This window comes from Mercenaria mercenaria, unplaced genomic scaffold (assembly GCF_021730395.1).
Source record: "Mercenaria mercenaria strain notata unplaced genomic scaffold, MADL_Memer_1 contig_2918, whole genome shotgun sequence".
Taxonomy (NCBI): Eukaryota; Metazoa; Mollusca; class Bivalvia; order Venerida; family Veneridae; genus Mercenaria; species Mercenaria mercenaria.
Window position 1 is genome coordinate 1 of NW_026461009.1, and position 70,447 is coordinate 70,447.

Genomic DNA, 70,447 nt, shown 5'->3' on the forward strand with positions numbered 1-70,447 from the left:
AAGCCAGCTACAAGATAGAAATAAATGGCACTATTTCAGTGAAGTTACATACATGTGCATATATATAACAAAACCCAAAGATCAATATAGAAATAAAATGAAATAAAAATTATGAATGATATACGTACCACTTTCCTTACAAGATCAATTTATGTTATCCCTGTAAACTCCAGTTTCAAAACTCTAACAGAGTTGGTACTACTGCGTCGTGTTTTATTTACATATTTTTTCGTAAATAAAGTGTTGCATGATAAAAGAAATTATTATAATCAGCGTAATGTAAATATCATACATTTAGGTGAGGACATTCCACGTGTAAAATCTAAGCCCACTTGAACAAGACTCAAGTTCTTTTCAAATGAATGAGTTTTACGGCAGAGCACGATTTTTTTCTATAAAAATGAATTCTCCAACCTAACAGATGCGTCGATATTTGCAATAATATGTTTCTAGCCCCGTGATTAAAACTAAATTTAGATAATAGAAATCCATGATGAAAATGTAATGTAAACAATAACTCAAGATTTGGAATTTATACGGCTGTCATGGAAAAAGGTAAACAGAATCATACATGCATGCATATAGCTACGCGAGTAAAATACAGCATCAAAGATCAAATACTGCCCCCTAATACCCTTATACTGTCAACTGTTTGGGATAGCAGATAATGTCTCACCTCATCTGAGCCTGTAACAGTTTCATCCGTTTGTCCCTCCGTATCTACCGTATTTGCCTGCTCTTGACAAAACAGATTTGTTTCCTCTATCCCTATTTCAATATCATCATCTGTTTCCTGATCAAAACACATAAAAACTGGTTGTATTTTAAAAGACGATTTTATATCGAGATTCCTCTTTTTCAGCCAAAACCTTAAAAAAAAGCGCGCTTTTTTCCAAATTCTGTTTGTCTTTCTTCGTAAATTTTTTAGCGAAGAAAAAATCAACACGCTTTTCTTCACACATTTAACCTCATCACCTAAAAATTTACGTGCTTTTTTCCCAATTTACAACATACTTTCTTCGTAAATTTTTCAACGGAAGTAAAAATCAACACATAAAATGACATGTCATGATACATTTATTTCATATATATATATAATACATATAATACATAATAAAAATGTTATTTGGAAATTTTCAAATATAATAAATTTCGTAAATTTACGAACAACCGTTTAATGGCATTTCATAAGAAACAAAAACAAACTTAAGTTTTAGCGCTAAGATATTATTAATTAAGACAAGTTCGTAAATTTACGAATGGAATAAGTCGTAAAAATTTCATAATACATAAATCGGATTTTAAAAGTCTTCAAAAGAAGTAGTTCGTAAATTTACGAAGTTTGCCAAAAGCGATGTTATTAGGAAATTTTCAAATATAATAAAGTTCGTAAATTTACAAACAACCGTTAAATGGCATTTCATAAGAAATAAAAACATACTTAAGTTTTAGCACTAAGATATTATTAATTAAGACATGTTCGTAAATTTACGAATGGAATAAGTCGTAAAAATTTCATATAAACTAATACATAAATTGGATTTTAAAAGTGTTCAAAAGAAGTAGTTCGTAAATTTACGAAGTTTGCCAAGGCTTGGCACGAAATAAGGTAACAAATAAAAATGGAACAATCAGCTTTGTATAAAAAAGAAATGTGCATTTGTCACTGTTCGTAAATTTACGAAGTAGCTTAAACTTAAACTGATTAAATTTCTCTTTTTTTTGCAAACATCTGAGAAAGTTAAGCAGCTGGACTTTGTAAATTTACAAACAAGCCAAAAAAGTGAAAGATATAAGGAATGTAAATTTTGAAAAAATCTGAAAAACTTCAAAAGTTCAACTTCGTAAATTTACGAACAAGATGAAAAAGTGTGAAAAACTTAAAAATGCAAAGAAATGTAAATTTACGCAGTAGCTTGAAGTGACTACAATTTCTATTTTGCAAATATATGAGAAACTTCAAAAGTTCCACTTCGTAAATTTACAAACAAGATGAAAATTGTGGAAAATTTACAAATGTGAAGAAATGTAAATCTGACATAATTTGTTAATTTATGTACAAATAACAGCTTCGTAAATTTACGAAGTAGCTTGAAGTGATTAAAAAAATTTTTTTTTTTTCAAAAACCCGAGAAACTTCAGAAGTTCCACTTCGTAAAATTACTAACTAGATGAAAAAAAACAAAACACAGTTTCTTAAATGGGAAACTTTTACAGTAAAAATGCAAAGTAGAGTTATGGGACCTTCACAGTGCATGTTAGAGCGTGTGTGAAGTGTGTGAAGTTTCAATCCATTCCATTAGTGGATACTGAGATTACATACAAAGATTTAACAAAAAACTGCTAAGTTGAAAAAGGGGCATAGTTTTGAAAAAAAAAAAGAGTAGAGTTATGGGACTTGCTTTGAGTGCATGTCAGATCATGACAGTGAACAAGTATGTGAAGTTTCAATCCATTCCCATTAGTAAGTACTGAGATAACAGCTTACAAACAAAACCTTAACCAAAAATTAAGTCGAAAAAGGGGCATAATTTTGTAAAAAAGCAAAATAGAGTTATGGAACCTGTGCAATGCAAGTCAGTTTATCACAGTGCATAAGTGTGTGAAGTTTCAATCCATTCCCACAAGCGGTTACTGAAATACCAGCTTACATACAAAACCTAAACCAAATCGGGACGCGGACACCATTGTGGACGCATGGGCGAGTCGACTATTCATAGAATAGTAGAGCTAAAAACACAGTGACTTGAATTGAAACAATGAAAAAACAGAAAATAAATCTACCAAAAAACCCGCAACCATCAGACATTTCAAGGCTTTGATTGAATAAAGTCAGGGGAGGTTACTTATATGAAATAAGAACATATACCTTTATGTCAGGAATTAAGTTTTAAAGCAATCACATTGGTAGACAAATAAAATCTGTTTATTACTTAAAATTATCAGCAACTGTCAGTTACACAATCTTGATGCGAAACGAAATATCAAGAATGTGATATGAAGTTATTCAGGTGCTGAATAGATTAATGATTTCAGATTTAAAAAAATATTTTTAATTTACAAATAAAATGAACTTCATACATTTACAAACAACACTTATTTTCTATTAATGTATAAAAAAAATAATAAAATAGTGATTTGTAAATATACAGGTACCATCCATGTTGTATCACAGAAAAGTGGTCTCAGTTTTTCCCTATGGCTAATAATATAAAAAGTTACTAAAAATAAGCTATTTATAGCAACGTAAGAGGGAAGTAATTAAAAAGAAAAGTATTGTAAGTGAACAAAAGAAGGATCTGCCAAATAAATCTGTTGACATAAATGAAATTTCAGATCAGTATCTTCATTAGTTATGGAGATATACCCATTTTAATTTGAAATAAAGGGAGGTAATTTGACATAAAATAAATCCATAGTTATCTACCCTAATTGGCTCAGTCCAACTAATGACAATAATGAAATTTCAAATAAGTCCTATAAGTACCTACTGATATAAATCCATTTTGATTACAATCAGGAGAGGTAATCAGATATAAAATAACTCTGAACCTACGCTTGGATCTGATTTGTCATGGAATCCAAGAATTTTTGTTGTTGTGAAGTTATTTTGCAAGTTTGTATCAAATAAAACCATAAATGAAGTCTCTACATGGCTGCAAAAGCCAAAATAGACAATTTTGGACCTTTAAGGGGCCATAACTCTGGAACCCATGATGAAATCTGGCCAGTTCAAGAAAGGAACCAAGATCTTGTGGTGATACAAGTTTTGTGCAAGTTTGATTAAATTCAAATCATAAATGAAGCTGCTATTGTGCAGACAAGGTCAAAATAGCTAATTTTGGCCCTTTTAGGGGTCATAACTCTGGAACCCATAACGGGATCTGGCCGGTTCAACTAAGGAATCAAGATCTTATGGTGACACAAGTTTTGTGCAAGTTTGATTAAATTCAAATCATAAATGAAGCTGCTATTGTGCAGACAAGGTCAAAATAGCTAATTCTGGCCCTTTCAGGGGCCATAACTCTGGAACCCATAATGGAATCTCGCCTGTTCAAGAAAGGAACCAAGATCCTATAGTGATACAAGTTGTGTGCAAGTTTGGTTAAAATCAAATCATAAATGAAGCTGCTACTGTGCAGACAAGGTCAAAATAGCTAATTCTGGTCCTTTCAGGGGCCATAACTCTGGAACCCATAAAGGAATCTGGCCAGTTCAAGAAAGGATCCAAGATCTTATGGTGATACAAGTTGTGTGCCAGTTTGGTTAAAATCAAATCATAAATAAAGCTGCTATTGTGCAGACAAGGTCAAAATAGCTAATATTGGCCCTTTCAGGGGCCATAGCTCTGGAACCCATAACGGGATCTGGCCAGTTCAAGAAAGGAACCGAGATCTTATGGTGATACAAGTTGTGTGCAAGTTTGGTTAAAATAAAATCATAAATGAAACCACTATCGTGCAGACAAGAAATTGTTGACGGACGCACACACGGACGGACGGTCCGAGACGGACGAAGGGTGATCACAAAAGTTTAAAAAAAGGGTGGGGGATGTTGATGCATTATCGGGGTGCTGGGCAAGACCAAGAGTGAGGTTGGCGAACAGTACAAATTTGCATGCTAATAAATATTCATGGAACGTTTGAAAATAAAATAATAAAAAAAAAATAATTTGAGGGTGGATGGGAGGGGCAGGGGGAGGGGATGTGATCAAGGTAAGGTGGTGGCCAGGTGTGGGTACAAAACTTCAGATGTTTATACTAAATGTTCATGGAAAAGAATGAAAGAAGTTTAATGAAATTCTACCAATGGGTTGGTTTGTTATGTACAAATCTGTAGATTTTTAAACATTCAATTAAAGGGCAATAACTCTATGGAAATTTGACCAATTGAAAAAAAAGACAGGCATCATCGAAGTATGTTTTATATTTATTTCTAGTTTTATGAAATTCTACCAGCTTGTTACTGAGAAATGGCTGCAGACGTGGATTTTTCATTAAATCAACGGCAAAAACTCTAAGGGAAATTGACCAATCCGATAAAAACCTTGATGGGCATCATCGTAGTATGTTGGTTCATGTTTAATTTAAGTTTCCTGAAATTCTACCTTCTAGTTTACTGAGAAATGGCTGCGGACGGACGGACCGACTGACTGACGGACAAACAATGCCATTTCAATACCCCTCTCCCAATTTCATCGGCGGGGATATTAAAACTTTCAGGGGCCACACGACTTAAACTGATCAGTTCAATAATTAAACCAAGAGCATGATACCAATTATATCATATTTTTAATAAAATGACAATACATGACAGGATAAATGCATACAATTTAAATCCTGTTCATCTTTATATTAAAAACCAAGTCAAATGGATGAATTTCATGAACTGGATAAAGTCATAAAATGGTATTACAAAGTAGTTATGAAGCTAGGTCAGTAAACAAGAGGGCCATGCAATATATGCAATATAAAAATAAAGGGAGGTAATTTGTCAACAGTTATCTTTCCTGATTGTCTGAGCCCATCTTTCATCATTAATGAATTTCCACATCAGTATCTTCATTAGCTACTGAGATATATCCATTTTAATTTGAAACAAAGGGAGGTAATCTGACAAAAATTAGTCCATAGTTATGTACCCTGATTGTCAGAGTCCATCCCAGGGTATAAATCAAATTTCAAAACATCTTTATTACTTACTGAAATAAACCTAGTATTTTAATTTGAAACAAAGGGAGGTAATTATGGACGCGACAGACTGCCCCCGTCAATCTACCCAAAGTCACAACCAGTTCAAAAATCAAATAAAACTATGCCTCACAAAACTGGATGAAATTACAAAATGGTATTACAAAGTATAAAAGATGCTAGCACAGAAAAACAAGATGGTCATGCATGCAATATATATAAAACATAAAAATAAAGTGAGGTTATTTGTAATAGTTAATTATTCTCCCCTGATAGTTTTCAAATCAGCATCTTCATTAGTTACTGGGACATACCTATTTTAATTTGAAACAGAGGGAGTTAATTTGACATAAAATCAGTTCATAGGATTTTGTAATATGGAATCTGACTGGTTCTCGTAAGGATTGATACAAGTGCAAGTTTGATAAAGATCTAACATCTCTATTGTGTTCATAAGATGAAAATTTCTGGTAATTCAGGTAATTCAACCATAAGTAACGAGTCCTTCACCATCCACATCATGGACCACTCCATCTTGAATATACTTCACTCTGTAGGCTGCAATGGAACATATTGAATAACTATTAATATACTGCAAACAATTACTGGCAAAAAGTAACTTTTTAATGCTACTGACATAATGATATAATGTTAATTGATTGTTGGTGAATGATAAAATTATGTCCTAAGTAACTGCATACTGGGAGGAATGTTTTAATTACTATTACCTTGCTTTTTATACTAAGTATCTTGAGCATAACTTCAGAAGTGTTAGTGGTATATGTTTGATACTTCACACAATGATAGCTGCAATTGCGAAGTAGGTCAGCCTATTACGTTTCTTTTTTAATTCTTACTTTTTTCGTATAAAACAATAAAATGCTTGTCCAGAGAATAACTTGAAAAGTATTCAAGACCTTTAATGATAGAAGGTGAAAGTGTTGGGAATCATGACTCAGTTGTATTGATTTCTTTCTAAAAAATTCTTCACTTTAGTAATTGCAAGGGAGTTAGTGAGATGTTATAGTAATTGTAAGTGTAGTCAACCCTTGATCACAGATTATACTCTCAGTTACTTATTAAGTCAGTGCCACTATAAATACATGTATAACTAAATATACTTACAATTTTTGTTAATCCTTATAATCCTGGCCTTGTAGGAATGTCCATCCTTATACAATGCCCAAACTTTTTCACCAACAGAGAACTGAAAAGACAAACAAATATTCTCATTTATATCTATAGGAACTTGCACAATGTCAAAAGGTAACAGAAAAAGAAAATTTTGATAAACATGAAAATATTTGTTGTTTTAGTAAAGAGGGCTTTGAAATTATTACTTGACACATTAAATGCATTAAGGTATTGGACCCCTAATAGTAATGTTTAAAAAATGGCATTTGCATGGTATATTCTTAAAGTTGACCATGTTTCACACTGTGTTGCAAATTTTAAAGAACTTTTACCATGCCGTTTTTTGTAAATTTTGTATAATTTATGGTATTTCCTCACGCTCAAGAAGAGACAAAATTCAATGTGATGGCCACTGTCTAAAACGTTTGCAGAGAATTCATTACAACATTAATTTTAATAAAAGAAACATCAAACTATTGTTAGACAATTATAAAACACAAAATAAAACTTTAAAAATCATTTTTGTCTAGGGTGCCTCAAGTAAACAGATTTAATGAGACAGAATTCTAACTCCAATGTTGAAAAATTAAGGTCGAATCCTGTGGGTCTGTTTTGAATTTTGCTCACTTCATTCAAAAATAACCTTGGGGCAATAGTAAAACCTACCTGCATTTCTTCCACAATATGTAATCTAAAGAATGAAGGCAAAATAGAGAACTTTTACCGCACGTAACTCAGTACTTTTTAAAAATGTCTAACTCTACCCCTCCTGATTCAGAGGTAAATTCACATTGAACAGCAAAAAATCGCTTATAAAATGAAAATTTTCCACTTTTGTACAATTCATCCATAATTAGTCTTGAAAGGAGTAAAAACTTACTAGAAAAAAAGGAAAACATGAAAAAAAAAATTGGTCCCAGTGGGGTTTGAACCTATGCCCCCCCCCCCCCCCCTGAAAATTGCAGTCAAAGTAGGTTTATGGTAGGAACTGAATACTCTTCAAAAAGGAGATACTCTATTACGGGTCCAATACCTTAAAACACTATTTTTTGTCTTTTCTCAATCAAATTTCTATTGTGTTTGTACTGGGACAGATATAACTAGAAGATGCTTTTGCAAAAAAGCGCATGTCTCCCCCCAATGCAAAGTGGTATAGGCAAGAAGTCAATAGGAGTCATGAGCGAAAGTCAAAGAGACACTGATGGTTGGCTGCAATAGGGATCATCTACTTGGCATGTCCATCATCCTGCTAAGTTTCAACACTCTTGGCCTAGTGGTTCTCAAGTCACTGTTCAGGCTCCTGTGACCTTGACCTTTGATCAAGTGACCCCAAAATAAATAGGGGTCATCTACTCTGCATGTCCAATCATCCTATTAAGTTTCAACATTCTAGGTCAAGTGGTTATCAAGTTATTTCTGGAAATGATTTCACATGACCAGGCCCCTGTGACCTTGACCTTTAATAGACTGACCCAAAAATCAATAGGGGTCATCTACTTTGCATGTTCAATTATCCTATGAAGTTTCAACATTCTGGGTCAAGAGGTTCTCAAGTTATTGATCAGAAATGGTTATCAATGTTCAGGCCCCTGTGACCTTGACCTTTAACGGAGTGACCCCAAAATCGATAGGGGCATCTACTCTGCATGAGCAATCATCCTATGAAGTTTCAACATTCTTGGTTCAGTGGTTCTCAAGTTACTGACCGGAAATTTGTTTTCCATGTTCAGGCCCTGTGACCTTGACCTTTAATAGAGTGACCCCAAAATTAATTGTGGTCTTTTACTCTGTATGTCCAATTATCCTATAAAGTTTTAACATTCTGGGTCAAGAGGTTCTCAAGTTATTGATCAGAAACGGTTTCCTTGTTCAGGCCCTGTGACCTTGACCTTTAACAGAGTGACCCCAAAAGCGATAGGGGTCATCTATCTGCATGACCAATCTTTCCTATTAAGTTTCAACATTCTGGGTCAAGTTGTTCTCAAGTTACTGACCGGAAATGTTTTTCAATGTTCAGGCCCTGTGACCTTGACCTTTAACAGAATGACCCCAAAATCGATAGGGGTCATCTACTTTGCATGTACAATCATCCTATGAAGTTTCAACATTCTGGGTCAAGTGGTACTCAAGTTATTGATTGGAAATGGTTTTAAATGTTCAGGCCCTGTGACCTTGACCTTTAACAGAGTGACCCCAAAAACAATAGGGGTCATCTACCCATTTCTATGGGATTGCTGAAAATTATATTTTCACTACTCACTCAAAGCTTTTTGTCTCACCACAGATCATACTTTAATTTTACACTAAAAATCTGAAAGTCTAATACACAAGAGCATGAGTTAACATGCAAAAACTTGATCAATGTAAATTATTATATCTATTACCTTTACTTTCTTGCTTGGTTGCTCACTTTTCATCCCCCAAGGGCTCCCTTTCATTCTCAAGTGGTCACTGCAAAGGAAAAACATACAAGTAAGAGTTTAATGTCAATTTTGACCTTTAACATCTATGTGTGACCTTGAACCTGCATCTCTCCAGAGAAACATCTACTCATCATAGACAAGAAAACCCTACTGACCTTTGACCTAAAATTGTGACCTTGACCTTTAAGGTAGGGGACCGAGTTTTGCGCATGACACGTCGTCTTATAATTGGAAACATTTGTTCCAAGTAATATTAAAACCCCTTCATGGATGACCGAGTTATGGACTGGACACAAAATTGCGGACGGCCAGCCGGACAGAATGATGGGCGGACAAGTGCTTTCCTCTAGTTCCCGGAACCAGTAGGGGACTAACAAAGATCTACTTATTACGTCATCTTTGTTTGCATAGTTCTTTAATCCTTTTCAAATATTCTTAAAACAATTAAATTTTTTCTGCAAAATCTATATTTTATCATTGTGTGCAGGTAATTTTCTTCCTACATATCTGAAAACTTTTTTACCCCCCTGAAATTCCTTGTATTTTACAAATTACTTCATAGTAATTTAATAAGTTGTTGAATAAATTCTGATGAATTACCATGATTTATTTAGTTTATACATGCAGAAACCTATGTTCTGCCACTTGTGATTATAATTTCAGAAAACTACAATTAAACTCATTTTCTGGAAAGTTTAGACCTACAATTCCAATTCAAAATGTTTAGTGATTTGCCAGTTGCAGAAACCTATGTTCTGCCACTTGTGATTATAATTTCAGAAAACTACAATTAAACTCATTTTCTGGAAAGTTTAGACCTACAATTCCAATTCAAAATGTTTAGTGATTTGCCAATTTGACACTTTATTAATATTCTTTTTCTCATTGAGAAGACACATTTTTGCATGGGAAGGCTTGATTCATAAGCAAACAGTTTTATAAATAATTTACCTAGCAGTCCTACTGGATTTTTTGCTGACTTTCGTTCTCCCCAGAGTGAGCCTTATGATTAGCGGCCATTACTGCTTATCTGAAAAGTAATTGTACATGTTAAACATGTGACAAATGTCATAAATTCTTATAACAACAATTAAGTCTTTCTTTCACAATACAATCATCAATCAAACATTCTGCAAATAATCTCTTTGAATTCATAAAAACTCATATATAGTTGTCAAATTAGACAATATCATCTTCAAATCGGAAAATGGATTTTACTTTTGAGTGAAATATAGGTAATATCATGTCAGATGTGTAGTACAGTTAAACCCAGTATTAAGCAGCCAACCCAGTGGAAAAAGGTGGCTTTATAATGCAGGTAATTTATACAATGAGTTTTGGGAAATGAGGCAACTACTTTAGATATGTTGGCTGTTTAATAAAGATGACTGCTAAAAGCAGGTTTTACAGTAAAGTAATCAAAAAGGGCCCCAAGTGATTAATTACAATGCATTATTGTTAAATTGACTGGTACAACTATAAAAAAGATCTATTTCCATTCTAACGCGATGATTTAGATTAAATCTAACAAATGTGCTAAAATATTTGCTGTGCAATCCTAATCAATTGCTTTTTCAACATCTCACGCAAGCATGATATACTGGTTTTAGATCATGCTAAAATTCTTGTATCTGTATGAAAGGACAAGCAAACCATGTTCTTTGTGCCGTTACCTTGTTTCACTTTCTACAGGTATACTTTCAATGATACTGCTGCATGCAAAAATAATGTGGAAACAAAATGCTTATCATCAAAAGATTAACAACGTTTTACATACCTTTTTTACTTCATCTCTTAGTTTTTCTATTGTTTTAAGGTGATCCTTATTGTCAATCTGCAAAAGAACTATTGTAAATCATTAAAAACAAGGAATCACTAAAACCATAAGTACTTGCGGTTGTCAGAATGTGGACTAAATCAACAAGACCTTGGTAAAGGGAGATAATTAAATAAATTGGCATTCAACGTTATGGTTCTTAAAATGAACTTGCTGAATTTGCATGCAGTTTGAATAAATAATTGTGATATTTTAGTTATGCCCCAGAACAAAACATTGAGTAAAGGGAAATAATACAAGAGCTGTCACAGGAGACAGCGCGTTCGACTATTTCGATGGTGGATAGTGAAACTGGGCACATCTGAGGAAACTAGAGCTGTCACTGGAGTGTTTAATGACTCCAATTGTGGATGAAGATATTACACAATAGCCTGAGTCTATGTCAAAAATGTCAACTTAAAGAAATAAGACAGGAAAAATAAAATCTATCAAAACACTATATAAATATGGGGCATAATTCATTAAATATTGGTGCCAGAGTTATGCACCTTGTGTGGGTGATGTTGTTGAACAAACTATTTTAAGTTTGAATCAAATCCATTCAGTAATAACAGAGACAGAGTGAAAGTGCATTAAACTTTAACCTAAAATTCTAAGTACAAAGAGGGAGTAATTAATGAAAAATTGGTGCCAGAGTTATGCACCTTGCATCATATGGTGTGGGTGATGATGTTGAACAACAAATTTTTTAGTCTGAATCAAATCCATTCAGTAATAACAGATGTAGAGTAAAAGTGCACCAAAACTTTAACCTAAAATTCTAAGTAAAAAGGGAAAATAATTCATGAAAGATTGGTCCCAGAGTTATGCAACTTGTGTCATATGATAAGGGTAATGATGTTGAAACAGTTGTTTAAGTTCGAATCAGATCCACTCAGTAATAACAGAGATAGAGTGAAAGTGCATAAAACTTTAACCTGAAATTCTAAGTAAAAAGGGAATAATTCATGAAAAATTGTGCCAGTGTTATGCATCTTGTGTCATATGATGTGGGTGATGATACTGAACAACTATTTTAAGTTTGAATCAAATCCATTCAGTAATAAAGAGATAGAGTGAAAGTGCATCAAAACTTTAACCTTAAAATCTAAGTGCAAAGGGGGGATAATTCATAAAATTTTGGTGCCAGAGTTATGGCCCTTACATCAGATGATGTGGATAATGATAAGGAATAAGTATTTAAGTTTGAATCAAATCCATCAAGTAATTACAGAGATAAGTTGAAAAAAGAGGAAGTGCACCAAAACTTTAACCAAGGTTGGGATGCGGAAAGACGCTGACGCCAGGGCGAGTAGGATAGCTCTTCTTATACTTCGTATACTCGAACTAATAAAAAGTAGGCCATGTAGAGTTGTACTTCTTTGATATTGCATTTTCTATCGGTGGCTTCTTTCATACTGTGATTTTTCAATCAAAAGCCTTTTACAACTTCAAGTCATGTTCCGGACAAGCATTATTAAATACAGGGGGATACTTCAAAAACTTAGTAAAGTAGACTAATGGTTCTTTAAAACTTCATTCCTCTCATGGCCTATATGATAACAATTTAGACTAGCCAGATTTTTTTAGACCAGCATGTAAGACTCATAAACTACAATATCTACACAATTTACCTTTAATTGCTGATTTTCTTCTTGCAACTTTCTCACCATGATATCTTTATTCTTGTTCTCTTCCTACATAGAAACAAATAGTTACATTAATGTCTATGATAATGAGTAACATTCCAAACTTGTGTTAATGGCTACCTATGGTAGCCAGGTCACCTGTGAACAAAAGGGCCCTACTCCAAGATACCTATATTGACACAAAGAATCTTATGACCCTCCATCAGGGACAGCTTTACAGACAACTGAATTCCCTTTCCCACAGACTCTTAGACACTCTGGGATGACCATTTGTCACCCCTTGGTTCACAAGGGTGACTATATACCTATATGTATGACATTTGTGTGCTTCTTTTACATAAAGGTTTTGTAGTGTACCCTTACATTTTTACAAACTAGACTGGATCTTATAGCTTTCATTCTCGTGATTATATACATGTATATATAATATTGTCAGAGTGCACCATGTATGTTTGAGTCATACTGTATAGCAAATGCAAAGCACTCTAGTAATGCTGCCCCTAAAATAACATAAATCATTTAAAGCTGCTACAGATGTCAGTGCTATGAACTATTTTTAATTTGTCCCAAATTGTTATCATTTATATAAAGAGATAATCAATCAAATTGCAAAAAAAAAATTTGAACAGTTTTTTGAAATTACAAGCTGCAAAAAGTAAACCATTCTTTTTGTGGATTACTTAATTTGATGATACAAAGATTTTTGCAATGGAATCAGTAGCCAAGTAGCTTTAAGCTGGCAAATTCTAATTATTCAAATTCCATCAAAAACGTAGAACCAAACCTTCAATCTGTCAAACTCCTCTTGAGTTAAGCTGTGCGTACGTTCATCTGAACCATTTGTAGCTGTATTGCACTAGAAATAAAAGAAATTAATTTATCAAAACCAGCAGTAACAATCTTACAGAATGTAGAAGTATATATAGATCTTTTAATGCTGATGCTGAAAAGCCTTAAGGATTTAATGGGTTTTTTTGAAGAATTTACGAACAAGATGAAAATTGTGGAAAATTTACAAATGTGAAGAAATGTAAATCTGACATAATTTGTTAATTTATGATGGAATCTATCGCCACGAGGGTATGAGAAGTGGCCAGTTTCCATTTTAATGCTGAGCGCCAAGCATGGGAGTTACTGGTACCATTTTTCACGTCTTTGGTATGACACGGCAGGGGATCGAACCCACGACCTCCCACACTCAAAGCGGACGCTCTACCACTAGGCTATCGAGGTGTATTACATTTGTGAAAGCATGTTCGTTTATAAATACTACTTTAGCTAAATTCTATGTTTTTATCAGTAAATCTTTAAAATTCTGCTTCCTGGGAATAACCAGTACTGGTACATGAAAGCATGTTCGAACAACATTGTAAGAAAATAAAAATTGGCTCCCAATGTCATAGGAAAAGTAATAATAATGAAAGTAACTAAGGAATGTTTGATTATGACAGACTTAGTAAACACTAAATGCAGTCTTTGTAGTGTCTCTGTTATATGATAACATGTACAGAGAAATGTTCATGACCGCTTTTCCTGTTTACATAATTCAGTTTTCATACACTGATAGACTATGAAAAATTATCATCAACAATAAAAGCTATGTATTTACATCATCATTCTCATTGTCAGTATTGCCCGTTTTCTCATCTTGTGTGTTTGGTGTTACTGCAGCTTTCATCTTTCTTGCCGTGAGTCTGTTCCTGCAATAATAATTTAATGTACATATACCCAAATTATTTGACTTTCATCTGGTTCATATAGTTACCAAATGGTCTATGAAAGAAATAAACCTGAAAATGAAACAACTATCTCTTTTTACAATTTCACAAAACTATGTTATCAGATCTAAATGTATGATAGAATGTCTACAATATAAAAAAATAATTTGCCACTACTTTTGGTTCGTTTACACTCTTTCTTTGTAATGCTACTGATGTCCTTTGGTAGGACAGTCCCTGTCAAGATGTAGGTGACTACATGAAGTTGAATTTTAAAACAGAGACACATCATGGGTTGTTGTGTCTCCAGGTAGGGCCTGGAAATGAAACCTATAAGGCACCTTTTTCCATTAGCATCCTCCATATGATAACCTTGGACCAGACACCATCGGGATAGGGAATTAATAACTGATACAATGTCATGGTGGATTTCAACCAGCAATAACCCATGTTATAAGGTTAACTGATAAATTCCCAATCTAAATCATGCTGGATTTAAAGTGTCATAATCTTCCGTCAAAACTACTTTGAGCTTCGTTTAGTTTAAAAGAGTTCCTAACCAAACAATCATTCAAAACATTTCTAAAGAACAAACCATAACTTACAGCTCTTTCTGATAACTTTTGACTCCTAATTCCTCCCATACCGTCAGCAACCTCCCCTTATTGTTGTCATCCAAGGTAACGAAGTGTGTGAAGGCAGTCTGCTTCATCGGCTTCACGTCTGTCCACTGGCTGGCAAGTGCCTCTATTCGTGCCCACATTACCTCATCGAGGTCAGCCACGGCAGCCATAGTCCTTAGTTTAGCTCTTGCCTCAGCATTTGACTGAAATATTAATTAGCATTCTAAACACTAAAAACCTCCATTCTGGAAGTAAATATAACACAAAAATATACATATATAAACACATGTATAAAAAAAAAGTTAAATAGATATGTTGAGACCCAACTTTTCATTTCAAGGTTTAACATGTAAATTGATTTATTCAGTCCTAAAAAATGATGCATTTTTAGATGATGTATTTTTGAAAATTTGATATATAGTTTGCCTTACAGTGTGTGGAAAAATCTTTGATCATTTCAATGAAATAGGAAAAACTGATTCTTGCGATAACAATTTTCTCATGATTTTTTAAATATAGAAGGTTTACTCGGGAACACGGACATATATGTATTGAGAATTGGATAAAAGTCAAAGGGACTAATTAACTCTCAATTCAACTACAAATCTGACATGTGAATCAGAAAAATTGATATTAAACAATTAAAGAAATTTTAAAAACAGTTTTTAAAGCACAGCTGAATATTAAAAGAAATTCAAACATGACATATTCCTAAGCACTGTGGAGTTATTAGCTTCTCTAGTGCTAAAGGTCACAGCGACTTGACCTTTGACATAATTTCAACTATCTTAATAGAGGACCACTAGGCAATGCAACATACCAAATATCAAAGGCCTATTCTTGTGGTTTCAGACGGAAAAAAGATTTTTATTGTAAGTCTTTGTTAAACTTTCACCCCAGGAGTATAATTTGAAAAATCTTGGTACAGGACCAATAGGCAATTCTATACACCAAATATCAAAAGCCTAGTGCTTGTGGTTTCAGCCAAAAGATTTTTGAATGTCTCAGCTAAAACATCTATTTTTAGCTCCCGTGACCTAGTTGTGCAATGGACCTGAACCATTCAAACACCTTTGAAAGAGGAGTCCCGAAGGATTATTCCTGTGAAGTTTTATCAAAATCAATCCGTGGTTTAGGAGGAAATGTCCAGAGATGGTTGACAAATACACACACGGATGTACTGACAAATGCATCCACATATAACAGACATTGACCGATCACAATAGCTAACCCTTATAAAAAAGTGCTCAGATGAGCTAAAGAGGAAAAGTGTTTGACCTTGGAGGTCACCTTGAAGGTAAAGGTCATATATCTATTATCAATGTGAAGGTTACTGTGTCAATGAGTAATGTTTGTGAGCTTAAAAAATCCATATATTTAAAGCAATTATGTCCAAATATGATGTTTGACCTTACATTGCTCACACTGAAGTACCCGTTTTGTGTACGTATGTACGTACATAAGGATGGACAGACTGACATAAAAATGCCACCAATCCAAAGGATTTCAGGGGAATATACATAAAACAAACACCCTTTTTACAAATTATTAAGTAAATCGTAAAATCCTACCTTATATTATTAAGTAACTTTATTATTATTGGCCTTAGGGAAAAACCGAGATCACTACGTGACAGGTGAGCTAAAAAGGGTGTATACTGTTTGGGTGTACACTGCTGTTTGTGAAAAGACTAAATGAAAGCAAGACAGCTATTTTCGGCAGAGCCTCGCATTTTATTATTATATTCAACTTGTTTGATAAATTCAATATGAAAAGACACATATGCAATATCCTCTATGTAAATAAGAAGTGCCTATGGTTTTGTTAGGGTGTATACTGTTTGGGTGTACACTGCTGTTTGTGAACAGACTAAATGAAAGCAAGACAGCTATTTCCTGTTGGCCGTCCGACTGACAAAATTTTAAAGCATGCCCTGTGCCTAATTATGACGAACACTTCAGTGGTTTGAAAAAAAAATGCAGCACAAATGTACAAGTAGTGTGCTCAAAAGGAAACTAAAAACAAGAGGCCATGATGGCCCTATATCGCTCACCTGTTATCATTGCACTTGAGGACAAGAAAGTCCTCAGAAAAAATATCTAAGGACAGGAACAACAAAGGGAAAAAAATTAACCAAAAAGAAAAAAAAATTGGAGGTACCATCCATACCAACCACAGAAAACTAGTCTCGTGTTTTCCCTACGGCCAATAATAAAAAAGTTACTAAAAATAAGCTATATATAGTAACGTAAAAGGGAAGTAATTAAAAAAAATAAATATTGTAAATGGACAAAAGGATCTGCCAAATAAATCTGTTGACATAAATGAAATTTCAGATCAGTATCTTCATTAGTTAACTTATGGAGATATACCCATTTCAATTGAAATAAAGGGAGGTAATTTGACATAAAATCAGTCCATAGTTATCTGTGACCCGGATTGTCTCAGTCCAACTAAAAACAATAATGAAATTTCAAATAAGTCCTGTAAGTATATATGAGGGTACCCAGGCTGCTGACTTCAGTTTACTTGCATTTCACTGCATACTATTTAACATTCTAACACGATCCGATTCATTTTCCTATTAAACAAAGAAGGCTGGAGACAGTGATTTATTAAACAACAATTCACTGTTCTGACGTCACAACTATTACGTCATAGCATCAAGCGGCGTAACGACGCGCTGGAAAAGAACGCGATTGAAAACGGGCAAATATTTAATGCATGCCGACAAGATGTACTTTAAAGTCCTTGATAACGTGTTAGAATCGAAATAATATATCTCATTTAGTGATTTGCTCTTGAATAAATCACTGTTTGTCGTTCAGATGCGTAGCATTATATCACTCGGGCTACGCCCTCGTGATATAATTCCTTCACATCTGAACTCCAAGCAGTGATTTATTCAGCGACAAATCACCGATGAGATATATTATTTCTTAAATAAAATATCATACACATAAAATAATGATATTACATTCCTTTCATGAAGAAAAATGTGTACCTTCAAAACAATTAAACTCTGAAGACATTTGCTTGTTATATAATATTAATGAATAGCTGAGATTATCTAGTACATTCCAAACCCACTAGCTATTTTAAACAAGAGCTCGTCGAACACGAAATGCCCCCCTTGATGCAATTAGTAATTGCACAAGGAACAGAAATTATATGCTCAGTGTAAACAAAAGTACTATCATTCTGGTTTAATCTGACCTTGACCTTTAACCTATTAACCTAACAAGAGATTACAGATTGATCTTGGCGCCATCCACTGAGCCATTTTTGAATGTTCCAAATTTCAAGACTAGCTCAAGGTCAAAATCAAGGTCAAATTTCATTTAGGTACAAAACAATGTGTATGTGGTCCAAATTTGAAAGCGGTGGCTTGAGAAATGTGAAAGCAGGTCACTACATCAATTTCAAGGTAAAGGTCATTTCGGTAAACAGAACTATGCATGTGCTTCAAGTTTGGAGCCTATAGCTTGAGAAATGTGATAGCAGGTAATAGATAAAAATCAATGTAAAATTTCAATTCAGAACACAAAAATATGCATGCAGTCCAAATTTGAAGCTTGTACCTTCAAAAAAGTGAAAGTAGGTCATTAGGTCAATCTTAAGATCAAAGTTCATTTCAGTACACAAAACTATGCATGTGGTTCAAATTTGAAGGCTGTAGCTTGAGAAATGTGAAAGTAGGTCACTAGGTCAAAATCAAGGTCAAATTTTATTTCGGAACATAAAACTACGCAAGTGGTCCAAATTTGAAGCCTGTACCTTCAGAAATGTGAAAGTAGGTCACTAGGTCAATCTCAAGATCAAAGTTCATTTCAGTACACAAAAGTACGCTTGTGGTTCAAATTTGAAGGCTGTAGCTTGAGAAATGTGAAACTAGGTCACTAGGTCAAAATCAAGGTCAAATTTTATTTTGGAACAAAAAACTATGCATGTGGTCCAAATTTGAAACCTGTACCTTCAAAAATGTGAAAGTAGGTCACTAGGTCAATAACAAGGTCAAAGTTTTTTTCAGTACACAAACCTATGCATGTGGTCCAAATTTGAAGGCTGTAGGTACAGAAATGTGAAAGTAGGTCACTAGGTCAAGATCAAGGTCAACTCATGTCAAGGTTCATCTTGCCACTCAAAACTATACATGTGGTCCAAATTTGAATGATGTAAGTTATGGACATGAAGATTCTAAGTTTTTCCCTATATAAGTCTATATGAACCATTTGACCTCTGAGGCAGGGCCATATTTGACCCGAGAGGGATAACTTGAACAAACTTGGTAGAGAACCACTAAATGACGCTACATTACAAAATACCAAAGCCATAGACTTTGCGGTTTGGACAAGAAGATTTCCGAAGTTTTTCCCTATAGACGTATATGTAAACCATGTGACCCCAAAGGCGGAGCCATATTTGACCCTAGGGGAATAATTTGAATAATCTTAGTAGAAGATCACTAGATGATGTCATATACAAAATATCAAAGCCCTAGGCCCTGTGGTTTTGGACAAGAGGTTTTTCAAAGTTTTTTCCTATATTAAGTCTATATAAACCATGTGACCCTAGGGGTGGGGCCATATTTGACCCCAGGGAAATAATCTGAACAATCCATGTAGAGGACCACTAGATTTTGCTACATACCAAATATCAAAGCCCTAGGCCCTATGGTTTTGGACAAGAAGATCAGAAACCATTTAACAGTTCCTGGCCAATGTGACCTTGACCTTTGACCTAATGACCTCAAAATCAATAGGGGTCATTTGCTGGTCATGGCCAACCTAACTATCAATTTTCCTGACACTAGGCCAAAGCGTTCTTGAGTTATTGCCTGGAAACCATTTTACTGTTCCTGGTCACTGTGACCTTGACCTTTGACATACTGACCTCAAGATCAATAGGGGTCACCTGCTGGTCATGACCAACCTCCCTATCAACTTTCGTGACCCTAGGCCTAAGCGTTCTTGAGTTATCATCCGGAAACTGTTTTACTGTTCAGGGTCACTGTGACCTTGACCTTTAACATACTGACCTCAAAATCAATAGGGGTCATCTGCTGGTCATTACCAACCTCCCTATCAACTTTCATGATCCTAGGCCCAAGTGTTCTTGAGTTATCATCCGGAAACCATTTTACTGTTCAGGGTCACTGTGACCTTGACCTTTAACATACTTACCTCAAAATCAATAGGGGTCATCTGCTGGTCATTATCAACCTCCTTATCAACTTTCATGATCCTAGGCCCAAGTGTTCTTGAGTTATCATCCGGAAACCGTTTTACTATTCAGGGTCACTGTGACCTTGACCTTTGACATACAGACCTCAAAATCAATAGAGGTCATCTACTGGTGATGACCAACCTCCCTATCAACTTTCATGATCCTAGGCCCAAGCGTTCTTGAGTTATCATCCGGAAACGGATAGGTCTACATTCCGACCGACCGACCGACAGACCGACCGACCGACCTACCGACCGACATCTGCAAAACAATATACCCCTCCTTTTTCAAAGGGGGGCATAAAAATCAGGGTTTTTTCTAGCTAATTTGGGAACATAGCCTATACCCCCAGAATTGGAAATATTGACATGTAAATGTTCCAAATTGAGAAATATTTAGTCCCATAGTCTTTAACATACTTCCATAACTTGGTCATTTTTTATGCAATTTTGATGAATTTTTTTTTCAGAAACTAGATCTAGATTGGAAATTTTTGCATTAATTTTTGGAAAAATACATACTTTTTGGCATTGGGAATATAGCCGAATAACAGCTATATAAATGGCTGAAAAAAAAAACAACCTGAAAATCCACTAGCATTAGCTTGAATGCTTGTTTAAATTTGAACCCTTGTGATTTTAACCATTTTGTTGCCATTTTTACTTGATGATATTTTCACCAAATTGCATCACATCTCCAGTTTTCAGAAGCATGTATCTCAAAAACTAATGGGAATATTTCTTACCCGAGGATCTATGTACTTTCAAACTTATAAAATAAAATATCAATTTGTGAAAGTTAAAAAACAGAATCCCCTAATATATATACAAAGATCTAGAGCGGGTGTGGGTAATCCCGAACAGGGGGTAATTCCGAACACATTTTTCCAATGACATTTTTGTATTCTTGAAAGGCACCAATCTAAATCCTCGGCGTCACATACATGATAACAACGAATTCCATATCATATTGTAATGAATGCAAAGTTTTGTCGCGCTCCTTTTCAAAGTAACAGACAAGAATTTATACAACAGCTTGCATGCATGTCGTTCTTACCTGTTTTCGTATTTTGATGTAAGTAGTATGTAAGGATCTAAAAGTATTGGTTTTTACCGCTGACAATGTTTTGATGGAATTCTTACATCACAAGTGTCCCGTGGGAAGGGAGTTCACTGCATTTCTCATTATAGAAAACGTTGAAAGATCAAAGAAGCCGTTCCGAATTAGACACACTTGTTAATTAATGTGAGGCTAATTCCAAACAATCGATGTATGAGGAACAGTTTATCCAAAATAAGTATATATAAAGACTTATACTATATTTGAAGCAAATAACTAGAGCTAGATTATAGATAAATAAATAAGTTGATAAATAAATATATATATATAAAAAAGAAACAGTAACAAATAAATAAATCTACTACTTTGTAAAATGAGTTCAACTTCCTTTCATTCATATTGGCTTGTTTTAAACATGTGCAATATGATCCGACTCTGGTAGAGGAGGCGGCGACTCATGTAGCAATAGCATGAGTTTGTCAAGAGTTGCAAGCAAATTTTGGGTGCCAAGACAACCCTGCACGGTCCACGTTACTGCTATGCATGTGAAAAAAACCCTACATGCACCAATTGTGGATGCAGATTTCACCCTAAATGTGTGGCAGATGAATTATATGGGCTATACAGACGAACTTCCGTTTGAATGCAAATACTGTAATTTAAACACAGATACTAGACATTTTTAACACTGCACACTGCATCATTAATAAGGGTGTTAATACCATATTAAATGTTTCGGACATTAATCATGTAGAAATTGTCAGATGTTGTGCTGTGCCTCTGCAAATTTGGTTTAGATACAGAGCTCTGTAAATTCCAGTTATGTGTTTTGTTTTATAAAGTTTCTTTGTTAAAAATGCAAGTAATACCGTAAAGAATGTCTTTGTTTATCATTGTAAACAAACAAACATTCTGTTTTTAAGAAGTTGGAACTGTTCGGAATTAGCCCCCCTGTTGTTCGGAATTACCCCCTCTGTTCGGAAATACACGTCCAATAGGTAATATCTTCAATACACTCTACTGACAATATCTGTATTCTTATATAGTTCGGAATTATACACGCTAAATCAGCTGGAATCACTCTATAAACAAGTTGTTTTTAAATGGCAATATAAGTGGGTATTTCCGAACATTCAACATTACTGCTTAACTGTTCGGAAATACCCACACCCGCTCTATATTATATGTTTTTGACAGTTTGAACTTTGTTTAAAAAAGGCAGAAGGCCTAGATCAACCTGCAAGATAAATAGATCTACACTTTTAACAATCTGCAGTACCCGAGATCGATATAAATATATAAATTCTAACATTTAAAGATCTGAAAAAGTGAAAACATGTCTTACCGTAAGCAAATGTTTGGCCGGTCCCTTCTTTAAACCTGTTACTATCATGGATTTCTCCTTGGACCCAAGATCAAACACTCGCAGGAAAGAATCTTCTTCACTGAAGCACCAAGCCATCCTTCTCGATATTAAATAATTAATATTTAATGTTGTTGAAAATAAGTTATAACGTAAGTTTGAAATATCTTAGATATAGACAATTCGCACTGCTGAAACAGATGGATCTCGAATGTTCAATGGCTGCCTTATTTACACTTAAGGCGAGTCCATTTTAAATTACTGCAAATCTGTTAATATTTGTTTGATTTAATTTTTTATTTTAATAGATCTATAATCAATGTTAATGGTACTGCATAATTAGTTTTACATCATTTTAATAATTTCATAATAAATATCATAAACTTTTTGTATAAAAACGTTAGTAAATAAAATAAGTATTTAAACTTGATTTACCTATTTTTTAAAATGGAATGAAACCGTCCATGATGCTGAATTTTGCACGTCACAGCGGTGGCAACGCGCTGCTTATCGGCACGCGCTTGATGACAGGAAGTATCGTTGAAACATCAAAGGTGACCTTGATATTGTCCACCGACACGGGTGACGAATAGTTATATCGAAGGACAATTATTGGCAATTGGCGCCGCTAATGAATTATTATCATTTAACTTAGAAATCATCATGGAGATCAGACGTGTGCTTGTTTTGCTGATTTTTTTCGACCTTCTGTCTTGCTTATTTTCCACAGGAAGAGGTAAGTAAATAAATATATTTACGGCTACTTTAAAAGTTCTATAGATCTACAATCAATAATTGTAATTTTATTCAAAAATATTCATTTTTCATCATACCAATATTACCTAGAGTATAACTGTTTCATTACAGAACTACATTCAATTATTCAAAATAGATCTAGATATGAATTATAGATTCTTAAATGCATATGATGCATGTTGGCAGCCTACTTCAAATACTTGAATGATTACCTAGTAGAAAAAAAGAGTACCAGAGTGTTTTTGCTCTTATGCAATACTTGTCTTTTTTCTAATAATTTTCAGGTAGAAATTTGTTTCTGTTATTTCATGTAATCATATAATTACTACATGTCCTGGTTCATTATATTTTTGGATTATGGAGGCTGTACTTGTATACATAAGATTTCAGATTTTCACAAAACAAGCCGTTTAAAGTCATCTCTTGCTAAAACAGAATTAAATTATCAGAAGTAAACTAACTTTTACATCTAATTTGCAACATGTCAGTTTTAATAAGTATATACCCCTCACAGGAATTGGTATTATAAGTAACTTTCTCAGAAAATATCTTTGACCTGAGGGCATTTTAGCAACTTGAAAGCTACTATTTAATTCATACTTAAAATTCGGTTTGTCTGCAGAATAATGGTTTGCATGATAAGTATCATTTTTATGCCCCCACTTTTGGGGGGGGCATATAGATTTGCTCTTGTCCGTCCGTCTGTCCGTCCTTCCGAAAATGTTGTGTCGCGCGTAGCTCTGAAAGTATTTGACGTAGAGTCACAAAACTTTACAGGAATGTTGGTCAGCATGTGTAGTTGTGCACCTGGGGTTTCGCGTCCGGATTCATTCAGTCATGTAGAAGTTATGGCCCCTGACTTTGTAAAAATTGGTCATTTTAATGTTGTGTCGTGCCTAGCTCCAAATGTATATGACCTAGAGTCACAAAACTTTACAGGCATGTTGGTCAGCATGTGTAGTTGTGCACCTGGGGATTCGCGTCCGGATTCATCCAGACATGTAGGAGTTATGGCCCCTGACTTAGTAAAAAATTGGTTATTTTAATGTTGTGTCGCGCATAGCTCCAAAAGTATTTGACCTAGAATCACCAAAGTTTACAGGAATGTTGGTCAGCATGTGTAGTTGTGCACCTGGGGTTTCACGTCCGGATTCATGCAGTCATGTAGAAGTTATGGCCCCTGACTTTGTAAAAATTGGTCATTTTAATGTTGTGTCGTGCCTAGCTCCAAAAGTATATGACCTAGAGTCACAAAACTTTACAGGCATGTTGGTCAGCATGTGTAGTTGTGCACCTGGGGTTTCGCGTCCGGATTCATCCAGTCATGTAGGAGTTATGGCCCCTGACTTAGTAAAAAATTGGTCATTTTAATGTTGTGTCGCGCATAGCCCCAAAAGTATTTGACCTAGAATCACCAAAGTTTACAGGAATGTTGGTCAGCATGTGTAGTTGTGCACCTGGGGTTTCGCATCCGGATTCATTCAGTATTGTAGGAGTTCTGGCCCCTGACTAATGTCATGTAGTGGGGGCATCTGTGTCCCATGGACACATTTCTAGTTTTCCATGTTTTCTATTGAAATATAGTGTTATACTTTCATGGGATGGAAAATTAAGAGATGTTGTATATTTTCTCATGATTTGCAGAGAAAAATCACATACAGCTGAAAATTGTCATTTATTGATAAAAACTGGGGGAAAAAACTGTGTTTTAATTTTTTTAGATTTCAGTAACTTAATTTAACCCTTAGCCTGCTGGCGGCAGATGATTCTGCCTTTGCGACCAGTGCAGACCAAGATCAGCCTGCACATCCGTGCAGTCTGATCATGGTCTGCACTGTTTGCTATTCAGTCAGTAAATTTTCAGTGCAAACCCCTTTGAATAATAAATGGTATGGTCCAAATTGAAAGATGGACCAGTCCATTATAGAAATACAGCAGGGTAAGGGTTATGCTGTGAATTTATATGTAACAACTGAAAGAATACACTGTACTATTTGGGAAACTCTTGCCGTTGTAATTGCCCTAACAAATATCATTGTACAAATTTTGAATTAATTTAATTTAATTTAACTGAATACCTTAATAAACAATTTCTGACAAATTCCCTCCCCATTTCAGAATAACATAATTCTAAATTTAATGTTTGAAATGTTCTCAAAGATGTTGAATACCTAAACATATCATTAGGCCTAAAAAAATCTTTGTTTCCGGTAATATACTAAAAAAAATTAGGGTGGGTAGGTCAGAATTTTTTTTTTTTTTTGATTTTTTTTTAAGGGAGACTTTTTGGAAATTATTTTTTTTTTGTCAAAAAATGATTACAAATAAGGGGATTATGCCTTTAGAGCATGACAGTAAGTTGATTTCTAACAACACTGGGCATGTTTAAAGCATAAAAAGTATAGATTTGCATCTTTTTGTTAAAAAGTTGAAAAAAAATATTATCCTAGGCCATAAAAACATTTAGGGTCGGGCCAAAAATTTAGGGTAGGCCGGGATACCAGAAACAAACAATTTTTCTTTACGCCTTATTGAGCATTTATAATATAGATGACTCCAATTTTAGGATTTAATTATTTTGGCAAACTTCTGGAAGTGCAACAAGTACTAAAAGTCTTGTCTTATTTGGAGACAGATGCCCCCTCTCCACCCAACACATATTAGGCTAATACTTCTATTTACTTATTTCAGCATCCAAATGGTGATACTCTGTTGAGCTGTTTTCTTTCTGCAGAAGTTGTTACAACAGACCCTGTTGAAAGTTCTTTCACTGATTCAGATATGGTATGAAATGTACTTTAAATTTTTAAATGCCCACTGTAGTAAGGTAATAGCAATTGCTGGTCAGTTATCAATTAGAAACTTGGCCACCCATTCTTATAAAATGGATAGATAATTAGATTGAATTTATTTTTTGATACACAGGTATGTATTCATTAGTGCTGGTCAAGATTGAGTAGGCAGACTGGAGTATCCAAACAGAAGTCATTGGGGATGGAGTCCATGGAGCAAAGTCATTGGAGCTTGGGTCTCTGGATTGGGGTCTCCAGACTGGAGCCTTCATACTGGGGTCTTCTGACAGGTGCCTTCAGACTGGGGTCTCAAACGGGAGTCTTCAGACTGTGGTCTTCTGACAGGAGTCTCTGTACTGGGGTCTCCTGACTGGAAACTCTGGATTATGGCCCTATGTTTTCTTTTCCTCTAAATGATCATATAGAAATGCTTGTGATCTGAAGTCTTCATTCATTATTTTTATGATCTGGAATGAAGGCGTCTTATTTTTCATTTATCCATCCATCACTTCCCACCATTCATTTCTTGTCAGGTCTTTCAAACACTTTTCATCCAGTTGTCACCAAACTTAATAAAATATTTATGGGCATGTTATCTCAGACAAGTCCAGTGACAAGCTAAATCTCCTCCGGAGTACATACTTTACGTACATAGTACATTAAGTAGGTGGGTATTCTATTAGGATATTGGTAACAACCGGTCTAAATAGCATTCGTTCCAAAAATAACATCAAATATAGAAATAAATAGCTTTTTAAAGTAGAAACTGAAATTCTTTTTCAGGTCCACATGTCGTTTCTATATGTAGGACATACGCACGAAGACATTGATGCCTCATTCAGTAAGATCTCAGAAAAACTTAGAACGACAGATGCAGAAACAGTTCCCCAATTACTGAATCTAGTAAGAAACATTGAAGATTTAAGTACACTGAAACTATGGGATGTTAAGTCATGGCTAGAATCTTCACTAACAAAAGTAAAAGGCGTCAGTGAACTGTTACATTTTAAAATTACGAAAACATCTGGAAAAATAAAGGTTGTTTATAAAGGCAACAGCATCAGTTATGGACTGTGTTAGATGGCAGAGGTACTTTTCTCAGAAATCTACCAACTTCAAAAATAAAACAGTTAAAACCAAACTATAAAAACATTCTAGAAAAAATTGAGACAATTAAAAAACAAATCAGTGCAATTAGTTACATGTTTGAAAGCAGTGAAAATCATCTTTGGTGGAAAGCTTTTTTTGGAGAAAATAAATACAGTGATGCCAATGAGAACAAAAGAGGACATTATATGGATTACCCAACTACCAAAACAGCAAAAAAAACAACAAAGAAACATTAAAGACAACCTGGATCCAATACTTAGAAAGATGTTGGAAAAGGAAACACTAAAAGTAGACCTGTGGTAATTATATAAATACTATGTATTATTTATAATTTATTATGTATTTGTAATGTGTTAATTGGTGAGTTACGAGTGAAATATAATATATATTTTTATGCATCTGACTGACCAATGTAGGAGCCAATTTTACCAAATAATTTCACCTTGTTTAGAGCATATTGAATGGTTTGGACATATACATGGAAGGTCAAGGTCACATTTGAAGGTCAAAGGTCCAGTCATGTATGAAATAGCTACTGTTAAAATTTAAGATTAAGACATCATATCAGAACATTTTATTAACATGATAAATGATATTTTCCAAACATTAATTTTAATTTCTCTGAACACATTTACAGTTATCCTGTGAAAAAAGACGAAATTTAAAAACTAGCCGAGGGAAGCAGAAGTCGAAAAAAACAGAGCGTATCCACGGAGGTATTTGTTCGGCTTATATTTATTTTCAAAAATAATTCAGTTATATACCGTAGTTATATCGAACAGTTCACCTAACCATCCTTCCATGGCACCCCATAGTCTGTAAGCAACTGCCTACTTTTTCATGCAAAGAATCATTGTATATTATAAGTACTAGAAATAATATACTAGTACACCTTGGGTTTGGAGTAACTCAAAAGAATCTTTTAACAATAATGGACTGGCAACAACCTAAAAATTAGTTTGTCATGTTTGTAGAAGGTGTTAAAATGTGAGTGTTTCTTCAGCCAAACTGTTTTAGCCTTAATTTAGTGCAGATAAAGAATTAAAGCTGACTTTCATGATGAGAAAATGGCTACTGCCATAGAATAGGCAATAACACAGATCTATATCATGAAAAAAAATCTGAAAAAATATTTGGTTCTGAAAAATAACACCAAGTTTACAAGGATATAATGTACTGTGGTTGTTGTTTCAAGCATTTTAGAGCATAGTGCCAATTTAAAAATAATTTCCTTTCCTTTTCAATTGAATCTTAAAAAAAATATAAATATATTTGTTGCTTCGTTTTGTTTATGTTCCTGTATTGTGTATTTCAGGAAGAAGTGGTGTTAACCGTCAAAGCACTGCAGTACAGGTCAATAGAAAAAAAAATAAATCAACAACACCAGCAGTGCCAAAGAGAAACAGACAAACAGGTAAAGGAAAAACAGTGTGCATTTTATATCAATGTTTTTAGAATAATAAAGGTATTAATTTGTTTCTGTTTAAATGATTAATTGGGTGAACCAAAAGTGTGAGCCTTTAATTGCGACCATTTAATAACATCAAAACTGACCAAAAAGCAAACATTATTCAGAGTTACCATAACATTCAGTGATCAATAACTTACTAGAAGAATGTCTCTATAACTTGGCACACATGTATATTAATATAAATGAGCCGCGCCATGAGAAAACCAACATAGTGGGTTTGCAACCAGCATGGATTTAGACCAGCCTGCGCATCCGTACAGTCAGGTCAGGATGCATGCTGTTCGCTAACAGTTTCTCTAATTCCAATAGGCTTTAAAAGCGAACAGCATGAATTTCCCGACCAGACTGCGGATGCGCAGGCTGGTCTGGATTGATGCTGTTTGAAAACCCACTAGTTGGTTTTCTCATGGCATGGCTCAAATGTCTTCCAAAATACTGGACCTGTAACATTAGTTTAATTGTTTTATTCATAATGATAATTAACTCTTCCTGATTTAATCTGCCTCCCTGTTCTGTTAAAATTCAAAACTGTACTGCTCCATCTTTCAGACAGTACCATGTATAAGTTTGTAGAGGAGTTAATAGAAAAAATACTTACATAAAAGTGAACAGTGCAGATTGTGATAAGACTGCACAGATGTGCAGGCTGATCTTGATCTGCTCTGGTGGCAAAGGCATAAACCTTTGCCACCAGTAGCCACAAAGTTGAGACATTCAGGGGTTGTTACTTAATTTTTCTTTTAATTATAACATGGTATAACTGTTATTTGTCTTCAGGAAGGCGAATCATGAGATGGAATAGCTCAAGATGGATCACCATACTCACCGATGATGAGAGGAAAAGACACATATGGTTGATAATCATCTTCGAACTTCTGGGACATTTACTACTGTACATTATCTATGTTTTAATAATGACCAGATGTATCAAAGAACTTTTTGTTATGATGGACAGAGTTTGGAAAGCTATTTTGTTAGCACACTTGGGTCAATTTCTGTGTGTTCTTACAGTAAACACATACTTGGAACACTTTTGTTTTGTGTTTTGTAATGTTAAAAAGTCATTTCCGTGCAGTTTATTGGTTTCGTATCCTTCCAGGCATTCACTTAGTATTACGCAATAAACAATCAGCACATTTTTAATATCACTGGAAGACAAAGCACTCAAAGGTATCATTGTGATCTCCTTTTTGTCCGTTGTCAATCTGTACGTCTGTTCACATTTAGTTATATAAGGCTTGGTCAGACTGTTTGTCTTCATAAAATCTCGGCCAAGTTCGACAGTGGATCATGTAGGTTTAAAAGGTAGTTCACTAGATCAAATTACAGATAAACCTTGTGAACACTCTAGAAATTTTTAAGTGTTATGGTATTGGATCACTAATAGAGAACCTCCTTTTTTGAAGAAAATTCCTAGTACCATCAACCTACTTTTACAGCAATTTTTAGGGGGGTGTAGGTTCAAGCCCTACTGGGACCATTTTTTTTTTTCCTTTTTTACTAGTAAGTTTTTATTTCTTTCAATACTTATTATTGATGTTTTGTACAAAATGCTGATGTCCGTACATCCGATAGAATTTTCGTGTCTGTTGTGTAACTCTTGAAGCCTTGAAGGATTTCAACGACACTTGGCACAAATGTTCACCACATTAAGATGATGTGCAGAGTGCATGTTTCGAATGGCTCCCTTCAGTGTCACACAGGGGTCAAACGCCATATGTCTTTGTTTCATGTATATATTGCTCTGCATTGCGGTGCTTTTGTTTTTATTTGGCAGATACCATATTTGTTCGCTTACTATAATTTTCATAGAATTACTTCCCTTTGATGTTGCTAAAAATAGTTTATTTTGTAATTATGTTATTTGCCTTGGGTAAAAGCCAAGTATATTTTTCTGCGGTACAACATTAATGATACATTCAATTTTTAGGTGAATTTTGACATATCTGATTTTGTACACTTATTTTTCTGTTGACTTAGATTTTTTTAGTTTATTTCTTCGCTTGTCTTCCTGTTGGGCTTCAACAGTCAGGTTCTTTGATAGGAATTGATATGCCAAAGAACTAAACTCTGACTTGCCTAATTTTCGAGTAATCTCCCTTTATCATATGTTGCTTGTCTGGTGTATAACTGGAAAAGTATTAGAGAATTTGATTGAATATTAATTTAGTGAGAGGCCATTGAAAGTAGGTGCAGTGTCAAAGAACAATAACTCTTCCTTGCCTAGTTTTTCAATCACCCCTTATACAAAATAATGCTTGTCAAGAGTACAAACAGCATTTGACTGAAACATAATATAATGATAGAAGTTATTGAGCAGAAGTGCAGTCAGGAATAACCATATTTCAACCATATTTTTGTCAAGCCCGCTCAAGGAATCGAAGACATAGTTGTCCAAATGGCTGTTCGGTACCGTCCAAGTTGGTTTGTCCGGACCATAACTTTGACTTGCATGGAGCAATCACATTTATATTTGGATTGCCATGAATGTTAACCTCAGTTAGACAGAGTGTCATGCCCAAACCGCAGGTTCCTATCTCAAAGGTCAAGGTCACTCTTGGAAGTCAAAGGTTAAATTCAATAATGACTTTGCCTTGAGCATTTTGTCTTCGTGCATAGAGGGATTTTGATTTGTTAATTTTTCACAGTTTTCATCTTGTATATGAATTTACAGACAAGTAACAACTTTTTTGCTTTGTTAGATTTACATTTCTTACAATTTGTTAATTTTTCACCTTTTCATCTTGTTTGTAAATTTATTAAGTTTCTCAAATTTTTAAGAATGATAAACAAGTAAATCACTTTCAGCTACTTCGTAAATTTACGAATTATGTCAGATTTACAATTCTTCGCATTTGTAAATTTTTCACAGTTTTCATCTCTCTCGTAAATTTTCAAAGTGGAACTTTTAAGTTTCTCAGAATTTGCAAAATAGAAATTTTAATCACTTCAAGCAACTACGTAAATTTACGAAGCTGTTACTTGTACATAAATTAAGAAATTATGTCAGATTTACATTTTTTTCACTTTTATAATTTTTTCACAATTTTCCTCTTGTTCGTAAATTTTTGAAGTTTCTCAGATATTGGCGAAATAGAAATTTTAGTAACTTCCAGCTACTTCGTAAATTTACGAAGCTGTTACTTGTACATAAAATAATGAATTATGTCAGATTTACATTTCTTCGCATTTGTAAATTTTTCACAGTTTTCATCTTGTTCGTAAATTTACGAAGTGGAAGTGTCTCAGGTTTTTGCAAAAAAAGAAATTAGTATTACTTTAAGCTACTTCCTAAATTTACGAAGCTGATACTTGTACATAAAATAACAAATTATGTCAGATTTACATTTCTTCGCATTTGTATTTTTTTTTTCAATGCACATTTCTTTTTTATACATATGCAAAGCTGATTGTTCCATTTTTATTTGTTACCTTATTTCATGCCAAGCCTTGGCAAACTTCGTAAATTTACGAACTACTTCTTTTGAAGACTTTTAAAATCCAATTAATGTATTAGTTTATAATGAAATTTTTACGACTTATTCCATTCGTAAATTTACGAACATGTCTTAATTAATAATATCTTAGTGCTAAAACTTAAGTATGTTTTTATTTCTTATGAAATGCCATTTAATGGTTGTTTGTAAATTTACGAACTTTATATATATTTGAAAATTTCCAAATAACATCGCTTTTGGCAAACTTCGTAAATTTACGAACTACTTCTTTGAAGACTTTTAAAATCCAATTTATGTATTATGAAATTTTTACGACTTATTCCATTCGTAAATTTACGAACTTGTCTTAATTAATAATATCTTAGCGCTAAAACTTAAGTATGTTTTTGTTTCTTATGAAATGCCATTAAACGGTTGTTCGTAAATTTTCGAACTTTATTATATTTGAAAATTTCCAAATAACATTTTTATTATGTATTATATGTATTATATATATAATGAATAAATGTATCATGACATGTCATTTTATGTGTTGATTTTTACTTCCGTTGAAAAATTTACGAAGAAAGTATGTTGTAAATTGGGAAAAAAGCACGTAAATTTTTAGGTGATGAGGTTAAATGTGTGAAGAAAAGCGTGTTGATTTTTTCTTCGCTAAAAAATTTACGAAGAAAGACAAACAGAATTTGGAAAAAAAGCGCGCTTTTTTTTTAAGGTTTTGGCTGAAAAAGAGGAATCTCGATATAAAATCCTCTTTTAAAATACAACAAGTTTAAAGATATTTAAACTGTAAAGGGAAATGCGTCCAGTTTCCTGGCAAATATTCCGAGCTAAAAAGTTGAAGTATATACATATAATAAAGATTTCTACAATAGAAAATTAGTCTTGTGTCATCCTGCACTTACATATTGTTTCTTTGTTTTTTTTAATTTCTATTTCAGTGTATTTACATTTACATTCAATAGGGTTTAGACCCCATTTTAATGAAACAACTTAAGTTTATTCATTGACTTAAGTGCGTTTATTAGCTTTAAAAAGTTAAAAGTTAAGCAAATAAACGACCTTAAGTCAATTAACATTTATGCACATATGTTATTTTCCCCCCGAGATAAAATATTGTTTACTGACGTAGTTTGAAGACATCATGTAAAATTTAATCCAGCATATTCTATTATATTCTGAAACAATACTGATTAACAGTGTATGACATTTATTTTTAGAAATAAATTCTGGAACCTTCTATGATACAATATATAGTTTGATATTTTAGATTAAGATAGAACCTGGTGTATTAAACTTAGACTGTAGATATTGATGAAACTGACCTGTATTTCTTAATAACAAAACATTACCAGTTTAGATATTTAGTATTTTGAAGGATTATTTAAGGGATTTACTAAAATTTGTAGATTTAAAAAGTTATCTTTGAAGAGAGAAATTATAATTTTTTGATATATTAAAATTACGTTTGAACTGTGTGAACTATTGTGGAATTTATTCTGATTGGATTTAGATTTAACTTGGACAAGCTTTTTACACATAAGACTGGATTTTACGGCTTTTTGAAATTTTTGAAGGTATTTTAATTGTTACTTAAATTCATGAATAAATTTTTGTTGTTTTAAATAGTTGCTGGTTTGCCTTTCTGTTGATTGTATCTACTGTAATAAGAAATTGTAACCCTTTGCCTTGACATAACAAACTTATTAGATATTTTCTTGGAATTTGGAGCTAGACTGTTAAACTATTGTCAATGCAGTTCGCTAAGAATATAGAATCGTGCAACGGTCTGATTCATTTCCAATTCATGTTGTTACAGACCCAAAATATTAAAGCACTGACCAGGACTCGAATCAAGTATGTCGCACACCTATTTCATAAGGCAGATACTGCCACATCAGCTTAGTGATAAAATAGTGTAAGTGCACACTTACCCTCTAGCCGACTATATATCGTGAAGTAGATTTGTTTTAGGCGATGGCTTGTTCAGAGTACTAGTACTCCGGATCATCGGTGAATTTACTTTGTTAGTTAAAGGAAAATTTTGTTTAAAACAAACTTCTAACATTTTAATCGTTCAAAACTGCCTAAATATTTCTTCGTTTTGTTTTGGTATGAACTTGCTTTAGTTGCCAGTACCAATGAAAAATAACTGTCACATAATCTTTTGTTAGTGATCCCTCTATAGCAGGCAAACGGCGGAAACAACGAGCTTTGTCCAAATTTCATTCACTTGATGGAAAAATACAATACACCCTCTCCCCCACTGATTCGCAAAAAGTCATAATCACTTGTTGTCGATTAGTTCTATAACAAAGATCCATTTATTTCTATTCCATTGTTTACATTTACTCGTTACCGATGTACGTAAACGTAACAGTCCAATGCCCAAAACGAAAGAACACGAAAAACTGTTAGAACTGCTTGTGTTAAATGACTGAATGTTTCGTTCATTTTCAAAATCGGTGAACATTGCCTCGAGTTGAACGAAACCTAATTTATATAGTTAGAATTCCATCCTAGAGAAATACAAATGCGAAGTTGCAAGTTATCATTTATCGTTTTGGGCGGTATCTTTCAGTTTCAATGAAAATACGAAAATTAGATTTCAATTTTCATGTTTCCTACTGTGGTGCTCACATGCAACACATCACATTTTCGCTTCTCGCACTTACCGGTATTGTACAAAGGTAATATTATCGCACTATTCCATATTCAATTGTCCTGCATATTCACGTCTCAAGTTTGTACCCATAACAGAGCATTTAATCGCCCTTTACGTTGGCCCTTTACATATAAAAGAAATAACGCAAAACATTCAATTTCTATTTGTCGCTCGACCCTCGCATTGTGCTTCATTGTGACAGGCAAATATATTTAGTTTTGAATATAATAATTTTTGGTGGAAAATCAAAAAGATAATTGAATAAATAGAAAAAGTGGAAACTCCACAGGTCGCTCAACACAACAAAAACGAAAATGTTGAAGGCTAGGTTTGATTGAGCCTGCTCATGGACGGTAGTGGAAATGCATACTTCCGTCCACGCCCTCTAGCCCCGGGTTGAGCAGAACTCAGCATTTACATATGTTAAAAGTACAAAAAACAGTTTAGAGACATCCGCAGATGTGTTCATACGGCGGTGCACATGGAACCTTCAATGCTACACTAGCGTGTAATTCCATGAAAAGCGGCGTATGGTCCCCAGTTAAAATAATGGGTTTGCCCTAAACGAGAAAACAATGAGCAGAACTAAACAAACTGGAATTTAGAAAGGGAATCTGAGGTTATGGAGCCTGCATATCACAGGAACTGCCAAAAGACAAAATTAAAAAGCAGGCGCCATATCCAAGGGGTGATTATACAATACCCAAAGCTATAAAAGCGGGTGTTTTGGAACCACCCAGGCCGAAATGCTCGTGTTCAGAAACTAAACAGTACCAATAACACGACATAAAATTCATGCTGAACGATCTGAGAAGATCGAAATAAGCCAGCTCTCTAAAATTTACAGAGAATTGCAAGGAACACGAAGGTTACTGAAAATGAATTTCATTTTGTAAAATGTCTTGCTGATTTGTCGATTTCGGTATTCATTTTAGTCAAATCTATACAAAAATGTATATAGCTTATGTAATGTAATGCTATTTAGTTGATGTATATGGCTACCGAAAATCTAAATGTGGTCGAGAATGATGACATGTTATGTACATTTTTCCGCCGAGACGAAACAAAAAGCTTTTGAATATTTTCTGATATGCTAAAGTTATTCAAATCATTTTTGTATCGTTCTTACTCAATTCAAATTTAATCTTGTTTTCTACTCTCCGACACACTTTCCTATAAATGAAAAGCAATGTTTCAGGAATAAAATCACGAAACACTCCTTAACTGAAATTGCAGCATTTTCTAAAATGAAAAGAAAAAATAATTGATATGAAACAGTCAGGTATAAAGCACATGTATGGAGTTATATATATTTTTAAAGTCTTGGTGTAAACCTGATTATGCGATCATTTGAATGGTTGTTATAAAATCTAGAAACATTACTCATGGATAAAAAGAAATCTTTAGAAGACATCACATTCTTAAAGGCACAGGGATATAACATAAGAACAAAAGCTCAATACATAGAAGGTATGGAAAAAAAATACAAAATATTTTTCTAACTTAGAAAGAAAAAAGTGATCAAAAGATTGTTTTGAAACTAGTTATCAACAATGACACTATTAAGGATGCTAAAAAAATATTACACGAAACTAAATCATTTTACAAAAACATTTACACGAATAATTCGTCAATTAACGCATTGCATATTCTTTCGACCTCGAATCAATCTAGTTGTGAAGGAGAATTAACAGAAGTTGAATGTGCTAATTCGCTTTTAAAATGCAAAATAAAAAAGTCCCGGATCGGATGGTTTAACAACAGAATTCTACAAAACCTTCTGGAACGACATAAATCAATATTATATAGCGTCAATTAACTTATCATATAGAAACGGCAACTTGACAAAGATGCAAAAACAAGGGATAATAAACCTAATTCCAAAGAAAGATAAAGATACAAGTTTATTAAACAACTGGAGACCTATTTCTCTGCTAAATATTGATTATAAAATAGCAACTAAAGCAATTGCTAATAGATTAAAACCTATATTAAACGACATAATTGACCGTTCACAATCAGGTTTCTTAAAGGGAGATACATAGGAGATAATATAAGGCTTATAAGTGAAATCATTGACTTTTTGAATGCAAACAATAAACCTGGTATAGTCGTCTTTGCTGACTTCGAAAAAGCGTTCGATAGTATAAGTCATAAATTTGTCTTTGATTCACTAACATTCTTCAACTTCGGACCTTCGCTATTACAGTGGATTAAATTATTTTATAATGATATGCAAAGCTGTATAACCAACAATGGCCACCTTTCGGAATTTTTTTAAATAGAACGTGGAGTTCGTCAAGGGTGTCCCTTATCTTCTTACCTATTTATAATCACTATTGAGATACTTTCCATTACAATAACAAAGAATAAGGATATGACAGGCATAATAATTAATGGAACTGAATTTAAAGAGTCACTCTTTGCAGACGATGCAACTTTCTTTACTAACGGAACTGAGAAAACACTAAACAATCTTTTAAACGTCTTAGATTATTTTAGAGATTCTTCAGGCCTGAAGTTAAATGCAACAAAAACTACAATACTACGGGTTGGATCACTACAAAATGATGTGAAAATATTCTGTAAAATGAAACAATTTAAGTGGATGCCTGACCAAGCCTGCACATTAGATATAACATTCACTAACGACTTGCAAACACGAATCGAACAAAACTATAATACGAAACTTAATGAAATGATTGCGACATTAAACAAATGGAAAAAGCACAAATTAACGTTAATTGGCAAAGTAACAGTTATCAAAACATTTGCACTCCCCAAAATAATATTTCCAATTACTTCATCTAATAACCTTAATAAAAAATCACTGTATGAATTTCTATGGGATGGAAAACTTGAGAAAATTGCAAGAAACGTCATTACACAAGATTATAAAGACGGAGGCTTAAAAATGATTAATGTTAGGTCATACATTGCATCAATCAAGTGTAGCTGGTTAAAACGAATATTTAAAGATGATACTGCAATATTGAAACAAATTTATATAAAAGAAATTAAGGCTTATGGTGAAATTCTTTTGTTTGCAAGAAACTGTGCAAAAGATGATTTAATAAAAATGATACACAACGGATTTTAAAAGATATTGCAACCAGTTGGGCAGAAATAAACTTTGAAACCGACGTAACAGAGATACACAAATATCTGGAATAATTCACATATAAAAATAAATCGGTCTATTTTAAAACAAGGCATTCTAAAGGTAAAAAATACATAAAAAGACCTGTACGATACAGACAATAAAGCGATGCATACCTTCGATAGCTTAAAAAGGTTGTATGGTATCCCCACAACTGTTTACCTAAAATATCTCTCCCTTATTTCAAGCATTCCTAGACAATGGAAGGCAAAATTACAAACGAAAAGGTTTGAACAAACCAAAAGTTCCTACATTCAACAGGTCTTAAAGTTACGTAAACCAAATAAATTTTTATACTTGACACATTTGAACCGCAATACAAAAATAATCAACAAATCTGAAAATAAATGGAATAATTGATATGAAAGCTTATAATGGCCTCTTATCTACATGAACCTCTTTCGGGGTACCATTGACACTAAACTAAGAGCGTTTCAATACAAGTACATAAAACGCATCCTTCCTACAAATGACTTCCTTCATAAATGCAAAATTGTGAACTCAGGTCTTTGTGACCTGTGTAATATGCACACTGAAACAATCTTTCACTTATTCTGGGAATGCCCAGTAAGTCAAGCATTCTGGTCAGACGTCACACGTTTCTTACATGACAACAATATAAACATACAACTTAACTATAGAATAATAGCTTTTAGTCCAGTATGTAATGCAAAAACAAAAGCTATTGCAAATTTCATACTAATGATGGCCAAAAATTTCTTATATAAATGCAAACAGAACAAGCACAAACCATATATTGCACATTTCCTATCAGAAATAAAACAACGAAAACAAACTGAAAGTGTCATAGCACAAACTAAGAATAAAATAGATACGCATAATGCTAAATGGAGCAATATAGATATTTAACAGAGAATATATACATATAAATACTCGTTTCGAAACACGACTAGAAATTCAGATAAACGCCACAACTCTTTTAATCTCCTTTCTTAATTCTTGTACTATTTTTCTTCTTTACTCTGTAAGCAATGCCGATTTCAATATGTTTCTGTCAAATTATAAGATTGGTAACCTCGTATTGCAAGACAATGTATAAATGTGTAGAACATTGAAAATTGTGTATTGCTTTGTATATGAAAAAATAAAATAAAAAATAAAATATCTAAAAATTCACTTTTAAACATACGATCAAATACACTCATGAGTTGAAACTGATTTTTCTCTCTGTACAAGCTGAACAGACGTTGAATAGATATGTTCGCAAAAGGTATCATTAATTTTAATTGTTTATTATAAGTAACATATTCACATCCTATAAACGACTGTACTCCCCCTATTTCTGTTGCGACCGATCATAACAATAAACAGACAGGCCAATGGTAAGAAATCGTCTTTAATAATTTTGTTTTACTCGGTATGTGTATTTACGTTTAACGATAAGTCTAACACAAATATGTGTATATGGTGATATAATAGATAGAACAGACAAGCAATGTTTTCAAAATGTTGACTGATAACACTCATTGCATGAAAATTCACTCGACCAAGTCACGAGTCTGATAGAAACACAATAAATAAATTTGCAATACAATAATCAATGATGTGTTCTGAAATAAGCATGTATGCTCCATAACTATATGTAAATACAAAAATGTAAGATGCTGCATATCTGTTGCGTTTTTGAAAGAAATTACTTTTTATCTAGTCGGTTAGAAAACATTCACTGTATGCCGACTTGCAAATTTTGATATTTAAATTGAATTATTTATATCGAAAGCTGTGTGTTATTTAGGAAGTATAAATGTATTAAATCACGGCGGATAGCGAACACGGCGGCAGTATGTCCAGGTGCAACTAGGGTACATGTAATTGCACCTACATTGATACTTTTCACAAACATAGAGAGCAATATGAAGCAAACGCACGTATACTAATTTTTCGGATGGGATTTAAAATGGCTTACCTTCGTTTGAATACATCTCCGGATGTCTCTAAATTGTTTTTTGTACTTTTAGCATGTGAAAATGTTGAGTTCTGCTCAACCCGGGGCTAGAGGGCGTGGACGGTAGCATGCATTTCCACTACCGTCCATGAACAGGCTAAATCAAACCGAGCCTGCAACATTTTCATTTTTGTCGTGTTGAGCGACCTGTGAAGTTTTCACTTTTCTCTATTTTACTTGCTGCCATTTTGGATAAAAATGTGTTCCTGTAATTTTTTGAAAACTATTGCACATACCTCTTAAACTTCTAACACACATAGAGGCAGTATGATGTTAATGCTCCTGTTATTCTTATCTGGATTACATCCAAGATGTTCGACTGTAAAGCACTTTTCCACTAACAAGCACAGGCATAGGTTCAGTGTTTATTTTCTATTCAAAAAAAAAAAAAATACTGGACCCGTACCTGTGTTAATTAGCATTCACTTCGGGCCCATATATCCACTTATGCTTAAAAATCATATCCTAAATTATCCTGTATCAAGATTATTGTGCAGTCAGATTGTATCACAGACCCATTAAAATACAAATGAAGTAAAGTAGAAGTATTAATAACGGTAAAAACATACATTAGTGTGAGCAGCATAAAATACGCTGCATAAAAAATTCAGAAAAGTAGGTTATAATATACATATTGCAGTAACTCTTCGTAATTTTCCCCGTTGAAAGCACTACCTTAAAATAAATTCAGTTTTTCATTTCTGGCACTTTTGCTTGTAAAATGTCTTGCAAAATTTCATTCACAAAATGTATTTTCAGTAAAATTAGACAAGTTCCATGTTAAATTTCGTGTGTTTATGGCAAAGACAAAACTAAAATAGAGATTTTAATGTGCGACGCTGTCAATAAAGCGATCCACATACAATCAGGCGCCGTTTCACTACAAATCACCCCACTTACTGTTCATGATATGACAATTATTCATTGTAGTTACTGATGATATTTAGGTTTCAATAGACTGAAGTTCTAGAAAGTATAGTCTTGTACGCGACGCATCGTCTCAGGGTCGCGAAAGTTTGTGTCAAGTTATTTCATTATCCCTTAATGCATAAACAAGTTATGGCACCGACAAAAAATCGACCCTGTTTTACCTTTAAGTGTCACATAAAAGAGAAAAGGAAAACAATAAGACGGGTATTACTTATATATTGCCGATGTTTGTGAAGTTTGAGAGAGAAAAATGTAAAAGTATTCAAGTAATTGCACGCCTAAATTTATGAGGGCACACACACAAACAGGCCGAACAGACAGACTCCTTCGTTTGTGACTTAAACTTATGGAGAAAGAAATACTACAGGAACATAGGAAAACCGATATTTTATGTATTAGTCAGTTGCAAACAGGCATACAGTCCCTTTTACGAAAGTCGCGAACACCTGTACAGTACTCAAGCAAACATGCATACAGTCAGGAATTCCACCGAATCATCTGTCGTTGGCGGTTATGAACAAATTTAAGATTCTAGCAATGATTTAATTTGATTTTACCAAACTAGTATTGTTTCTTTATCCATGAAACAGCGGGACTTACATGTAGATCATTCTTCAAGCAAGAAAATATGTACTTTTGACGCCGACAATGTACAATTTCTGGACAAAATCAGTCTTCGATCGAGTTTTTTGTTATAATATTACCTTTAATCAGACCAACACTTCATATACAGAAACAAATCATGTCCAGCTTCCAATAAATGTTAAATATACATACCATCAAAGCATATCAGTCACTTTAAAATTGTATTTTCAAACTTTTAGCTGTCAGTTTATTTTTTATCAAATTCTAAAGGAGGAGGGGGAATACAGTCGTTTATATGATGTGATATTTTACAGAAGACATATTTTACATTATAATTATAATAATCATAGTCTGTTGGGTTTAACGTCGCACCGACACAATGATAGGTCATAATGTGACTTTTCAGCTTTGATGGTGCAGGAAGACCCCAGGTTTCTCTACGTGCATTATTTCCTCACGAGCGGGCACCTTCTGAGTAGAACCACCGATCTTCCGTCAGCCAGCTGGATGACTTCCTCACAAGAATAATTCAACGGCCCGTGTGAAGCTGGCACCAACATCGATGAGGGGGTAATTTTCAGGAAATAAAGGTGATAAAGGTGAAAATAAAGATGAAATCAGTACCGGGCTGAGGACAGAAAAACTTAATTGGTCATTTCTGTTGTGTTGTGTGTATAACGTATTCATCTATGCATGAACCTTGCTGTCCAGATAGGTTACCTCGAAACTTTGCCACTGATGTATAACGGAGGCGCGTGTGATTTTTGGCTATGTGTCCTCTATAGTTCAGTTGGAGGTTCTATGGCTTCGCAAACAAAGGGTCAGTAATTCAAACCCCACCGGAGGAGAGACTCTCTTTATGAATGATTAATATAACTACTAGAATTGAAATATCTTCAGTATCAAATACTTTCCCCAAAATCTACAGTGACTTTGGGAGGAGAAGTCCATATTGGAAACCGGCAGCGACTATAAAAATGCAAAATATTGTACCTAATCTTATTTTGTTTGGTGGGAAAGGGCACAGTTAATACCACACTGTTGTCGGAGTTATGAACCGCGTGATATTCAAAGTAAGTTGTCATACGAAATAACTTGATTACTGATTTTTGAAGCAAGTTGAATAATTTCAGTGTTTGAAGGAAAATTCATTACGACGTCAGCTTTAAAATAAAAGTAAAAAGTTAGAATACGTTATATAATAATGGTTGCAAAGTTATGACCCTTATCATAGATAATGCTTATGATAAAGAGGAACAATTGTTTGAAAGCTGCAGCTAATTGGATTAATAAAAACAACAGAATTATGAAAAAGGGATATAAATCATGAAATAAGGTGTCGAGTAATTTTGTATCTCTTATATATTTAGAAAATACACCTATAGAATGAAAATGTATCAAAATTTAACCTGAAATTCTAAGTAAAAATGAAATGTAATACATGGACCAATCTTCTATTTAGTTGCAGATTGAATTGACAAAAAAGCCTCTTTGTTATATTGTAGTACATGTATTAGAGTTATTGCCCTTGCAAAAATAATATAGAGTGGTGATGAGAAATAAGCACTACATTCTTAAAGTACATTTATTCGTAGCAGAGATAATTTGAAAGAGCATCAAAACTTTAACCTAAATCGAATGCAGATGTTTGCGATATCGGATGAGTATGAATGCTCTCTATGTATTTCATTTAGTCTAGCTGAAAATACTTACAACAATCGTTGAGGGTCCTTCTGCACCATATTCTTCATTTTTCTTAAAAAAATCAAAAGAATTTATCATTCTATATTAAAGCAAACAATATTATGTATACTTTATTTATATATGTATTTGTTATTAAGTTTTATTTTAAAGTTTAAGTGAATCATATCAAATATCACACTAGAGTTAAACAATAATTTTCTTAGAATGACTATAGGTGATGAAAGTACAATTAGAGCAATTTGTGCATTCTAAAAGAGTTTAATTGATATTGTCTGGCTAAATAATCAAACACCTCACTTTAAGTAGGCTGACTGTTTTGTGCACGAGCAAATACTACCAAGTATCGTAAAATATCGAGTTGAGTACAACTTCCCAGATCAAGATAAAGTGCACACTTAGTTGACACTTGTCTGTTTTATTCAAGTTTTCTTGGAGTTAAATTTTCATATCAAAATTCATATAGTGTTAAGTCGTCAGCAGAATGATCAATATTTCCTTCGTTTGTAGATAATGTTATGTCACTGATACAAAGTAAAATGACAGGGAACCGGAAATTGAACCCTGGGGAACGCCTGGAGTATTTGCCATTGGTTCCGATCCAACTTTGATCAACTATTTCGTGTTAGATACATACGGCTGAAATAATGTAATTGCACTCTCTTTCAATTTTTACAATCTTAGTTTATGTAGTAAAATAGTATAATCTAAAAAATATACCTGCAGTCTATATGTCTTTAAACTTAATCCCTTCCTCGCGTGATTTAGTTATTTTCATTTAATGTTAAGTATGCTTTAAACATTAAACGCTACAAGGGATCAGTACTACCGGTAGTTTGTAAAAAAAATATGCAACTTATATATAATAATACCAACCTGATGTAATCTCTCTGCGTCTTGTATATTGAAATCCTCGTTCATTTTCTTTGTCTGCTGTGTAGCCTCCTCCTCCTCGTGCCGGAAACGCTCAGTCTCCATTCGGTTTTGATACTGTAAATTATTTTGAATTTGCAAGCACTTTATTTTATGTAATTATCGATCTCGACCTTTTCAATCATCTTTTGAAATTTCAAGATATCCTCTGTAGTGAATACGCGAAAATTAATACCGTAACATGTTGCTCAAAGACAAGTAAAAGGTCATAGATATGTGCCAATTGTCTGGTGAAAATGCGGACTCCGGTTAGGAGAACGTTTAGATGTTATTGTTTTCCCAAAACAGAATTATGTAAGATCGAAATATATTGCACTCCAGCGAACATAATCTACAAATCTAATTTTACGAATCGCGCAATCACGATTGAAATTTTAAATCTGAATTCTCAAGCAAAAAATATTTTGATTATACATTCACTTATACTTTCATTTCATATTTTAAGTGTTTGCATCAAATTTTGGTCCCAAAAACTTGATATAAAACACGGTTGTGACGTAATTCTTTGTTAGTTTTATCTATTATATAGGTTATTGTACCAGTAGCTCTCTATACACACTATTATTTTACTATTTTCTAAACATAATGGATACGTAAAGCCCTGCTCCCCGGCTATTCAAATTCTTCTGTGTGTATGCAACCCATAGGTAAGAGTTAACGGTCACGTGCCACACTTTAGCACGCAAAACCACAGGTATTTCATATAGAATTTTATATAAAATAGACTCTATTTTAACAAGTGTCACTGTTCATAGTCAGGGTTTTCATGCTTTTTCAGTGACAATTCAAGATTAAAAGGTAGGACGGGAGCAGGGCTTTAAAGAATGGACAGTTAGCAGGTCATGGACATGTATAGTAACAACCTTGTGCGTTGAGAGCTGAGTGTACATCAACCTATGAAATTCAAATGTTTTAAACAAACAAAAAAGAACGTATGACTTTGACCCAAATCGGGGCCCCCGAATTATCAGTGAAATAAAAATCAAAGGATGGTAATATTTACAGAATGTTTGTTTAAATTTTCAGTCGTTAGAAAGTAGAAAACAAATCATCTTTGTATACCCCTAAATTGCAATAGAATAAGTATCACAGAAATATAAAAGGTATGGCTTTTCAGTCTAAAATAGCTATAAAAAGGCAACATAATGTTCAAAATCATAATTTTCCTTTATTTTTCAATTCTGCAGACCTATCTCATCATGTTGTTTGTGTAAAATTGGTTAAATTGTTTGCCATAACAGAGATCAATTGTAGTCCTACTCAGAAATGTGCAGTTTCACCTTTCTAGTACAAAGACAAACATTTTTTTAAAAACTTTTTGGCATTACTAGAATATTTGGCCGTGATGATCCTTTTATGACGATGGGATTTTATCCTACCATTTATCAGGTCGAAATATGTAGGCCGTGTTTCAAGTATATGTTCTATAGGCAGTGTGAACTGGGCCAAGAGTTCGAAGCTCAAACATTTTTTCATTTTAAGAGGACAGTCACGGTAACGCTATTCTAGTACACCTCAATACAGAATGGTACGGTGACGGTTTTCAATGTCTGGATGAATCGACCGTGACTTTGCGTATTGTGGCGTTTACTCAATTTAGTTAGAAATTTACACAAATAACCATATTTATGCAGTCGTTTATTGTATTTATTAAATCTAAACCATTCATGGTGGAAGTAATATCATTTATCTCACATTGTCTTGCACGGAAATGGAGTAAATTTACGGACTGCGGGTATTTGAATTCATCTCAAGCGTGGTTTTGGGCTGTATTTTATCCGAGTCAAAAACCACTCTGCTTGTTTTGTACACGAATGCCCTGTTAGCACCAATGATTCAAATACACAGAAGACAAAGCATAAGGTAAGAGGTAATCCTTTATTGTAAGAAATCGTGTGTATCTGAATGAAGCAAGGGCGTAGGAATTTAGTAAAAGTCTGTGTTGATATATATATAACATTTTTTAAGCAAATACTTCTTATAAACAAATATATTGGCTTCCGCAAGCCTCGGGATGGATAAACGTTTTTCCAACTCGGCAGATAAACTTAATTAAGAAAGACAGTAACCCAATATTCTGTATGTCTTGTAATAATGGTATTATTTATTGTAATAACGAAATATTTCTCGTAAAAACGAGATATGAAGTCGTCATTTAAAGTAAAGATTCCGATGTTATGTGATACGGGTAATTTTCTTGTACTAATGACAGAATATCTCATAGTTAAGGGATAAAATGTCATTTTTACGAATAAATCTCGTCAACGTTTGCAGTTCGGAGATAGCTGTCAAAATTCCGTTTTCTGTGTTGTAATTGAAATTTTAGTTATGTTAGAATAAAACAAAAAACAGGCTCAGTTAAACCGAGCCTGCAACATTTTCGTTTTTGAGCGATCTGTGGGGTTTCCACTTTTCTATTGATGTTCGTAGTTTCTCATATCAGCCATAGAAAGGAAATGTAAACTAAAATGTTTTACTGTTTTTTTTAGAATCTTTAAATCAAGGAATATTGATTTCACCCTAACTTATCATAAAACAGAATTTTTATGGTAAAATAGCATTTTCTTGGCATGTCTGTTTCATTGTTTGATTATTAACTGCTAAGTAATATATGAAAGGAATAGTTACATACATTTTTGAATATCTTCGCAAAGATCCACGATGTGTTAAATTACAATCTGACTAAAGTACTTGATCTTCTAAACGAAGATCTGAGAATCACCCATTCACATTCGTCTTCTGTATATTTTGGATTTCCGACGACAATGCGACGCTGACATCGCGACATATCGTGCAAAAATTGCCAACCCGACGCACAGTATTGCGAAGCGACATCACGACATTTTGACGAATGTCATATCACATTGTCGCGCATCATATCGCATTGTCGTGTGTCGTATCGCATTGTCGAGCGTCGTATCGCATTGTCGCGATGTCGTATCGCAATGTCGTGCGTCGCCTTTGAGGAGCGACGGACTACATGTCACATGACACTAACAGGATTCCGTAAGAGATGGTGTGTTTGACGAAGCATTAAGTTTGAAGGATTTTTCCATATTTTACGATTTTAACATTTCATATAGTCCGACGTTTCTACGATTTTGACATTTCATATAGTCCGACGTTTTATCGAAATTATAAATATTCATTTAGAGCGTTCCGCAAAATGTCTTGCGGAAGGTTTTACAAGTTCAAGGTGGAACTGACTGAAAAGCGATAACTAAATACCAACAACGGACAAAGAATTCTAGTTTACACACCAATTGAACATACTCTTTTACTGAAAATATTGAAGATATGTCCGCACTCTCAAAGTGAAATTTACATCCATACACTTTCACAACACAACACGAAACTGTCAAATCTTCTGTATTATAAAGAATGATTTTAGACGAAAAAAAAAGTCTCATGGTCGGCTTTGAAAAAAATGCGGCCGGTTACTAACGTATTGTCTATCTAGTATGCATATGTTTATAATCGATGGATGTAACCAGCATTTATTGGTTTTAAATTAATTAGAAGTTATTTCAATAAATTATTAGTTCATATCAAAGCAGTTTGAAAGGCTAGTCCACGTGTATTCGGCGGTACCCATGCGTTAAATAATGGCCGCAGATTTTTTACTAGTGCCGTAGGCTAAACGTATTTTTCGTCTAAGCATGTACATACATTTATTCAGTGTTGTATTGTTCATGATATTTCATTAAATTACGCTAGAAGTATCTGTGTAATGTGTCGGGGAAGTGATTGGAGGTGCAGTTTTCATTACGGTAAACCAATATATCACGTGTTTGAGAGTTTTCCTGCATTACACTTCAATAAAATAAGCTCGAAATCTGTGCTATGCAAATGGCTGTCATTCGATTAAACTTGACACAGGGACATGTTGAACGTCCAAATATTAAAAGGCGCCCTGTGCAAGTTTAATGTTATTGAACTAGGCCAGCGAGTGCTCTCTATGAAGGCGAAGGTATGATTGTACGATGACGAAGCGCGACAAAACGATGACGATAACACGACAGACCGACGCTGGAGCGCGACAGTATGATGGTGACAGTCCATCGTACTGTCGCGCTCTGACATCGCATCTTCGTTCTTTACCATCGTACTGTTGCCGTCCTGTCAGTCATGCGCAGAACTTATTTGTACGACTTATTACCGCCTGAGTGTATAAATAGTGTTAAAACATGGTTTACTATATATCATTTCGATTCTAATATGCCCTTTATCTAAAACAATAGATAAGATGTAGTAGCGCTCTTTTTGGTGGCAACAAAAAAAAAATTAGACGTCACCGCACGTTAACGTGATGTCATTCTAGCGTAAACTTGTTTTTACCTCAACCTCAACCTCAACAGTGATACTTGGCAACATCCCAATGAAGACATTTACGCCTTAACAGAGACAAGCATATTAGAATTACTAATAATCTTGTGTAACGTAAATTTATAAGAACATAACCGAACTTTATAGAAGGAATACAGATTAACAAAGGGTTAGCGAAAACAAACGACTTTTTTTCTAGACATAATCAAATATTATTTATATTAGACCCTAAATATTTTTAATTTCTCACGAGAAAAGTGAACAATTTGTTATTTGTTTATAATTAACACTCTGCCAGGTGATATTCGTTCGAGTGTAACGAAAATGCAAAGTGACCTCCCCTTAATTAAGTTACGCCATTTGTAAATTGAGACGCTGAAAGCTAAGCTTATAACTAATCTCTATTAACCAGGTTAGTAGGCTTATATTATTTCATTTAATACCTTGCAATCATTTAGAAATGTCCTAAACCTGCATATCATAAGCTTTATTTGTATCAAATTACGTTTTCAATGTATATTTTGCCAATAACTAAGTTGTTTCAATAGGCGCTCTATAAGGTAATATAGTCAGACGCTCATTACGATATAAGTACTATACAAGTCAATGTAAATCATTAGCCAATCAGAATAAGATGTAAGAGGGCGCTGTTGTCAAGGCGAAAGGGGGCGCTGTGGTCGCTGGTTATATAAACATACGCTCCAGTTGTAAGAATTAATTCTGTCATAAGACATCAGCGGGTCGACAACAGATCTTCTAAAGCTTTTAAAGTTAAACCTACTATTACATCCGTCATCCTTGTTCTCTTGGGGGCAACGCTACCTGGAGAGGGTGCATGGATAGGTAGTAGACAGTAAACCGGGCTGCAGACTATTTGTGTTGATAAGCATTGAATATATGGGCATAGAGACCTGTATGCATCGAGACTCGTAGGCATCGAGACCCATTGGCATCGGGACAGGTACAGAGGCTTGGAGCACTTGAGACGTATACCACCCTTGGTATTGATTATAAATAATTAATAATTGAAGACACAGGAAGCTGTAATAGGCCGTAGCCCCACAGAGTGGACTGTGATTAAATAAAAGAGCCAGAGACTGCTTATTTGATTCCGATCTTGGTCTCAAATCATATAGGCAAAGAAGCCTAGAGGAAAATCTATTATCTGTAAATATAGTTTTAACAGTTATCGTGCATAACGTTCGGTGCACGTTACATGAGTATTGTGTTTAAGTTAGATACACAATGTTTTAGCAGGGTAATCAATATTAACACGGGACAGGCATTCATCGATCCTTAAAAAGCATTGTGTCCTCAGTTGAGCTTAGTAACCATTCTTTATTTTGAGCCCACATAGCTCACTTTACCTCTTATTGCCATTTTTCGTTTCACAGGCTGTTTCTAAAACATTAAGGCGAGTGTATTGCTAAAAGATATTATAGACCCCTTTTACAAAGTCCAAGATTAAAATCACAACAAACCTCTATTAAACTGTTGAAACGTAATATTTAAGAAATAATATAGCAAAACAGTGCTTTATCACTATTTATACACGATGGGGGTTATACGTCGGGCGTAATAATTTCACGAGGGTGCAGCCCGAGTGAAATTATTTCGGAAGACGTATAACCGCCCGAGTGTACGAATAGTGATAAAGCACTGTTTTGCTATAAATTATTTCGATTCTAATATGTTCTTTGTTGTAAAAATTATTTCAAATATGATGGAACTGTTTCTTCGCGCAAGCATGGCGCCAATAGTAGGTACTTGTTAAAACACGCCAGGACCGGAAACGGTAATACGTCTTGCGGCAGAATTCAGTTCGAGCGAAAATTTTATTGCGAATTATTCAGCGAAGCGAATAACTAATTCAGAATGTGTAAATTAATCAAAACATTTATGCAATGTGACATTTCGTTTTAATCATGTTATTAAGCAAAATATTTCATGAAATTTGAAAGCGCTATTTCTTAATGCGTACATGGCGCTAAATATCACGTTAACGTGACGTCAACATAACATCGTTGTGATGATTAAAGCATTGTTAGCCATATTAGAATTAAGAAATAATATATCTCATCGGTGATTTGTCGCTGAATAAATCACTGTTTGGAGTTCAGATGCGAAGGAATTATATCACGAGGGCGTAGCACGAGTGATATAATGCTACGCATCTGAACGACAAACAGTGATTTATTCAAGAGCAAATCACTAATTTAAAATGAGATATATTATTTCGATTCTAACACGTTATAAAGGACTTTAAAGTACACCCTTTGTCGGCATACATTAAATATTTGCCCGTTTTCAATCGGGTTCTTTTCCAGCGCGCCGCAACGCCGCTTGACGCTATGACGTAATAGTTGTGACGTCAGAACAGTGAATTGTTGTTTAATAATTCACTGTTTCAAGCCTTCTTTGTTTAATAGGAAAATGAATCGGATCGTGTTAGAATTATAATTCTAATATGGCTAACAATGCTTTAATCATCAGAACGATGATATGTTGACGTCACGTCAACGTGATATTTAGCGCCTTGTACGCATCAAGAAATATCCCTTTCAAAATTCATGAAATATTTTACTTAACAACTTTTTTTTCAAACGAAATGTCACAAATGTTTTGATTAATTTATACACATACTGAATTAGTAATCCGTTTTGCTGAATAATTGGCAATAATTTTCGCTAGAACTGAATTCTGCCGCAAGACGTATTACCGTTTCCGGTCCTGGCGTGTTTTAACAAACACCTATTATTGGCGCCATGCTTGCTCCAAGAAACAGTTCCATCATATTTATGTCTCCCCTAGGAGACATATTGTTTTTGCCCTGTCCGTCCGTCCGTCCGTACGTCACACTTCATTTCCGAGCAATAACTGGAGAACCATTTGACCTAGAACCTTCAAACTTCACAGGGTTGTAGGGCTGCTGGAGTAGCCGACCCCTATTGTTTTTGGGGTCACTCCGTCAAAGGTCAAGGTCACAGGGGCCTGAACATTGAAAACCATTTCCGATCAATAACTAGAGAACCACTTGACCCAGAATGTTGAAACTTCATAGGATGATTGGTCATGAAGAGTAGATGACCCCTATTGATCTTGGGGTCACTCCGTCAAAGGTCAAGGTCACAGGGGCCTGAACATTGAAAACCATTTCTGATCAGTAACTAGAGAACCACTTGACCCAGAATGTTGAAACTTCATAGGATGATTGGTCATGAAGAGTAGATGACCCCTTTTGATCTTGGGGTCACTCCGTCAAAGGTCAAGGTCACAGGGGCCTGAACATTGAAAACCATTTCCGATCAATAAGTAGAGAACCACTTGACCCAGAATGTTGAAACTTCATAGGATGATTGTACATGCAAAGTAGATGACTCCTATCGATTTTTGGGTCACTCCATTAAAGGTCAAGGTCACAGGGGCCTGAAAATTGAAAACCATTTCCGGTCAGTAACTTGAGAACCACTTGACCCAGAGTGTTGAAACTTAATAGGATGATTGTTCATGCACAGTAGATGACCCCTAACGATTTTGGGGTCACTCTGTGAAAGGTCAAGGTCACAGGGGCCTGAACATTGAAAACCATTTCCGGTCAGTAACTTGAGAACCACTTGACCCAGAATGATGAAACTTTATAGGATGATTGGTCATGCAGAGTAAATGACCCCTAACGATTTTAGGGTCACTCTGTGAAAGGTCAAGGTCACAGGGGCCTGAACATTGAAAACCATTTCCGGTCAGTAACTTGAGAACCACTTGACCCAGAATGATGAAACTTTATAGGATGATTGGTCATGCAGAGTAGATGACCCCTAACGATTTTAGGGTCACTCTGTTAAAGGTCAAGGCCACAGGGGCCTGAACATTGATAAACCAGTTCCGATCAATAACTTGAGAACCACTTGACCCAGAATGTTGAAACTTCATAGGATGATTGAACATGCAGAGTAGATGACCCCTATTGATTTTGGGGTCAGTCTATTAAAGGTCAAGGTCACAGTGGCCTGTTCATGTAAAATCATTTTTTGGAAATAACTTGAGAACCACTTGACCTACAATGTTGAAACTTAATAGGATGATTGGACATGCAGAGTAGATGACCCCTATTTATTTTGAGGTCACTTGATCAAAGGTCAAGGTCACAGGAGCCTGAACAGTGACTTGAGAACCACTAGGCCAAGAGTGTTGAAATTTAGCGGGATGACTGGACATGCCAAGTAGATGATCCCTATTGCAGCCAACCATCAGTGTCTCTTTGACTTTCGCTCCTGACCCCTATTGACTTCTTGCCTATAGGACTTTGCATTGGGGGAGACATGCGCTTTTTTACAAAAGCATTTTCTAGTTGATATAAATTTTACAATAAAAAACATATTAGAATCGAAATGATTTATAGCAAAACAGTGCTTTATCACTACTATAGTATTTATACACTCGGGCGGTTATACCACCAGTTGATACAGTATATTAAAAAGGCACACGATAATAATTTAAAGTTTATCTTTCGAAAATAAAATCTATTCATCTATTTATTTATTCATTCATTAATATATTCTGTACAATTTTCGTCGTATAAGTCAGATACAGTTACTGGATTTTCTTCAAAAAGTGTCCTCTTACAGACGTAAGAAGCCGTTTCGCTAGGACGAACACAAATTTTATCCTCGGAGCCGTTTAGCTAGGACGAACTCCAGTTTTATCCTCGGCGAGCCGAGGATAAAATTGGTGTTCGTCCTAGCGAAACGGCTTCTTACGTCTGTAAGAGGACACTTTTGAAGAAAAACTCGTAATGTATCTCTTACGTATAGGACAACTTCTTCACGTGAATCAAGTGTGGAGAACCAAACGACATTAAACTTTATAATGGTTATTCAGATCGTTGCCATGTCGATCAAAACAGAGGTCTCTAACTACAAAGCTCTTAATTAGTTGTACTCATTAATTTCATTGTCAAGAAAACTGAAGATTTTTATATCTTCTCGATGGTGTCCGCGCAGTTTTTAGCACATTGCATTGTGCCAAATCAGGGTATATTATGATACGCATTTCATGTGATAATGTAATGATAAATCTATATCAATACTTTTTATACGGCAAAGTTAAATCAAGTTAAAGAGCTAAATAAATTTTTTTTAAAACAAAAATGAAAAAAAAAAGACACCATAAAATACCATTCGCGTCATATTCTGACTAATTCGCCAGACACGCATTGATGATCTCAGAGAGAGAGACTATGTCCCAAATATACACGGATTTTTCATGCAATGCAAGATATCATGTCCTTATTGCTGACAAATATATTTACAGGTTCGTAGCAAGTTGGGCATTTTGTTGTATTAATAGTATCAAATAATGTCCTCATAGACATGTCCTCATAGACCTGTGAGGAGATTTGAAAACCTCGCTCGCTACGCTCGCTCGGTTCACAAATCCCTCACAGGTCAATAAACACAATGCAGACCTATTCCTCGAACAGTAACTATTACATATAATCAATTGCATTTCACTCACTGTAAATGCCGAACATTGTGTATAAATTTTTAATTATTTGCTTAAAACAGGTTTCCCGCGTTGAGATTTAACTTTGCTGCTACGCGCTCGTGAAAATATTTGAAATTTTCTCACTTCTTAGTGAGATAAATTCCATATTCACTCAAAACAAACAAATATCCCCTATTTATCCGGTAAACACAGGAAAAAGCTTAGATCCGACAAATGGAAAAGTTTATCATTTCTAGAATGAATGGAAACTCGTATGCAAATATATTTAAACAAGAAAAGAAAAGTGTTTGCGTTTCTAAAGACTATAAATATGGTAATGCGTGAAAAAATCAAAACTATTTGCTTGGATATTTCGGATCTCTATAAGCATTTGCATAATAAAAATAAGCAGACGGACCTATATATTTTATTTGACCAATTGATAGCGAATATCTTAGTTTAAGCTATAAAAAATCATTAGAATCTACATTGTGAAAGTGTCTCTGTATGCGAAAATACCGACACATTTGTGAATTATCCATACACTCTTTTTTTGAAAACTTTTTTGATATTCCAATTTTTCAGATTGGTCTAGCACAATATCGAGAATATAACCGGCTGAAATGTGTTCGAAAACATTGTTGTGTTGAAGAAATTAGTGTTAAGGAGACGTCACAGCCAACTTTGTACAGTAAGCCTGAATTATGAGATTGGGATTTTCCCCGATTTATATCCAAGTTTCCGTAACAATACCATGATTTTGTAATAATACATGAATAAACTTCAGTTTGTATGAGTTACTTTTAAGTTATTACTGCTAATTACGTAATCAAGTTATAAAACAAAAGGCCCCAGAACGAGACATCCACAGAGAATACTGGGCAATATTTGTAACAGTAAGTAATAAACTTATTATATCCTAATCATATTCTACAGTAAAGTAGAGTTTCTTAATTTGAAAATGGCTAATATTCATAAAAAGCAAATTGAAGTCAGCACCATGCCTTTCATTTTGCGATGGACGCCATTGTTTCATTCATAAAAAAATGTAAACAAAAAAGTGAAATCAAGTTGCACGTGATCTAAAAGGACCTAAACGAAAATATCATAAAGAAATCAATCCTCATGCTTTAACAATTACAAAAATATATATATCTACTCAAACCCATTCCCAGTTATAAACATACATGCGAACAAGTCTGTGTATTTTTACAAATTTACTACAGCACCCGGAAGCATGAAACCGATTCACCAAAATATTATTCCGCTTGGCTGCCACGAACGACAACCTATGATATTTTTTTATAAAGTGGGATTTTTTTTAAATTTAATAGCTTTCATTTTTACCATTTAAAAGAAATAATCGATCAAAAAAGTAATATTACATGAATTGCAAGTAAACCATGAAAAAATATATGAAATATCGGACTTCTTTCTAAGAGTAATTTTGTCACCGACTCCAGTGAGGTGTTGTAAGGCATTTCCGCTGAAAATGAAATGCGTTATTTCTGCTATAGCATAGTGTTGTTGGCGTAATCGAAGTAAGTTTTATGCATTCTCCTATTTTATAATATCTTTTATCATAATGTGTAGGTCAGGTTTTCCGATTGCAAGAGTCAAGGTAAGTATATTACAGTTATCAGTTTTGTTTATCTTTTTCTTGACGGTCGACGTCACGATTGTTGACCTCGTTGCTGAATGTAAACAAGTATGGTGGCGAGCAAGTTGCAACTAAATTGATTTACTTAGTGTTTTTAAAATAATAAAAATAAAATAAAATAAAACATAAAAAATGACTTGAATATGAAAACTTAGCCTGTTTGCACCTATTTTCGCGGTACTAAAGAAATAAATTAATAAAGGAAAGAAAAACAATATTATGTTGCTATTATTTCCTATTAACTTCATAAACCTTTTTTCCACTATTATTTCAAGCAGAAAATCATTTTTCTAGTCCTTGTTTACTTTTAAACCGATCATGTTTCAGGTGCATGTGACTTTCACTTTCGCCAAGGGAGTTAATTCTAATTTCGCGGTACTGCATCCGACTTGATAAACGCTTCCTGTGAAAGTGTAAAATGTATAGGACCCCTAAATTTTCAAAATAGATTTCGTGAGTAAGACATTAAAAATTATTGCAATGTAAAATTAACACAATGGTAGAATAATTCAATCAAATATATGGACAACACACGATTCATTACCGATTTTACTTAGTCAAATGATCGACGAGGGCATTTCAAAATAATTGACCTACGTTTACAAAAATAGGGTGTGAAACGTAATCAGCTTTCAAAGTAGGTCAAATTTGTTTACTCTAGAGAGCGCTACACATTGTTGTTCTCACAAAAACCAAATGCCGCGAGACCATATGTAACACGAAAATAGCAGCAAGTGGTATAACTTAATTTCATATCAAGCATGGCTTTTATCAAAGAACTTCACATCAAACACATTGAAACATGAAATTCTTATTATGTGCATTGTAGTTTGAAATTATTGTAACAAATTCTTATTATGTCCATTGTAGTTCAAAGTTCATCAAGAATCTACAGCCCGTAGTACAGCTGGCAGTAATGTTAATCACACAAGATAGAACTTATAGAGCAACTCTAGCAACAACAGCGCACTAACATGTAGTAGCACTTCAGACAGTTTCAGGAATGAGGAAAATAAACAACCTCCTGAAACAACCAACAACCTTCAAGTATAAAAGGTATTCTTCGTACTTTTTGGTATATTTTGCATTATACATTCCAGTTTTGTCTGTTGATATTAACATTTTTACTGTATCTAAATTACATTATTTTGCACTGAAAACAGGTTTGTTAAAAAGCTATGTGTCGTTAAAACAAAACATATTTTTTTTTCCATTGTGATTTTTTTGTGAGGCAGCTGCTGTAAATCTGTACACTGACATTAAGTCTATGCCTGCATAATGGTAAAATGCATAAAGTTTAATATGTAATGTTTTTAATTTGTCAGTATTCACAAACATTTTAGTTTATGAATATAAAATTATTGAAATTTTTCATGTAAAGTGTACATTCTTTATAATTATAGAGGCTTTGACTATCACATTTTTAAAAAGAAAGTTATTAATAATAATGTTAAATTGTTACTATCTTCAAAGATAAAGGTTTTATGTAATATTTCTGAAATGTGGCCTGTTTTGAATTGAATAAAACTAAATTAAGAAATTAATTGACAGGATGACAAATGTAAATGCAGGGCCAGACGGAAACTAGCAGTGAAGTTTGTTGGTAGAGAAATTATACACCTATAGACAGTATGTGAAAAAACGAAGAAAACAAAGTGGTAAAAGGGTACTGTACTCGATGTTGTTTCAGATATGTTCTTAATAAAATCTTGCCCGGACTCGTAAGTCGAACATTTCTCATCCAATCTTCACCAAACTTAAACAAAATGTGTTTGGACGAAAGCTGGTATTCTCTGTTGGGAATGTATTGACAGTTCTCATTGCTGTTCAATGATAACATCACATGTTATCAACTTTTTTATAACTTTTAGCGTATTTCTAAAATGTGCAGTCCATAATTTATATGTAAGCTGTTAAAGTTAATCATCATCTTAAGATAGGACAATTGCTCTTTGAAATTATTGAATTATTTCATGTAATATCTTAATTGCAACGCTTTCACTAGACAATCAGTACTGTCTTTTCACAAGTCTTAATTTCCGGCTGTAATATTTATTTATTGAAAGTTGTATCTATTTTAACAATTGTTAATTTTTAGCTTGACTATTCGCACAATCAGGGAGCTATCCTTCTTGCCCTGGCATGAGATTTTCTATTAGCCTGAGCATCAAACAAATGTTAAAAGTTTGCATACAACCCCAAATATTTTACAAGTCCATTGAGATATTGCTTTCATATTTTGCATACTTGTTTACCATCATGACCCCAGTCTGTAAAAAGAGGGGGCAACTTTATCAAGCATTTTGACTGAGGTATGACCCCTTTTCGAATTAGAATATGCTTATTGTAATGTTAAATTTTTACTCATAGTTTATATTATACTATGGAGCACTGAAAATAGTCTAGCGCTCTGTCCACTGACAGCTCCTGTAATATATATGAAAAGTATTAAGTTTTTATCATTTTTCAGGTCCCTCATGAGTCATGTTCACAAAACAGCCGCTGCAGCTCCACACAAAAGAATATAACCTGAGTGCCTGAGGAAAACCTGTTTCCAATGCTATCAGTTATATTGAAAAGAAGGAATTGCATTTAAAGAAATGTATATCAGTCACTTGAAATGAAGAGCATAGTTTACAGTTCCTACAGCAAAACATGATAACGTGTATTTAACTTGTGGAATGAATGTGATAACTTCATGTTTGTAAATAAAATGAAGGCTGTATGATATCTGTTTTATGTAATTAAATAGTAAACAGTTGGCGTAAATTGGTACTACAAGAAGTGAATGAATTATAAGGTCAGAGTCAACAGGAGAACGTTAATTTCAAGATTATACACGTTTTTGAAATTACATGTGTGTGTTTATTGTAATTAAATACTTAACACTTGGCTTGAAGTGGTATTACAAGATGAAGTGAATGAATTATAAGGCCAGAATCAAGAGGAGAACGTTAATTTCAAGATTATACAAGTTTTTGAAATTACATGTGTGTGTTTATTGTAATTAAATACTTAACACTTGGCATGAAGTGGTATTACAAGATGAAGTGAATGAATTATAAGGCCAGAATCAAGAGGAGAAGGCTTATTTGAAGGTTATACAAGTTTTTGAAAATACACCGGAGCTGTCATACTTAAATGTCAAAGTGGTATTACCGGATGAAGTGAAAAAAGTCCAGAACCATTATAATTTCTTGAAACTACGTTAAATACTATAGCTGAGAAGTGAATGTTGATGTTTTCGCTTTGCTTGAAAATGATAGAAATTAGGCCGCTTTAAATGACGGGCATATTTTGTGACAGTCTGGCACTCTTGTTAATAAATGTAAATATTGTTTCTGAAATGATATTATCAGTCTGTATGAAATGAAAAGGCGTAAAAAACTTGTTTGTTTCTGGTATCCTGATATACCTGAAATTTTTGGCCCGTCTTTGCATGTTTTTATGACCTTTGATAATTTTTGTTTAAGTCTTTAACCAAATGAAACTGCACTTTTTATGCTTAAGACATGGTCAGTGGTGTTAAAAATTGACTTACTGATGCTGTAAAGGAATAACCACCTTATTTTATTCATTTTTACAAAAAAAAATAATATTTAAAAAATCCCACTTAATTTTTTTTTAAAACATACTGACCTACATGCCCTAATTTCTTTTTCCTATGTAACCAAAAACAAACAATATTTTCTAAGCCATTAGTTACTCAGTAAACTTAAATAAAGAATTTCAAAAAACTTTTACAAAAGGGACATAATTTTACAGTTTTCAATATGACCCTCCTTTCCCACTATACCTCCACTAGGAACTACTTTTTCCAAAACAAAAATGGCTGAATATTTTTCCTGTACTACACTTGGAAGAACTGTTTATATGTAAAAATTCAACTGATTTACAAGTTTTACCTCTGAGACACTGATAATGAATGTCTTGGCAACGGAATCGCATTGTTTGAAATTTATACAAGGCAATGGATTTCTTCTTTCACATCACATAAGAAAAACTTCTTTCAAGTGATAAAGTATGTCATAATTTTTATTATTGATAACATTTATTATAAACACAAAATTAATTAGGTCCGAAAAATGTGCACATTACATTATATTTAAAAAAAGTGTGTACTTTCCACAAATTTTCATATTGAAAAAGAAATGTACCCCACCCACTTAATTCTTAAAGTGTCTGTGACAAAACCTTAAATCAAATTCTCATCACGAGTAAAATTGTGATCTGACCGTGAAGAGCGAGAGCATACATGTCCACCATTACAATGGGATGTAATAACATCCAATCCAATTCGTGTAATTCCTAATTCATCCGTGGTCAATGTATTTCCATTTTAAGGCACGGTCTAACTGTCTTTCAAAAAAAAAATACAGGCAGTGTGCTGACGAAACTTTCGTGCAAAAATGAACTATTTTAATCGACCATTCTAAATAAAATGAATAAAAGTTGAAATTAAACAGTCTTCATAGTAGACATTTCCGTATTAAGACGAAGTCGAACACGGAGGTCGGAAGACAAGTGATAACGAGAGGTCGTTTCAAAATAATTTATACTTGTAAATATATAACAACAGGGGCGTATCATTTCTGTTAGATATTTATTAGTAAATAATTTTGCGCAATCTGACTGAAGTACATATCCTATTATGCTACGCTTAATTGATAGCCTCGTTCTGACGACCCTTCCGCTAGCCAATCAAAAGCTAACTTACAACATTCTGCAAGCTTAAAAAAGCCTCGATTTTTGATATCTACAATTCTTATGTCGTAAGATGTCAGGTAGCCGATTAGCTCAGTCGGTAGGGCACTTGCTCTGTAAGCGAGGGGTCCCGTGTTCGAACCTTGGACTGACTGCAAATTTTTCGTACTCTTTGACATCCGAACACGTCGTCTGATTGGTTTATATAAATAGATTTGCGAAAATAAAAATAGCAATATTGGAAATCCAAAATATACAGAAGACGAATGTGAATGGGTCATTCTCAGATCTTCGTTTAGAAGATCAAGTACTTTAGTCAGATTGTAATTTTGCGTCGACAAGCAAACCCAGCACAAATACCGGAACAACCCGTGGCTATGCTGACCTTCGCTGTCTCCATACAGATGACACTGCGACAATTCAGTTCAGCGATAGCCTGCTCGACTGTTTTGTAGAACGATTCAGTTTCTGACACTTTCACTCGTTTACGTCATGACTTGATGCTCGTTTGGATATATCTTATACCGCCCCCAATCCTTCCCCCCAAGAAAAAACATTGCTCGGGAAATTGCAAGTCCAATTCGGCTGGTCTAGACGAGATGCTGCAGATAGCCAACTATCGAGCGATTCTGATGGCGACGAAGTAGATGCACCACTGCCAGCACCATAACCATTAGCATTACAACTACCGGCAAGGCAGCTAGTGGCACCTCAGCTAGCAGCACCACAGCAAGCGGCAAGGCAGCCAGTGGTACCGCAAACAGCAGTACCGCAGCAAGTTGCAAGGCAGCCAGTGGTACCGCAACCAGAAGTACCACATAAAACTGCAAAGAAGCCAGTGGCACCGAAATCAGTAGCACCGCAGAAAGCTGTACCACAGCCAGCACTACCGAAACAGTCAATAGCGAAGTGGCCGTGTTAATTTGTGAAAATCAAATGGATTTTCAATGTTTCATCCGAAATGAAATTCCGAAGCTTCTTCGGGAGTAAGGTGTTCCAAACTCGGATTCGGATGCGATATGTAATAAATGAAGATATTAAAACTGACGGTGTTTATTTTTTAAATGAGTTTCCAGCATTTAGTAAAAAATAAAGATACTCATACTATAATAAAAAATATATTGAGACGACCCCCAATTTGTCATGTTCTACGACCTCTGTATTTGTCTAAGTCTTAATTCGGAAATGTCCAGTAAGGCTAAATAATTTTCAATAGTTCCATAAACACTGTTTTGTGTGACATTCCTGCTCGGATCAGCTGAAATACATGTGACTCTTAAAAGACACATTATGAAAAATCTGAAACGTTTTCTGCTGCGTCACATAGTATGGAGATAAATATGCTTCACTTTATTAGTCCCCTACCGGTTGAAAATGAGTTACCGGAACTATAGGATTGCACATTCCTTCCTTCTATCCATCCGCAATTTCGTCTCCGGTCATTCATCAAGGGACTTTAATATAGCTTGGCACACTTGTTATCCATGATGAGATAACATGTCGTGCGTAACCCAGACTCCTAGCTCAAAGGTCAATGTCATACTTGGAGGTCAAAGGTCAACTAGGCTTTTTATTGTCCGGTCTGTAACTCATCAATTCATGAAGGGATTTTAATATTGCTTTGCCTATTCCCTATAACAAGATGATGTGGCATTCATAACTTTTAGATCCCTAGTTTAAAGGTTAATGTCACGCTTGGCAAACAAATTTTAATATGGTATGAACAGGGTTTGTTTCGTGTTTGGACTTTATCATCCATTAAGGGATTTTAATATTACTTGGCATAAACGTCTATCTTAGATATAGTGGAATATAGCAATAACGACGCTGTTCCAGGTTCGATACCTTTTTAATAATAACGTTACATACAAAACATTGCAAGGATGTGACGTTGACGTTTACGTTACGTTAAAGCGCGCCAATTCCCGACAACGTCAGTCAACGTGGCATGCGTTGGAACCTAAGCTTAAAGGTCAAGGGCACACTTAAAGATCAAAGGTCAATAGATTTTTGCTCTGTCCTGTCTTAGTCATAAAAACAGGATTTATATATTATTGGCACAAATATTGCTTTTAATGAGATGACATTTCATGTACAAAACCCGAACCCTAGCTCTAAGGTCAATGTCACATTTGGAGGTCGAATGTCAAAGGATATTTTTGTCCTGTCTGTAACTCAACAATCTATGAAGGGACTTTTATATTACTTGGCACAAATGTAGCCCTTAATAAGACAATTTGTCTTGCGCAACACCCAGACGCCCTATCTTAAAGGTTCATGTCATTTTCGGAGGTCAAAGGTCACAAGGACTTTTTCGTGTCCGGTTACTCAACAAGCTATGAAAGAGATTTTACTACTACTTGGCACAAATGTTCCCCATAATAAGACAATGTGTCTTGCACAAAACTCAGACCCCTAGGTCAAAGGTCAATGTCACATTTTGAGGTCGAAGTTCAACAGGGCATTTTCTTGTCCGGTCTGTATCTCAACAATTTATCAAGAGATTTTAATATAACTTTGCACAAATGTACCCAGTAACAAGACAACGTGTCGTGTGCAACGCCCAGAACCCTATCTCAAAGGCTAAGGTCACACTTGGAGGTCAGATGTAAATAAGTTGTTTTTCTGTCCTGCCAATAACTCTGTCATCCTTTGAGGGATTTTAATTTACAAATGTTTCGCATAATGAGGGGTCATACGCAACATAATTATCCCTTTCTCAAAGATTAAGGTAACAGTTATATTATATAATACAATATTGTTTATACATCTTTGTCATATATCAGATTATTATGTTATACCGCAATAGCGAAAACTAGTTGCCTTACAGTAGGGGACTTTATATTGCATGACAATACTTCATTCACTTGTTTACATAGCCGCTTTTGCACAATTACTCAATTCGGGTGTGCAATCCGTGCCTCATTGATTTTCCGGTTTGTGTTGAGCTGTTTTACTAAGCCGATGTCTGGTTAAAACAAAATTTTAAAATATCTGTATGCTTGTTAAGATATCTAAGGAGATAATTGAAGTATGAAAGGCTCTCCAGTTGAAAAATTCCGGTCATTCTTGGTCTGATTCAAAGGTTTTTGAGAGTGATTTCTGAGTGTATTTATTCAACGTTTTGCTCAGATTTCTATACGGTTTTGTGATGTCAGTTTTATGACAGAATTTGCCTCCTTATGGTGAGAGAGACCAGTTTCGATGTCTATTGGATTGCGCTTCTCAATCCATCATTCCGTCACTCTGTCATTACACCACTCAGTAAGACCGTAGCTTCTTATTCGGTCCTTGCCTCTGTCTTCCATCAAAGGATTCAGAGATAAAGGTGATACTTGAATAGGGTATTATCAGTGTCTGTTTCTTGTCCACAACTCTGTCATACACCAAGTGACCTAGAGGTCAGTAATTCGCAACTCCAAAAACCCTTAGGTCAAAAGTCAATGGCATTCCTGGAACCAAAAGTTAACAGTAACTGCTTTGTGTCTGCTAAATAACTCAGCGGTCCATGGAGAGATTTTAATGTAATTAATTGACATAAATGCTGTCCATAATGAGATGACAGAACAGGCTTAACATCTAGATCCAAGCTCAAAGTTCAAGACCACACTTTAAGGCCGGTGGTAAATAGCGGTTGTTTTCATAACTCCTTCATCGATTCAAGAATTTTAATAAATTTTTAATAGAAAGATTATGCGTCATGCGCAAGACCAAGACACCTAGTTCAAAAATCAAGGTCACACTGTGAAGACAAAGATTTCAGTTGTGTTTCGGGTGAGAAAGTTATGAGACTCTATGGCCTTGTTTTATCCCCTACTATTATACGGTATAGCAAAACAGGGGAAGTGAGATTTAGCATACTTGTATAGGAGAATGTAGTACTGTTCTCTGAAGGTGAGGAATTAATTATAAAACTACAAATGTGGCGGCGCCCGTAGAAACATCTCTAACATATTCATGTTTTAATACTTCGACAATTTAACATGATATATATACCACTAAGATACTATTTTTAAGGATCATTTTAATATCAGTTAAAACAATAAATCAAAATAAACTGCTGTAAATGCCATTTTGAAAGAAACAACGCTCAACCGCGAGTTGAAGAAATAATTAAAAAAAATACGTCAGAGACCGTTCGATGTCACAACAATTAAATTACTCCGATCAAACTAAGCCTATCTTGCACGGCAGTACTTCATTTGCTTCATACTATAACTTACGACTGATTTTTAATGTTTGGTTTTAACAATATTTTATTCAGTATAATTACAGTTGTTACAATAATACATATAGCAACATTAAGGATTGAGTAGGAAGCTATATTAGCTTTTTTAAAAACTCTCTCCCTGTAAAATAATGTTAATGTTTCTGAAGTCTGAAAATAGTTGTTGTGGTGATTTCCTACTGCAAATATCGGTGTTATTACATTTGAAGTTATTGATGTAATTTTCTTTAAAATGCATAATCTTTAACTGGAATAACAACGCGTTACTATAGTAACTAGATATCCTCTGATTGTATACTATGTTGCATCAAATAAGTTTTAAAATTAGTACTTTTGATAGCCAAAAAGTAACTGGTTATATATGTACCGATTGTATAACAGTGCATGTAAAGGGATCAAACATAACATTATCCACTCGTTCCAACAGTTTATTCAACCATGTACTTTTGGGTATAAAAATCAATTGAAAATTGCCACATATTTGACAATAAACAATATCAGGGAATGTTTACAGTATTGTATTTCTACAAAGTATACTTTTATTGCTATGGAATGAATATTAAGGCATGAATGCCTTTCTAAATTTGTAGCCTAAGACAAGCCGATTTTAATTCGTCAGCTTTTGTGTAATGCTTTAAAATAACTTTCTAACCACAGAGACAGACAGATACACAGACAGATTGATAAATCCACGGGTATACTTTAATGACGACATATTTAACACAAATATCCATGTAAATATAATAAAGCTACATCATGCATATTACTATGCAAATGGAGGACACAAGTAAACTGATGTTTTGTTACTACGGTTAGATTCTTTTCTTGCATTCGTTTTTCTTACTTGAAAAAAATGTTGCAAAATTGTCATGCCTTTTTACTTACATTGATACATAACGCAGTAACTGTTTGAGTTTCTTTGCAAATGTGAAGTTGTTAGCGTTTGTGGATGTTTCTGATTTACTTGAAGGACTTGCAATGAAGTTTTAATTAGTTTATTGTATGTTGTACACTTTACAGACGGTAAACATAATTTGAATATCCCTAACACACTGCAAAGATTTGTGTTTAATAATGTTTTAAATAAACTCACATCAGAAACAATTTCTTTAAATGAAGTGAATGATATGCGACTTATAAAACAATTTGTTTATTGTTATACAAGTGAATACCTGTTTTGCCTCTAAGATGATGAAAATCTTTTGTTATCTTAGTTTTAAATATTTTGGATAAAATTGCTGCAAACAGCAACAGCAATCTGGTGTCTAATTTGGCTACTTTTCTGCATTTCCCTTGACAAACTTTCTAATAAAATGTTCTTCTTTTATTTATGTTTACTTTTGCAGAATTTCATCTATTTGCCAAATAGGCAAAAGTGATGTTTGAATATTTATCAGACAGATTAACTCCCTGAGGCCGATATCGTAATATATCTGCTGCGGCGATGGATCCGTAAACCGATCAATAAACTCCGCCCCTTAGTTACTGTTGCTGTTTCCCACAAGCTTCTTTCAAAATGGCGGATTAATGTACATTAGCAAATGACTCGCTAGAAAGTATTTCAGATGATATCTGTGTGAAATACTTACCAAAACGGGAACCAAAATGCACAAAGATAGCTGTCAAAGAGGCTTAGTTGTTTTATTAAAGATTATGTACATGACATTAAGCTTAACTCAGAAGAAACCACGGTAAAAGTTAGCGCCAAAATGCTGGCGTTATCAAAGAAAAAACACTTTCCGTCTTTGCTAGATATTCCTGATAGGAAAAATATTGAGTCCTTATGCAAATACATGGTATAATTATAATCTTAATTATCTTTTAAGCAACATATGAAAAGAAATTACGTCTTATATTATTATATAAACTATTTGATCAAAATAGTACGTCCACTTTTGCCGTATAGAGACTGTATTTCCACGCTACTAGGCTTATATAATAAAAATATCAAATACCATGTGCAGTCACATATGGTGTAAGTGATTCCTTACATCAAGATAACATTTTCAACAGATAAAGAAATCTATTAATTGGTTCAATAGCTTTTTATTAAAGTTGAGTAATACTCTACTGTTCTTATTTTACAAGTATGTTTTGCGATCGGGCTGCTGTTGCAACTGATTGTGGAATTGTCGATCACCGCTGTGATATCAATTAAGTTAATTATTCCTATTATATTATAATATACATTTGTAAAATACCACGCAGTTGTCTTAAAAATAAACATATGTCCATGCTTGGTGTATATTTCAGAACTAATTTTTGCGTAAAAACTTACAAAATTTTGAACATTTGGTAGTCATATTAATTTTATTTTCTGTGCGGTCGGACATTGCTCGCATACCATAGGGCTGATTAAATCTCCTCCACAATTAAATTAAACAATTTCCAGTCCAGCAAAGTTAAACCAGTCTATCATAGCAATGGCACAAACCAAAAGGGACAAAGATCTTGCCGAAACCTATTAACCATGTTTTTGTTAGACCGGAGGAAACAAGGAAACGAAAACCTGTGATCTGTTTACGTGACAGTTCATAAAATTAAATATGTCTTCATGCTGCAAGCAAAACAAAAAATAAAAATGAAAAAAAGAGAGAACAAACAGATAAAATGAACCCATTTGCATTTATTGTATCATAGTATTAATGGTAGTTATAAAATGTTTACGATAGTCGTAAGGTAAAATAAACATATCAAACAAAAAAATCAGCGACATTCTAAACCGCATCGACATGTGCGTATATTTATTTTTTTTCAAATTACATTTAAAAGGAAAATCAATTTCAACTTACCAATTGTCAGACGTCGTTGAATTAAACAGAATGGTGTCGAAACAGGGGATACTGTTATACTTGCTGTCTACAAATATGAAAGACATAATATCACATAATAAATAATGAGAAAGCATGAATATTTATATTTATGCTCCTGATTTAATGTCTGATTAATAAAAGCTTACGTTTTGTCCTTGAAATAAAGTTAATGTGCCGTGCACTGTCCAGATCTTATATATATGTTTGAATAATGATTTTGGTATTCTATGTAAAATTAATTTACATGTATAAGTTTTGACTTTATTAATGACTCGTTCAATGTGCGCTCTATGTTTAATATTTTTCTGTGTAAGAAGATTTGTCGCTTAATTCAACATTTTTATGTAATATAATTAACATACAGTCAAATGCGAAAATATAGATCATACTTTCAATTGCGAGAATATATTGCTGAAGAAGGTTAGTTGTTACTTTTATATGAAATAAGATATACATTTATGACTTATATATTTAATGTCTTGAACTGAATAATTCTGCGATCGGCCTAAATTAAAATAACGTGAGCAAATTCATATTAAAATTCCGATCACAGACAGATGAGTAAAGAGAGAGAGACGATTCATGATGTATTACGTATGCTATCATATTATACCATGCACATTAGCGACACCTGGAACAACTGATACGTATTAGACCTTCCTGGTGACACACACGGCAGTTTCAATATAAAGTTTATTAGAATTACTTTTGAGCAGATTGCTTATTGATCCGTTTAACGTTCAACGCTTACATTTTTCTAAATCGGCCTTTGGTTTACGGAAAAAATAAATCTTCCCCCTTCTAGCCTTTCCGGGTACCGCTCGTCGGCATTACATATTCCTAACGCACACCTCAACACCACTTCCTTGAGAAAAAATGTATCAAACTTAAAAGAATAAGTCAGTAACGGTTTCTAAGTGAAAGCTTGTGGGAAGCAATGGCTGGTTAGCAACAAGGTAAGTGCACTGAATAATCCGCGTTATCTTATTGGTCAATATCATAGTTACAATTAGTTTGATTGACAGCATGATCCATCCTAACGTCGAAGAACATTTTCTGATCTTATCACAATCTCACGCGCATGCAGTCAATTGAAATCATGCAGGGAATCATTGGTGATTAAAACAAATTAAAATAAACTTACAAAATCTTCGGTTTCAAAAAATATTTTTATATCCTATTTCATCCGTAACCTATATCCAAATAGAAAAATATTTTCACTTCGAAGTATTCACAATTTTAACAAACCTACTGCGTTGAAAATATTTGAACGTTTCTGGTTCGTTTACTTTTTCACATGTAACGACATTGAACTCCACTGAAAATAGAAATACAATATTAACAAAGACTACGTACAAAAGCATACTTAAAACTGACACCCGTTTTTGTGTGAATATCGATCATGCCTTTGTTTAATTTTGATGTATACATGTACACAAACGTTTTGTGACACGCGATGAGACAGTTAAGTTGTAATATATACATTTAATAAGGTTATTACAATCATATGCTTATGTAGTCACGTTGTTTTTGTATTTTATAAAATATGTTTTGTTTTGTTCATGTTTTTTCCGTTTGTATCGTATTCGATTAAGTGTACGAATATTTCAGCCTTCTAAAACTTAACATTTTCCGACCAATCATTTAACTGATAATGGAATTTCATCGTCTGAATCATCATCGGACGGAACTGATATGTCAGAAGGTGCATGATAATGAATATTTTCTTTATTTTAAGAAAGATTTTTGGCAGACGACATTATTTTACTCCTTTGAAATACAGTATGAACGAAACACAGTGGATTTCGTCTTTACATGGCCGCATAATGGCAAACACTTATTTTAACAAAGGAACTAATTAGCACTAATTATAAAAAATAATACCCAGTATGCAACATAATTTTGCTTTTGCCAAAAATTAAAAAGTACATGTCACAATCAGCATGATCTCGGTGCCGCGACTATACTCGTCAATCGCCGTCCTGGGGAGTCCTGATAACGCGCATATAGTCGGATATCGACGCTACGGGGGTAGAAAATATAACGCCTATAGTCGCCTTTCGGCCCCAGGGAGTTAAAGAATGAGCATTCAGTAGCCAGGTCAGTTTCATCAGTTTTAAACATCTCACTGTTACAGTTATACTAAATATGAAACTTGTTGTTGCCTAAAGACAATCAACAAGATAGTTAAACAATTAACTAGCTCATGATAAAATAACAAGAATAACTGATTAATATTGTGCTCTTTAAATAATGCTTCAGTAATTGCCAACACAAAACTGAACACCTAATTATTTGACTTAATGGATAATGTCAGCACTCCATTTACACTAGAACTTTTTATTAATGATTTTAAAATCGCAACATGAGTCTGTGCGACAGTTTCGACAGCTAGTACTGTTTCGGAGACAAAATTACAAAGAAAAACAACATTCCTCTTTTAATTTTGAAGCCTTTATTTATTCACAATCACATAACCTGGAAATTCTTCATTACTTAGGAACATTTATATACCTTCGTTCAAGCCCGCCCGTTTAGCTCAGTAGGTAGAGCGTCGGTCTACGGATCGCGGGGTCGTGAGTTCGATCCTCGGGCGGGGCGTATGTTCTCCGTGACTATTTGATAAACGACATTGTGTCTGAAATCATTAGTCCTCCACCTCTCATTCATGTTGGGAAGTTGGCAGTTACTTGCGGAGAACTGGTTTGTACTGGTACAGAATCCAGGAACACCGGTTAGGTTAACTGCCCGCCGTTATATGACTGAAACACTGTTGAAAAATGGCGTTGTACCCAAAACAAACAAACAAATACCTTCGTTCAACCGTTACATTCCACCCATATAACTTAATTTATTTTATCTTGATACACTTTACATAAATAAAATGAATCATTGTAATTCAGATAAACCTGTTTACCGTTTACCCTAATATCAAATAAGTAAAGAATGTTCCAGATTTATTGCATACGATATGCTCCTTTATGAAATACATGCTCTCTCGGGG

General features: G+C 34.1%; 2 protein-coding genes and 2 long non-coding RNA genes across 6 annotated transcripts; 1 reads left to right on the plus strand and 3 right to left on the minus strand.

Moving 5' to 3' along the window:
• Positions 1-448: 448 nt before the first annotated feature.
• LOC128552571 (uncharacterized) lies at positions 449-44,282 on the minus strand. The gene is made up of 3 exons (XM_053533624.1): positions 44,172-44,282; positions 43,308-43,349; positions 449-793 (listed from the first exon to the last, which is right to left on the minus strand). Exons 1-3 carry the CDS (start codon positions 44,271-44,273, stop codon positions 614-616), a joined length of 324 nt encoding a protein of 107 aa, XP_053389599.1. The 5' UTR covers positions 44,274-44,282; the 3' UTR covers positions 449-613.
• Positions 2,279-9,237, minus strand: LOC128552572 (uncharacterized). Its single transcript, XR_008369116.1, has 3 exons — positions 9,209-9,237; positions 6,816-6,897; positions 2,279-6,248 (listed from the first exon to the last, which is right to left on the minus strand). It is a non-coding gene; the product is annotated as an uncharacterized LOC128552572 (long non-coding RNA).
• On the minus strand, positions 10,969-22,924 carry LOC123540741 (uncharacterized). 2 transcript variants are annotated; one of them, XM_053533622.1, is made up of 6 exons: positions 22,684-22,920; positions 15,036-15,256; positions 14,322-14,412; positions 13,497-13,568; positions 12,698-12,760; positions 10,969-11,081 (listed from the first exon to the last, which is right to left on the minus strand). In XM_053533622.1, exons 1-6 carry the CDS (start codon positions 22,798-22,800, stop codon positions 10,998-11,000), a joined length of 648 nt encoding a protein of 215 aa, XP_053389597.1. In that variant the 5' UTR covers positions 22,801-22,920; the 3' UTR covers positions 10,969-10,997. The 2 variants fall into 2 exon arrangements, with proteins under 2 accessions (XP_053389597.1, XP_053389598.1); XM_053533623.1 differs by lacking the exon at positions 12,698-12,760 and having other exon boundaries at positions 10,983-11,081; positions 22,684-22,924.
• On the plus strand, positions 23,401-30,715 carry LOC123544555 (uncharacterized). Of its 2 annotated transcripts, XR_008369115.1 has the most exons (6): positions 23,401-23,437; positions 26,149-26,241; positions 27,033-27,658; positions 27,997-28,075; positions 28,675-28,773; positions 29,608-30,715. It is a non-coding gene; the product is annotated as an uncharacterized LOC123544555 (long non-coding RNA). The 2 variants fall into 2 exon arrangements; XR_008369114.1 differs by lacking the exon at positions 23,401-23,437 and having other exon boundaries at positions 25,710-26,241.
• Positions 44,283-70,447: the final 26,165 nt, after the last annotated feature.

What these genes read in the sequence shown, in the direction of transcription:
- LOC128552571 (XM_053533624.1), bottom strand. Translation starts at nt 44,273, where the DNA reads ATGGAGACTGAGCGTTTCCGGCACGAGGAGGAGGAGGCTACACAGCAG. An exon ending in ACGCAGAGAGATTACATCAG is followed by an intron (nt 43,350 to 44,171) that starts GTTGGTATTATT and finishes GATTTTTTTAAG; the next exon opens with AAAAATGAAGAATATGGTGC. An exon ending in AAGGACCCTCAACGATTGTT is followed by an intron (nt 794 to 43,307) that starts GTAAGTATTTTC and finishes TGTTTTGATCAG; the next exon opens with GAAACAGATGATGATATTGA.
- LOC123540741 (XM_053533622.1), bottom strand. Translation starts at nt 22,800, where the DNA reads ATGGCTTGGTGCTTCAGTGAAGAAGATTCTTTCCTGCGAGTGTTTGAT. An exon ending in AAAAGTTATCAGAAAGAGCT is followed by an intron (nt 14,413 to 15,035) that starts GTAAGTTATGGT and finishes TTATTATTGCAG; the next exon opens with GAACAGACTCACGGCAAGAA. An exon ending in AGGAGTTTGACAGATTGAAG is followed by an intron (nt 12,761 to 13,496) that starts GTTTGGTTCTAC and finishes GTTTCTATGTAG; the next exon opens with GAAGAGAACAAGAATAAAGA.